The sequence below is a fragment of the Grammomys surdaster genome, unplaced genomic scaffold (assembly GCF_004785775.1).
Source record: "Grammomys surdaster isolate TR1022 unplaced genomic scaffold, NIH_TR_1.0 67, whole genome shotgun sequence".
Lineage (NCBI taxonomy): Eukaryota > Metazoa > Chordata > Mammalia > Rodentia > Muridae > Grammomys > Grammomys surdaster.
Genome location: NW_021604569.1, coordinates 6513336 through 6583893, shown reverse-complemented (window position 1 = coordinate 6583893; position 70558 = coordinate 6513336). Strand labels below are relative to the sequence as shown.

The 70558-nt window shown below is 39.8% G+C and overlaps 2 protein-coding genes across 3 annotated transcripts in view; one reads left to right on the top strand and one right to left on the bottom strand.

Moving 5' to 3' along the window:
• The window catches only part of Pus10 (pseudouridine synthase 10), a 31566-nt gene extending 22528 nt beyond the window's left edge, over window positions 1–9038 (top strand). The window contains exons 13-15 of the mRNA XM_028778768.1: window positions 1657–1799; window positions 5589–5688; window positions 7867–9038. Of these exons, the coding sequence (XP_028634601.1) occupies window positions 1657–1799; window positions 5589–5688; window positions 7867–7905 (282 nt within the window). The 3' untranslated portion in view covers window positions 7906–9038. The remainder of the gene's footprint in view (window positions 1–1656; window positions 1800–5588; window positions 5689–7866) is intronic.
• A 13896-nt stretch (window positions 9039–22934) lies between these two features.
• On the bottom strand, window positions 22935–49325 carry Rel (REL proto-oncogene, NF-kB subunit). Of its 2 annotated transcripts, none has more exons than XM_028779133.1 (10): window positions 49084–49325; window positions 40018–40160; window positions 36785–36933; window positions 33020–33111; window positions 29040–29180; window positions 26380–26484; window positions 26066–26278; window positions 25162–25230; window positions 24966–25052; window positions 22935–23996 (listed from the first exon to the last, which is right to left on the bottom strand). In XM_028779133.1, the coding sequence occupies exons 1-10, from the start codon at window positions 49091–49093 to the stop codon at window positions 23221–23223; spliced, it is 1785 nt and encodes a 594-aa protein (XP_028634966.1). In that variant the 5' UTR covers window positions 49094–49325; the 3' UTR covers window positions 22935–23220. The 2 variants fall into 2 exon arrangements, with proteins under 2 accessions (XP_028634966.1, XP_028634975.1); XM_028779142.1 differs by having other exon boundaries at window positions 24966–25034.
• Between the last annotated feature and the right edge of the window lie 21233 nt (window positions 49326–70558).

Here is a 70558-nt window from a genome sequence, read left to right as displayed (position 1 = left end):
GTCTATGTGTGGGAGACCAGTGCTAAGAGTGGGTGTAATGGTTTCCTTTTGTGGTCTGAAAAGCAGACCAAAAAGGACACATGGCCTGAGAGCTGATGAGAGCTGTGTTGGGATTGGCTCTGGTGACTGAGAGGGAAGAAACAGAAGCAGGGAGAGGAGCTCTCACTAGGTATTTATTTATTATTATTATTATTTTATTTTATTTTATTTTTGGTTTTTCGAGACAGGGTTTCTCTGTGTAGTCCTGGCTATCCTGGAACTCACTCTGTAGACCAGGCTGGCCTCGAATTCAGAGATCCACCTGCCTCTGCCTCCCAAGTGCTGGGATTAAAGGCGTGCGCCACCACTGCCCAGCTCCATTAATTTTTGTTATTATTTTTAGACAGGGACTCACTGTGCAACTCTGGCTGTCATAATATAGACCAAGTTGGCCTCAAACTCACAAGAGATCTATCTGTCTCTACCTCCAGAGTGCTGGGATTAAAGGATGTGTGACACCATGCCAGACAATAGTAGCTAGCTTAAAGGCCAGCTGTTTCTGCTTTCTGAATGGCCCTATATCCATCATTATAACTCTCACATGGTTCAGTCTTGAGCATATTTGTCTTTTTGGCTAGAGAAAAGTCAAGCCTCCTAAACACTCATCTCATAAGAATTATAGTCACAAGAATCATGGTGGGGAGAGACTGTTGACTCCTGCTTTTGTGGCTCTCCATGCCCTTCAAGTGTGGTCTTTGTCGGAACCTGCTCTAGTCCGCAGTGTCTGGAAGGGAATGTAGACTTTCCTTTCTTAGCAGAGCAACGGCTGCTCACAGTCATGCAAATCAGGAGGAGCTGTTCCAGCAAGAAATTGCAGAGAATTTAGAGTTCTTAAGAACCGACTTTTCTGGTTTGCCTAAGACCTATTTTTAAAACCTTGAAGTAGTTGACCTTTTATAGTATGAATCCCTGCTTCTTAATTTATATCGTCTAACATGAGGTGAAATCTTTAATTTGATATAATTATAAGAAAAAGCAGCCTGTATCGACGTAAACCATCTGAATTGTTAAAATATATGCGGATATTATATTTGTAACTCTGGGCTGAGAAATACTGGAAGAGTGTGAGTCACTGTACAGACTTAGTTACCCTTACTAAACTGAAACATTTCGATAAACACTGATGCACCTTTCCAGATACAATCTGTTGTACAACAAACCCCAAAATAGGAGTATATTGTCCGTAAGATGTGCATACTTCCCGTACACACAGGTGACACTCAGTGCCCTGCCGTCTCCCTGCCGCTTCTCTTCCAGCCCTCTTTGTAGCATTAAAAGACAAAGGTAACAATGTTGTCTTCTAGCAAAGTCCTATCCCAGAATCCCAACTGATCCGTTGAGTTTCGAGGCAGGAGAGCCCTCGGGATCATTCCCCTCTGAGCCCCCCTCTTATGGTATGGGTAGTAGTAATATTCAGAAAAGGAGTGATTACGATCTAGGCTATGAGAAGTCCCATTGAGTTAGAGCCTAAGGAGATACAGCTGGTTCTGATATTAGCCATCCCACCTACTCTGACAACAACAGTGAGAGCTCCTGTGGTGAGCTATGGGAGACAAAGTCAGGCTCAGGCCTTGCTGTGAGGCTACTCTGACTGTGATTGCATGTGTCCTCCTCTAGGACTTAAAGATTGACCAGAAAACACCTCTCCGAGTCCTTCACCGAAGGCCTTTGGCTGTGAGAACTCGGGCCATTCACTCTATGGAGACACACTACCTAGATGAGCATCATTTTCGTCTGCATTTGAAGACCCAAGCTGGAACGTATCCTTCTGCCTCTGCAGAGACCTAACCAGAATGGGATCAGGATAGTTAATGCTGCCCTAAAAAATGGGTCATTTGATCTGGGAGGTTTTGTTTGTTTGTTTGAAATGTGTTCTAAATATACCTCAGATTTCATGTACTCCAGGCTGGCTGTGAACTCCTGATCCTCCTGCCTCCACCTCCCAAGTGCTGGGATTACAAGCCTGTGCCACCTCAGGTGGTCTGTGATATTTTGAAAAGAACTTGCATTATTAATTCAATATTTTGGAATAGAATCAACACTGTCTTTGTTTGATGTCTATTTTCTGATTTATGTTTCAAAGCAGAGTTTCAAACCATGAGGTAGCCATCAATTCAATGTCAATTTTAGAGTCTACAGCTACGGTACAGTGTCTTACCATTGTGTAACATATGATCTACTCAGGAAGTACTTTTGATTCATTTGCTGTCCTTACATGTTTTACAAGTCACATGTTCATAACCCTATTTGGTCCTCTAAGTATTCCAGCGTTTGCCCAACTGGTTAGACGGGTGGTAGAAGGAAACCGTGGTATTGTACTTTCTTTAAAGTTGAGACAGGCTCTCACTGTGTTGCCTGGGCAGGCTCATTGTAGAAACTTAAGCTCTTTTCTGTTTTTGCCTCCCAGGAACACAACAGGAATACAGACAGACACATTACCATGTCCAGTGTTTCTTGACATATTGATTGCAACTAATATACTGGTCTTTCGTGAAAAAGGAAAAGAAACACAACATATTGCTTACTTAAGCAATAATATGTTGGTGTTAGTGTTTCAACATTTGACTGTATTTTAAGTAGGACAGATTGGTACTTGGAGTTCTAAATAGCTACATGTCAAAGCTGATATTTGTGTATAACATATTCTGACTTGTGGCATTAGGGTCAGAACTGAGTTTTTAATTGGAGTATGTCAGTGTTTTAGGCTTAGTCTAATATTTACTTTCTTATAAGACTACATCTCACTGTGAATCCTAGGCTGTCCCTGGTCTCAAGATTCTGCTTCTGCCTTCCAAGTGCCAGGATAATGGGCATGTCTCACCATGCCTGGTTTTCCTAGTGCTCTCCTAAGGGGTGTGTGTATGTATGTATGTATGTACGTATGATGTATGTAAGTATGTATTATGTATATGACAGAGAGAGAGAGAGAGAGAGAGAGAGAGAGAGAGAGAGAGAGAGATCCAGTAGCATGAAATGATAAATCTCTTCTAATTGGTATGAAGGAGTTCTGAATCTAACACAAACCTCTCCAGAGTGGGAGGAGTCAGGGCTAGTCCCCAGAAGCTTTCATCTCTGCACTGCTATAAGTAGTGTGCCTCTCCTCTTCACATACTCCTTTGTATTACCCTAGAATGGCCTGGACTGACCCAGCTGCACTGGAGGAAGAGCTTATCTACTCCAAATAGCTTCTAAATCTTGTAGTTTGAATCCAGGGTGGTTTGTGTAGACTGGTGGGCAGCTTCTTTTATCTTTATTGTCTGGAGCACATTTGGTTATTGTAGATGGAGTTCAAAGAAATCACAAGTTAAAATTTATTTTTATTTTGGTATTGGGGATTGAACCCAGGGCTCATTCACAATAAGTACATATCCTTTAACTGAGCTTCATGACCTCCCTCAGATTATAAAAGCAAAGTAAAACAAGTCCTGTCTTTAGTTTTACATACCAAGAAGAAATGCTGTGTCTTTTGAAGAAACTAATACCTTTTCAAACCTGTTAAGACATTTTTGCAAACAACCACATACATGTACTTAATTTAATATGTTAGCCCAGAAAAACTGGTAAAACTATAGCTACCTCGTAGTGCTACCTTCGCAGTATTTGGGTCTTTATGCACTCAGCTCGTTTCCGCTGTTGGTCTCCTGTGGCTCAGTGCCAGGTCCATTTGCCCTCTGCCGTACCCCTCCAGCATGAGCATGAGCAAGGGCCACACCTTTCAACTGCTTTTTCTGGGGCTTTTTGGTCTGTTGCTTTCTTTATTGTTACTAGCTTTCTCTGAAGAAAACCAGAGAAAAAAAATGGCAATTAAAGAGAAATTATGAATTAAGGAAAAGAAGTTACTAGGTAATTGTTTGAGTCAAACAGACAGTAGGGGAGTAGTAAGAAAACCTGTGCTGCTGCTGCTTCTCAGCTCCTGGAGGATGCCGCCATTTTCCTGTACTAACTATGGACTGCTTTCTACTCCATTGTGGTTTTACTAATGCAACCTACTGCTGCTTTTTTGTTACTGTTTTTTAGTGAACAATGGAGAAGAGGTGTATTTTTCGGATAGAGTTAGGGCTACAGTAGAGTCCTGTCGAATGCTAATCTTTTTGTTTGTTTGTTTGTTTGTTGGTTTTCGTTTTTTTTTTGTTTTTTGGGTTTTTTTTTGGTTTTTTGAGACAGGGTTTCTCTGTGTAGCCCTGGCTGTCCTGGAACTCACTCTGTAGACCAGGCTGGCCTCGAACTCAGAAATCCGCCTGCCTCTGCCTCCCAAGTGCTGGGATTAAAGGCGTGCGCCACCACGCCCGGCCGAATGCTAATCTTAATAACAAATTTCAGATTTAACCATTGCCTTCAGAATGTAGAGACCTATTTGAAGAAAACAAAGCTGCTAAAACCAGCTCCCAAAAGAATTTAGCTAGGCTCTGATGGTCCTATCTTCAATCTTAGCACTTGGGGTTGCTGTATGTTCAAGACAGCCTCTACTACTTAGTGGTTCTAAGGCAAAACACCTAGAAGTATAAACACAGAAAGAAACAAAAAGCAAAACAAACAAACAAAGATTGCCTATAACTCAAGGGTGGGGGTGGGGCTCCCACTCCCTTTTCAGTCCTATAACACCAAACATACATGGATGCCATACACTCAAAAGACACACATGCATCATAAATAATACACATTAGTTTTTAGACAGATGGTGGTGGTGTGATCCTTTAATCTCAGCCCTCCAGAGGCAAAGGCAGTCCAATCTCTGTGAGTTCAAGGCTAGCCTGGTCTCAAAAAAAAAACCATCTAAAAAAAATTTTTAAAAAGATTAAATTACTACTTTAATTTTCTCTTCCATCTTAATACTAATGTATTACAGGGTACCCCATCACTGAGGATACTTTCTTTGTGGTCTTGTGGAAACATCATTTGGTAGATACCAATTACCATTATTGAAAAATGGGACCAGATAACAATAGAAATGGTGAAAACAAACACACACAAACAAAAGCTTAAAAAGAAAAGTATTGGATTGGGAATGATGGCATGAGCCTTTAACCCCCGCACTCAGGAGGCAGAGGCAGGCAAATCTTTATGAGGTTGAGGCCACCCTGATCTATATAGTGAGTTTCAGGCTAGGTCTACATGGTGAGATGCTGTCTCAAAAACAAATAAACAAAAAAATGGAATTATATAGCTGGTTTAATGTATGCCCTAACCTTTAAGATGAGCTAATTAGAAAAAACCCAAAGCCTGGGGCTGAGGGCAGGGCTGCCAGTGTTTCCATCCCTCTCTTGGGAGGTGGAAGCAGGAGGCCACGTTTCTGTAGTCTGGGCTGCATGACACCCTGACTCAGAGAAAGGCTCTGGCCTTTGGTAAGTTTGATGTAAACAGGTTTGGTTATATGTTGGCATGCAGGCTGGAGGGAACCAGTTTGCCATAGTTTATTTTTTAAGATACACCTCTCAAGTCAGAGTTTAGAAATGGCCTCTCTTTTGTAACATTTTAAAATTCTATTTATTTTTCCCTTCTACTTGCCAAAGTAGTTGGTACTGCATAATCTTTTCCTTAAAGAGACATAGCTACATTAAAGAATTTGTACACGGAGACTTTGGGAGAACCAAGCCAAACATTGGCTCTCTGATGAACGTGACCGCAGACATTCTTGAGCTAGATGTGGAGGTAAAGTATTTTATGGGGAAATGCACGTCTGTAAGTCATACTTCGCCACGTTAGGTCTTCTGACAATAAACCGAGTAGCACTACCTGTCTCCATATTTTTTGGAGGGTGTTTTGTGTTTTAGGCTTATTTTCTTTTTGTCTGTGAGTATTTTGTCTGCATGTGTCTGTGCACCACATGTGTGCCTGGTGCTCCCAGAGTTAAGAAGGAGGTGCTGGGTGCCCTAGAACCTGGGTTACAAATGGTCACAAGCCACCCCATGGGTGTTGGGAATGGAACACAGGTACTCTGAAGGAGTAGCTGATACTCTTAACCATTGTGCATTTCTCCAGCCCTATACTGGAAAGAATTATCTTTGGAACTCTTATTAAAACAAACAACAACAAACCAGGATCCCATTTGCGATTTTTGTGGATTATATAGCTAATTTACTAATTGGTATCAGGTACTGTTGCTTACTAATTTACCGATGGCATCAGGTTAAGCCCTTAAAGAAAACAAGGAAATTGGAACTGTGCCTCCCATACTTCCAAATGCTAGGGTTATGTGTAGTAAAGAATGTTAGAGCTGGGCAGGGTGGGGTAGGCGGGTAGGGGTGGGAGTGGTGCATACCTTTAATCCCAGCACTTGAGAATCTCTGAGCTGAAGACCACTCTGGTCTACACAATTCCAGGACAGCCAGGGCAACTTAGAGATAGCTGCTCTCAAAACTTGAGTTGGATGGAAAGATTTTAGGGCTGGGATCATGTCAGCAATGGCAGTTACTGCCAAGGTTCCACTAAATTCAGTTCCTAGGATGCTCATGGTAGAAGCAGAGACCCCACTTTCATCTCATCATGTGTTGTAGCATGGGCACATGTGTGTATGAATGAGCATCCACACATATACATCTTGCGATTTATGAAGACTTTGTGCTGTGTGTACCTTGCCTTTTCTGCTGTTAGGGAATCTGGAGTGTGAAGTGACCTTTGATGCTAATGAATGCATGAGTGTCAGTAAGCCACATTAAGCTTTTGCTTTTGTTTGGTCTTAATGCAGCCCAGGCTGGCTTAGAACTTGCCAAGTAGTTCAGGCTAGTATCCACTGATCTGTCCTAACTCAGGCTCCCGGTGCTGTGAGTACAGATGTTCAACACTGCACCCAGTGAAGCCTTTCTTTTAAAGTCTGACAGAGAAACCAAGATAGGATGTGTTTGGCCTGCCCAGAGTGTGAGTCTGTATGTTTTGGTGTGTCTGGAGTGTGATTATGTGGGCTGGAGTAGATTGCTTGCTGTGACTTTACAAGAACAGTGATAGCAGTGGAGACTAATGGGATTCATTTAGTTACATTTATGTTGTGGAACAGGATCTTACGGAGCCCAGATAGGCTGAGAGCTCGATCCTCCTGCCTCTCTCTCTGAAGTGCTCAGATTCCAGGTACATTTCATGATACCTGGCTTGAAGAATTCTGAGATGAGAAGATACTTGATGGTTTTCTGGTGCTGCTGATTTTCTGTATTTCTCTTCCTCACATTTAATCACAGACTGCTTGAGCCATGTGCCATTCTAGCCAATAGTGGTCCCACTTAGAGTCACCTAGTGACATCATACCATAGTTTAAATAAGTACACCATGGTGTTTGCCCAGTGATGGAGTCACCTAATGACACATTTCTCAGCATGTGGCCCTACAGTTTTGCTATGTTAAATAGAAGGATGGTAGACTGAAGGATAGTCAGAACAATCATTTTTGAGACTTCTGAGGAAAAATAGTGTGGCTACCCAAATTTGAATTTGTTTATACTTTACTCATAACTGACATTATAGTTTTTCAGTTTCTTTTCTTAGGAGTTAGAGGCCTAATAGTAATTGTGTCTCTGTTAGTTCAGAAATGGCCATCAGTGTTGTAGCTCTTAGCATTGCATTACAGTAAAACTACCCCCAGAAATGCTTGCCAGAATTTCTGTGTTTTTTGTTTTTGTTTTTTTGTTGTTTTTGTTTGTTGTTGTTGTTGTTTTTTGGTTTTTCGAGACAGGGTTTCTCTGTGTAGCCCTGGCTGTCCTGGAACTCACTCTGTAGACCAGGCTGGCCTCGAACTCAGAAATCCACCTGCCTCTGCCTCCCAAGTGCTGGGGTTAAAGGCGTGGGCCACCACTGCCAGGCTCAGAATTTCTGTTCTAATGGCTTGTTTTCCTCCTTTTAGTCTGTAGATGTTGACTGGCCACCTGCTCTGGATGACTAGCTCTCACGTTTGGCATGATGTGGACATCCAGGTGGCATATCCTGGAAAACGGCTGTTTACCCACCGTGGCGGTGTCTTCCAAACCACTTGGATCGTGTTGATCTGTCCCTAAAGTTCACTGCAGCATCTCAGGAGCTATATGTACACATATTTTGTGTTGTGTTGTTCTAAGACTGTCTTATGTTTTCTCATTCCCTGTCTCATGACCATAAGACCAAAATAGGAGGAATCAAACCATTTTCCTTCCAAATTCTGTTACTTAGAGAGGCATAGAGTAGGAGGCACTGTCAGCCAGGAGGGCTAGGACTTCTAGCATAATCTCCCATAGGAGACAATACCTTTAAAGTTATTTGCTAAAGCTTTCAGATCATCTGAATAAATGTTACAACTAGACTCAGTGGAAGAGTGTCCTGTAGTATCCTAATATGTCAAATGCAAATCTGATATTAATATTTTCCCAATTACCCTCAATCAAGCTTCTATTAGAAGTACTTTAAGGAATGATTTGTCATAGTCCTTATGACTTCAAGTTACTAGACAATTGAAAATTGTCAGTATGTGTCTACTGCAAAAGCAAGTGACACCTTATCACTGGAGACATACTCTAGACACTGCCTATGTCTTTTGTCTTTTATGTAAGAGAAACAAGTGCCTTCAGTAACTTTTGTCCCAGTGTTTCAATTATTTTCTAATTTCAAATGTTTTCTAATTTCTAATTTCAAGTGGAATATCTAACATTATATCTAATTACCTAAACAAGGAAACAAAAGTTAAATGACACACTTAGTTACTTTCATAACCAGGTCTAAAGATAGTTAATGGAACTTGGGAGTTATGTCTCTAGGGTCCTTTTTATAAACCTTGTCAGGAGCCCCTGCTGCCCCTGTGGATGACCGTGCCTCCCAAGAATCCCAGATAGATTTACAAAGCCAGGAGGCTGGCTTCGGGAACTTGGATATCAAGTAGCACCCCCAAGAAATGGCTAATGTATGTCTTATATGATCTCATATAATTGTCACATGTAATGGCATGGTGAAGAGAGATCTTAAACATTGAACCAGAAGAAGATGAATTCATCATTAAAAATACCAGAAGAGAAACTCAATAAAATTTAGATTTAAGTAAAACTTTCATCAGCTAGTGCAAGTGTAACTTCTTGACTTTTTTTTGATGCATTGATTTGATTGATTATTCACATTTCTCATCTTTGCACACAATTCACACTGATCCTTAAGATGTATTATATCAGGAATATGTTTTTGATTGAGATGAAAAGGGCAGTCTGTACCTTTGAAAGTGTGTTTCATCATGTGTGAATGATAGCAAAGGGTTTTCATTGTCAGAAAATCGCAAAGGGGATAACAGAACCTAACCGATACAAAGTGAAAAGCTAAAGACTTTTATGGAATGTTTCTCAGCTTCTGATGAGATTTTGCTATAAGATTTAAATAATTTGGGGAAAGTCTGTGCACATGGCTTTTTTTTTTTTAAGTTCAGTTTTGAATGCAATGGACCCAAAACATGGAGGTCAGGAACATCCAACAAAGCTTTCCTTGAAAGGCAAACAGTGGCTATAGACTCTTACTCCAAATGTCCTTCGGATCTGAGGACACAGGGTTAGGAAGGTTTGCTTCCCTTTGCTCACACAGTGTTCCCTTACTTTGGTTCCTCTTCTATGTGTTTTGTTTAAATTAGAAGCAATGTTTATGTCATTTTCAGAATGAGCTCTCTTTGTTATCTTTGTTGCAAATATAATCTGTAGCTTATTTTCAGAGAAACAAAAACAAGCAAAAACAAAAAAACAAACAAACAAAAAAAAAACCAAAAAACCCACCAACTCTGGAGAGCTAGAGAGAGAGAAAAAAAAAGGGATTGATAGAGGAGAATTTTCCTAGTAAGAGAACTGGTTATCTTTGCAAGTTAAATGAAGTGACTTAAGTTTAATTTCCAATTCCTAAGAGATAACCAGCATTTTCTTTCACTTGGGGCTGTATTCTTTGTTTCTAAATTTACTTTTGCCAGTTTCATACATGAATATAACACAGTGGTCACACTTACCCCATCCTCTTTTCTGTATCGTTTCTGAGACAGGGCTTCTCTCTGTAGCTCTGGTTGTCCTAGAGCTCACAGGTTTCTGCCTGCCTCTTCCTCCAGGCACTGGGATTCATGGCCTGTGCCAGCACACTGACCCCATCTTATCCTGCCCTCCCCAACAAAAGCCCTCCCTACAAGACCCCGTCACACTTTCATGTCTTTGTTTTGTGTCCCACCGGAATTAACTACCTTTGTGGGCATGGATGTAAAACATAGTGAACTCACAAACAGCCACACATTTAAGACAGTGCCCCTTCAAGCATCTATCAACAGCTAGGAATTCCTTGGGGGAGGGACAGGGCCCCAAGATCCACTCTACCCATGCAGGCATCTGCAGTACCGTGAGGTCACGATTGCTACAGTCATGTCATCGTGTCCTGAGGGCTGTGTCTCAGCACTCATCAGTCAGCTCATCTACTGTTTCTACTCCTGAGTCTTAGTTTTAAATCTACACTTGAGAATGAACCGAGTGAAGTAAGCTTTGTGAGGGAGATCACTAGAGATAGGGTGTCACTTGGACTGGACTTGAATTTACCATCTTCCTTCCTCTGCCTCTCAAAGTGTCTGGATTATACTCATGAGCCACAGCCCCCGGTCCAGACCTAAGTTTTTATGACTAGTTTTAAAATGGTACTTGCTTAGTTAGGGTTTCTATTGCTGCGATGAAACACCATGACCAACAGCAACTTGGGGAAGAAAGGGTTTATTTCTCTTACACTTCCGTCATTGACAGAAGTCAGGGCAGGAACTCAAGCAGAAGCCAAGGAGGAATGCTGCTTACTGGCTTGCTCCATGTGGCTTGCTTGGTCTGCTTTTGTATAGCATCCAGGGCCATGAGCTCTGTGGCTCTACCCACAGTGGGCTGGGTCCTTCCACATCAATCATTAGTCAAGATTACACTGCAGGCCGGGTGGTGGTGGCACACGCCTTTAATTCCAGCACTTGGGAGGCAGAGGCAGGAGGATTTCTGAGTTCGAGGCCAGCCTGGTCTACAGAGTGAGTTCCAGGACAGCCAGGGCTACACAGAGAAACCCTGTCTCGAAAAACCAAAAAAAAAAAAAAAAGAAAAAAAAAAAAGATTACACTGCAGGCAATGCAATGTGCAATGGGAGAATTTTCTCAATTGAGAGTCCCTCTTCCCAGATAGCCTAGCCTGTATGAAGTTAACATAAAAACTCACGGGCAGAGTCTGGGTTTTTTTTATTATTATTATTATGAAAAAAGAATTACTTTTATACCTTAAAAATTTTTTTATTTCAAAATGATTCAAAACTTAAAAGTACTAAAATGTACAAAGGAACTTTCCCACGGAGTTGCTGAATCACCACCACCTCACCATCTCAAGTACATACATAGTGTGTAATTCCTAGAAGACATCTTGTAAATCACAGGCCACCCACCATACCAGGAAGTGAGCTCCAATCGACCACCATTACCTAACCTGAAGGCATCCCTCAGGCTGTCTGGCCTCAGGCTTCATGATTGAGCCCTCCCACTTTGTAGTCAGTGTATGCTGACACTCGTGAAGCAGTTGTACAACTTCAGACCAGTTATTTAGTAGACTGCTCTCAGCTCTGGTTTGCCTGGTACTAGATTTAGGCATGTGGAGAACACCACAGAGAAGATGCTTCCTCCTTGTATCTTACCAAATTTTCCAGTCCCCAAGGGGTGGGTGTTGGTAATTGGGTAAGGTATTGTCTATCAAACTCCTCCAGTTTTTCTGTCCTCTCCTTTCCCTCTAGTCAGTGCCTTGCAGATAGACCAGATTTTCACTCATCACATTGGAATCCATGGAAGATCTCAACCTGACTCAGACATTACTGATTCTAAGTACAATTCCTAACTCCTGTCATTCTTTGTACGTGTATTGATTGGTATCCCACTGAGAGGAAGGGCCTTCTCTCATTTCCGTTCTGCATGGATGTGAATTGTAGCCTGGGCTTTGTTGTTTTTTGTTTTGTTTTTGTGGTGTTGAGGACTCAACTAAGACAAAGCAGCACTGCCACTAAGCTGCCCACCCCATCCATGGATTCTCATGTTATTCAGTGAATTGATAATTTGTCACTGATATTATTTCTAAGTATTAGTCTGAGCAGTGGGAATTCTCAAGCTCGTTTCTATGTCCTTTTGACATTATTTTTATCATTCTTTGATCATGTTCTTATAAAACAAAGATATTCCATGCTTATCTTTGTATTTCCTCTGCACTAGCCATGAAATAGGCAGTTTCTCTAAGAAGATCAGGTTTCCATTTGTGGAAAATGGTATTTTTTTCTAGAATAAATTTCTTAACTACATTTATCATGTGCATTTGTGGGAGTCAGTTCAGTTCTTGATTACCATGTGGGTTCTGGGGATTGAACTTGAGTCATCAGGTTTGGCAACAAGTCTTCTAAAGCAAGCAAAAAGGAAATGCTGCCAAATTTTGATGGCAGAATCCAACAAAGACATCACTAAGATAAAACTCAGGCTAGTACCCCTGATGAACACACATGAAAAAAAAAATAAGATGCTAGCAAGACAAATTCAACAGCATACTCAAAATGTAGCTCACTATAACCATGTGGGATTACCTCAAGGATGGTTCAATATGACAAAAGTAATCATAATTCCAATGCTATTTTTAGCAGACCCATCTATGATATGTATGGAATCACAAGCAATCAAAGTGAGCTTAAGCCAGAATGAAGTTGGAGAGACACGAATGGTGACTCAACCTCAAATCCTAGGACTCAAATGGTGGGCATGGGAAGACCATGAATTTGAGATATAAAGCAAGATCTAGGCCAGCCTGACCCTGCTCCAAAAATAATAAAGAACAAGGCTTGCAAGGACCAAAGATGTAGCTTAGCCAGCAGAATGCTTGCTTAGCTTGCATGAGTCCCTGGATTCCATGCTCAGTACCTTGTTAAAAAGCATGGTGGTTCATGCCCAAAACCCAAGCACTTGCAAGGTAGAAGAATCAAAAGTTCAAGGTCGTCCTTAATGACACGGAATCTGAAACCACCCTAGACTACAACATTTGATTTCAAAATGTACCTAAACATTTCAGTCGTCCAAGTAATACTCATTTGTCCAAGTATGCACACTCCAGTTCATAAATAAGTTCATACATTTACATATAGCTGATTACTGACAGAAATGTCAAGAACACACAATGGAGAAAGAACAGTAAAAGGTGTTAGGAAACTGGGTCTACCTGTATATGTCCACAATAAGTTCCTTAAATCACACCATATTAAAAGTCACCTGGAAATCATCTCACATTTTCAAAGCTGAAATTAAAACTAGAGAAAAAAAATATGGGGGAAAAGCATTCTGACTGTGGTCTAAGACAATTGTGATTTTGTATTTGCCACCAACAGCACAGCCACCAAAAGAAAAAGTAGATAAACAGGATTACTAAAGCAAAAAAGGCTTCTTTGGGACATCTAAGTAAAGAATAAAATGGAAAGAAACTTGTAGAATGGGAGAAAATATTTGAAAGTAAACATCTGGCAAAAGGTTGCTATCTAAAACTCACTCCAATAGCAAGAAAACAGGATGCACTGTTGTGGGGTCACCCCTTAATCCCAGCAGCAGGCAGAGGTCTGAGTTTGAGGCCAGCCTGATCCACTCAGTGAGTATAAGACCACATGTCTAGAAAAAAAATGTTTGTAGTTGTCAAAATGGATCAAGAACCACTACTTCCTATGTTCTCAGAAGACAAATACAGTTAAAACTGTGATAGATACTACTTCATACTTATTAGAATAGCTGTTGTTCAAAAGAGGGGAGATAAGGGCTGAAGAGATGGCTCATCGGTAAGGACACTTGCTGATGTTGCAGAGGACCCAGGTTCAGTCCCCAGCATCCACACAGATAGATAACAAGTTCGAGTAAGCACATGGAGGAAGGAGAAACCCTGGAGCGTTGCTGTGAATGGACACTGCTTCAGCTGTTGTGGGAGTTCCTTAATAAAGCAGAACTGCCGTGTGATCCAGCCATCCCAGCACTGGGTTAGTATCTGTATCCCAAGGGAAAGAACACAGTATGTTGATATCTATGCTCCTGTGTCCATGACATTATTTATAATAACCAAGAGACGTCAATCAGTGTCCATTAATGGATGAATAAATAATATACACTACATATAAACAAAGAAATAGTATTCAGCCATTTAAAAAAAAGGAAATCCTATCAGTTGTAACAATTTAGAAAGAATAAGTGAGGCACAGAAAGACAAATATCACATGACATAATTTACACATGAAAATTTAAAATGCTGAATGTCGGATGTTGGAAGGCTAGGATGCACTTGAGAAAAATTGGGGAAATGGCTAGTCAAGGAACACAAGTGGGGTGTGGGGTTATCTTTAAAGAAATAAAATTGGGACTGGTGAGATGGCTCAGTGGGTAAAGGCACCTGCCCCAAATAAACCCAATGACCTGAGTTTGAGTCATGGAACCTACATGATGCAGAGAACTAACCCCTGCAGCTGTCCTTGGGCCTCTACACATGTGCTTGCCCCACAAGTAGATGAATAAAATTTAATGAAAAAATTTAAACCTAGAACTCTGTGAGAAAGAAAACCACAGTGCTGGAACTCAGCATCTGCTCTCACGTTCTCTGCTTCCTCACCCTATGTGAAGGCACTGAAGCAGCCATCTGCAAGCCATGACGAGAAGTCTCAAAGAACCTGACCACACTGCCACAGCGAGGCTGCCACCTCTTAGTCTGTGAAAATGAGTTTGTAGGGGCAGGGAAGGGGGACAGGTGTGGTGGCATGTGTCTGGAATCCCAGCAACACTGGTATCTGTGATTCTGAGGGCAACCTGATTCCATAGTGAGTTCCAGGACTGCTTGAGCTACATGGAGACCCTGTCTCAAAAACAAACACACAAACCCAAGAATCCTTGAAAGAGCATTTCAATTAATTCTTGAGACTACTGTTTCAAAGGGTAGTTACAGATAGTAGCACATCCTGAAAACATTTTATAAAACTGCCCAATGTTCCTAAACAACCCCAAATAGTTACCCCTTATAATGAAAATATAAAATAAATAAAATAAAAATAAAGAAATATTTTGTAAGCAAATAGCCAAATTTTAACAAGCATTTTTAGAAAAATGGTTTATTACATCAACAAGAAATCACAGTATACAAAGATATTACAAAAGTTAGCACAATATTCTATATAATAAAAGGCATCTTGACATTTAAAAAAAATATTTCATCTTGATACAAAGCTTAACTTCTTAGGTACCAGTATGAAAACTTAAAAAAAAAAAAAATCTCATCAAAGCCTTGAAATTCATCATCAAGCATATAAAATCAGTTTCAAATGTAGACAACTTAGTGGTAAAGCACTAACACCAACTCTAACTTGTATGAGACCCTGGGTTCAATCCCAGCATGATGCTCCCTCCTTTCTGTATTCTACATCAGCTGTGGCATGGTGGAATATGCCTACAATCCGAGGACAGACGGGAGAGGCCGGTCGATATTCAATTTAAGGTCAAGACAACAGCAAAGACCCCCACTGTTTTCTTGGGGTTTACTAACCACAGCCAACAGTGTTCACAGCCAACAGTGTTTGTTTTTTTTAAATTTATTTCTATTTATTATATATGACAAGTACACTGTAGCTGTCTTCAGACATGCCAGAAGAGGGCATCAGATCCCATTACAGATGGTTGTGAGTCACCATGTGGTTGCTGGGAATTGAACTCAGGACCTCTGGAAGAGCAGTCAGTGCTCTTAACCACTGAGCCATCTTTCCAGCCTGAGCCAACAGTGTTTTAAAGAAATTTGACTGATAACTGATTGGCTGAGGTCTCCAGTGTTACCCAGGCTGAACCTGCCTCAGCCTTCCAAGTGTTGGAGCTAGGATGTATCACCATGGCTGGTTCACTAAGAGCAGTGAAGTCACAGCTATCCCAACGTACCCCAGCCTTAGTCCAACTCATGGGAAGTTACATTTTGATTAAAGAAGCTTAGAAAGAAACTACCCTAGATAAATTTGGTATTTTACCAAAAATTACATATCTGCTAAAAACTTAATTTGTTGAGGAGTCAACATTTCTTTTTATGTTGTTTGTGATTCTTTTGTTGTTGTTGTTTTGGTTTGTTTTTTTCTGTGTCTCCCCAGCTGGGCTGAAACTCACTCTGTAGACCAGGCTGGCCTGGAACTAACAGAAATCTGCCTGCCTCTGCTCCCTGGGTGCTGGGATTAAAGGAGTGTGCTACAGCCACCTGGCTTGTTTGTGATTCTTTAAAGTTCCAAAAGCTAAAAATATAAACTAAAATAAAAACAACAACAACCACCACAAAATTCCTGAAGTTATTTGGGAGGCAGAAGCAGACTTGTGAGTTCCAGGACAGCCAGGGCAACACAGAGAAACCCTGTTTGGAGAAAACAAAACCAAACCAACTTCCCCAAAACAAACAATACAAAGACAAATGACAGTGAGAACATAGGTGGGTTTTTTGGTCTTTTTGCATACATGAAAACAATTAGATCTGATTACTTTTGAGATTTGATCTCGTCCACTGTTGACCTCAAGGTTTAAATTCTGCCACGATGTTTAGCTTTAATATTCAATTAAAGAGATTAAAGTGGATAGACAAGAGTGGCGCCTTCATGCTTCCTGGCCCAAAGCTGGGCTTACAAGAATAGCGTGGGCTTTCCATTCATAGATACAAAGGCCTTCCAGCCCCTTCTTTGCATATCCAACCTCTGGACAATCCTGAAACCCTGCAGTGGCAGCGTCACAAGAGTCAAAGTACCCCTCAAGGACTCCCAACTTCTACAAGAAATCAAGTCACAAAATTCGAAAAGTAAAGCCAGTAACTGACTTCCCTTGATAAGAAAGTGTACTCTGAGAGAGCAAGGTCCAAAAGAACTTCTCCATATGGGGCAATTTAGACATTTGTCTAAAGAGAAACCTGTACCATAGGTTCTCCCAAAGTGTTTACCCACCCTGTGATTTTTCTCTCTACATATTGAGTGGCTAGGGATGTTTGGATAATACACTAATCAAGGCCCATGAGAAACACAGCTATTGGTTTGCTATCTGTAACTCTGGGTTTTTTTTTCCAGACATTACTTAGCACAAAACACACCCTGGGAAGTAGAAAGGCCAAGTTTTTATTTCTCTGGGGGTGGGTACTGAGTCTTCGGCTGTACATCCTAGGTGCTCTATCACTGAACTATATCTCAGGACTCCTTCTTTCACTTTATATTTTGAGATAGGAGCTCACAAAGCTGTTCCTTTTTACTCACTCTGCAGACTGTATAGGCATTGAACTTGTGATTTTCTGCCTAAATGTCTGAGAACCAGCAGATCCATCTAGGCTAACTGACTAAAATCAGTCTCTCTTCTTTACCTTGTTTTATGCTGTCTGATAGCTTATGGTAAATTTTCAATACATCAATTTATGATTAAAACTTGGTATGGTACACTTAGACAACCTGAATCACCAATTTTAAGTATCACCATGGAAAATATAGTTTTTATGAGGCTGTGGAAACACAACACAGCATAGCAAGACAAACTGACAACCCAGTTACTCTAAGATTTTTGAATGGAGAACTAATTAGCAAATGAAGAGGACAGGAAATCAGCCGGTTCTCGTGACAGTCAGAACCGTGGTTTGGAGGTATGGTTGAGAACTTCTGGAGTCGCAAACACAGTGGTTACATAGTTTTTACATATCAAAAATTATACCCTAAAGTTTGTCCATGTTTATGTGGGTGACTATATGTGAGATTCCTCATAAGAAAAGAAACATATTTTGAGAACAAGAGTTGAATACCATCCCCCTCTTATTTTCTACATGGAACATGGTACACTGTACAATATAGTTACAAAAATGTCATATGGATTACATAAATACAGGCTACTGACATGTCTATGCATAGTAAACTATCAAGAGGTACCTCTGAGGTACTCTGGATAAAACCTGCCATACAGAGGCAGGATTTCTACCTGATACTATACTGTTGTTACTATGACTTCCAAGAGAGCTGCTTTGGGTATCAAAGAGCCTCAGGGTAGTTTTTATACTTTTTGTTTTATAATTTTGTTGTTGTTGTTACAATTTTGGGTATCAAACACTGGGCCATGCTCTACCATGAAGCTATGTGCCAGTCTTTGTGTTCTTTTTTTGAAGAAGGAGGAGGAGGAGAAGGAAGAAGGAAGAAGAAGAGGAAGAAGAGGAGGGGAAGGAAGAAGAGGAGGAGGAAGAGCAGCAGCAATTGACCAGAAGAAAATTATGTCTCATGAGACAGGTTATCTTGGCATCATTACTTTCCCTGCAGGGTGAAGCACCTCTCCCATTAAGAACTATACCCTCTAAAATATGATTTTATAATCATCCCCCTCTTCCTAACAAATAGCTACCATTTATTCAGCACCAGTTATGACAGAGTCTACGACAAGTGCTAGAGTTCCAGAGATAAGTGAGAAACACTTAACTGTCATCCATTGAAGTACTATAATACGGGAGCACACACAGCTGCACCTCTCAGCAGGACCAAACCTTTCAGAGAAGCCTGCTGTTAAAAGTGTTTCCTTTTCCTTGGCCCATGTCAGATTCTTGCCAAGCAGCCCTAAAAGCTCTCCGCCTCTCCCTGCTTTTAAATTCATAAACAAGACTGAGCCTGTCTTAGGTCATTCTGCCAATAATTCCTTCCTTACCCATCATGGAATATGCATTATCAAAATCAATGCACTTCTGTCTTAGGTTGGTAAGGCTCTGTGCAGAATCTCACCCATCCTTGGCTTGCCAGCCTGTTAATTTAATAACTCTGTCTGGGGGTCCATTTTCAGTTTCAAGCCATGTACTTTGGCTGCCAACATGTTGCTATTGTTAAAGATAAGCTTTAACATGATGGACAGGAATAAAAGTATTCCCAGGACAAAAAGGACTAGCATGATCAAGCTATATATGCCATTCTTGAAGCTTGACCAAAATAGAAATACTGACCTCAGGCCATGGGTAATTTTATCAGCAGTATCTGCCACATCAACGCTCAGCAGAGCAGCATTCTTTAAATTTATAAGCTCACTATGCAAAGTTAAAACATCCAGAGAGGTGTTAGAATTATGCCAAATACACTGCAAGTATCTTTAAACTTTTTACTAATTGTAATGACTACCACTGTAGAACTAACACAAATCCAATGGTATTTGGCATCACACTCAAGATGGCTCCTTACTCTTAAATTCTGAACCTCCTTCCAATAATTTGAATAGGATAAAGAGCATCAATCTGTTGTGCCAAACACCTATCTAAATCCTCTTGTATACTCAACACATTAGTAACATTTTTTTGCTGTTTAGCAGGAATATGACATTGGCCAAGGAAGTGGGCTTCAGGAAGGATTGTGACATTAGGCTAGAACAAAGAAGTAATTTCAGACAGGAATCTAAATCTTAGGCTAGAACAAGGAAGTAGGCTTCAGACATGAAAATGACTTTGGGCTAGGACAGCATAGTAGGCTCTGATATTTTAGTCATCCTGATAAGCCCTTAGAAACAGTGATCATAGGAGTGTTCATGGAACTTTGTTTATTGACTTGCTTGTTCTTTGACTATCTGGGTTTATTGCCTTGCTTGTTCCTTAACTATTTGCATGTATTGTATTGCTAGTTCCTCAACCTATAACTGACCTTAATACTTGCATGCAAATTAAAATGGTATAAAAGCAGAAAGGAGGAGGGGGGATGGGATGGGGGTTACTAGGTAAGGGAAATGGGGAAAGGAGATGGTTTCTGAAATGTATATAAATAAAATATCCAATAAAAAAAGAGACAGAATAGGTTACATATATGGAGGCCTGTGAGAATAAATTCAACACATTCCAATTACAAAGTATAAGAGAAATAAGGATTTAAAAAATTTAAACATATGGAAAAGATATTCACTGAAGAAAAAGAATGAAGATTTCCAGTAACAGAACAGCAGATTCATGACACTGAGTAGGCAGACTCAAAAGGGAGACAATCAGTTATGACTTTGAGGTCCCTATTAAATTAACCCCATGACAGCCATAATACCATGAGGGAAGCAGAGCTGAGAGAAGGCAGTTACTCACCATGAGCATTCCCACAGCAAGAGAAGCTATGGTGCTGAGGAGAGTGCAGACAGCACAGCCCTCAGGATCCTGTCCATCAGGAGGTAACAGGCTGTGGACAGCACAGACCAGGAGGGTAAAGGCTGATAAGAAGATAAGGAATTCTCAACTAAGGAAACTTGAATGGCCGAGAAGCACCTAAAGAAATGTTCAGCATCCTTAGTCATCAGGGAAATGCAAATCAAAACAACCTTGAGATTCCACCTCACACCAGTCAGAATGGCTAAGATCAAAAACTCAGGTGATAGTAGATGCTGGCGAGGATGTGGAGAAAGAGGAACACTCTTCCAGTGTTGGTGGGATTGCAAGCTGGTACAACCACTCTGGAAATCAGTCTGACAGTTCTTCAGAAAATTGGACATAGTATTACCCAAGGACTCAGCTATACCACTACTGGGCATATACCTAAAAGATGCTCTAACATATAACAAGGACACATGCTCCACTATGTTCATAGCAGCCTTATTTATAATAACCAGAATCTGGAAACAACCCAAATGTCCCTCAACAGAGGAATGGATACAGAAAATGTGGAATATTTACACAATGGAGTATTACTCAGCTATTAAAAACAATGACATCATGAAATTCGCAGGCAAATGGATGCAACTAGAAAATATCATCCTGAGTGAGGTAACCCAGTCACAAAAGAACACACATGGTATGCACTCACTGATAAGTGGATATTAGCCCAAAAGTTCGGAATGCTCAAGATACAATTCACAGACCACATGAAGCTCAAGAAGAAGGAAGACCAAAATATGGATGCTTCAGTCCTTAGAAGAGAAAACAAAATACTCATGGGAGGAAATAAGGAGACAAAGTGTGAAGCAGAGACTGAAGGAAAAGGCCATCCAGAGACTGCCCCACCTGGGGATCCATCCCATATACAGTCATCAAACACAGACACTATTGTGGATGCCAAGAAGTGCTTGCTGACAGGACCCTGATATAGCTGTCTCCTGAGAGGCTCTGCCAGAGCCTGACAAATACAGAGGTGGATGCTCATAGCCAACCATTGGACTGAGCACAGGGTCCCCAATGGAGGAGTTAGAGAAAAGACTGATGGAGCTGAAGGGATTTGCAACGTCATAGAAAGAACAACAATATCAACCAACCAGACCATCCAGAGCTCCAGGGACTAAACAACTAACCACAGAGTACACATGGAGGGACCCATGGCTCCAGCTGCATATGATGGCCTTGTCGGGCATCAATGGGAGGAGGGACCCTTGGTCCTGTGAAGGCTCGATACCCCAGAGTAGGGGAATGTGAGGACGGGGAGGTGGGAGTGGGTGGGTAGGTGAGGGAATATACTCATAGAAGCAGGGGGAGGTGGGATGGGATAAGGGGTTTCTGGGGGGCGGTGGAACTGGGAAAGGGGATAACATTTGAAATGTAAATAAAATATCCAGTTTTTTAAAAAAAGACAAGGATGGGAGAGGAACGAAAGACAGAAATGGAAGGTGAAGGAGGGAGCGAGAGGTAAGAAGATGGAGGCATGGCTCTCTTTACAGGTAAAAAGATGTGGAAGGACAGGGCATGGCAGGGAAGGGTTCTTGGTACTTGGAAGAGATATTTTTCAGCTCTTCCTTTTAAGCTCAAGAAGATATTTATTCTGTTTATACAAAGAAAGCAAGAACTAACTGGTGATATGAGGCTACTGGGAACAGGAGGAGAGATGTAGTACACAAGTGGAATCTGGAAAAGGCCAATTCTCTCAAAACCACATGAAATACAAATGCAGCCAGAGAGAGGAAAAACACGTCACTAAACGTATGGCAAGCTATAAACTGAACGCTGTGATCCATAAGTAGCACCTGAAAATATCAATTGAAAATACTCTAAACACAGATGTAGACATACCTTAGTTCAACTTAGAGGAAAACCTGTGAAATAAGTCAATGTTCGAGTATTACCTGTTGAGCTTTCTAATAGTTGTGTCTGGGTTTATCAGTGTCACTAATACAAAATGCCTGTGGTTGGTCTGAGCTGAGCAGATACCTCAACTGTGAGAACACTTCTCCTAGCAAAGACATGTCTTTGATCCCTAGCACCACATGAATCTGGTGTGGTGGTGCACACTAGCAATCCCAAGGCTCCAGAGGCAGAGCAGGAGAATCTGAAGGTCAAGGTTTGAGGCCAGCCTGTCTCAAACAAAAGTTCAAAGGAGATGGTGAGCTTCTGATGCATACTGAGGAAATGGCCTTCTGGGTTTGATGATGGAGTAGATAGATATGGGAGGTAAAGGAAGAATGAAGATCTGCCAAGCAACTGAAAACATGGCAGGACAACACACAGAATGGGAATGGCTGGAGAAGACGCAAGTCTGGGACAAAAGTTCAGAATTCTGTATGGATATATTGAGCTAAACAGATTTGTTATTTTGTTTTCTTCTACACAGGGTTGAACACAGGGCCTTGTAAATGTTAAGTAAGCTCCACCACTGAGTCGCATCCTTGGTCTTTTCCAAGGTATTTTTGAGACAAGATTTCCATGAGCTGCCAAGCTAGTTTTGAACTTACTATGTAGTTCAGGCAGGCTTTGAACTTACAATCTCAAGTAGGGAAATTACTGACATGAACCCAGAATGCCTCGTTCTTCTTTACAGAGAAGTAGACAGGGTTTATGAGATCAAACGGAGTGAAGGCATCTAAAAAGAAAAGGCTCAAGAAAACTTTTTCTTGAAAGTATGGGTATCATGTAAATTTAAAGCTAAAGGTCTAAATAAAATAAAATAGAAAAAAATCTTCCATACCTTGAAATCTTACACACACACGTGCCCTAAAAATACCAAGAAACCACAGAAAACCCCTTAGGGGTCACTTTGGCCTATGGGCCTCAACAATAATGAGTTTATTTCCCAATGGCATAGCCATTACATGTTTTACCATACATCTGCTCGAAAGCAAATATCATTCCATTTAAGTACTACATTACAAAAGACACATAGTTTGTCTTGGAGAAATACAGAAAAACAATTCACATCAAGCACGTATACTTTAGGCATGTCTTTCAAAATAAGGAACAGTACCGGCTCGTAATGTTTTGACTTCTGAACTTTCATTTAATATTCTACACACCTATTTAAGTCCTACAACTTATATTTTAAAAAAACTATATGCAAAGGAATCACTCAACTGCTCACTTTGCAGAGTGTCAAGACTTGAATATTGACTACTCTGAACAAAGTTAGGATTATTTGGATCATTTGACAGTCCAGGCTCACTCATCAGGCCATTATCTACACAACTGAAGTTTGATCTATCAAATGCATCAGACTGTGAAACGAACACAGAATTGGAACTGGTGCCTGCTGACATATTGGCAGAAGACATCTGATGCAGCTGTCTCAGTTCTCTTGGATCTAACCTGGAACTAGATGAGGGGTTTTCAAGATTGATGCTGACGAGTCTTGGGTTATCAGTGTCCCCCATGCCATCAGTGCTAGTTGTCATCATGTTCACAGGCCGATTAGATAGCATGTTGACATCAGAAATACTGTATAAGTCAGTTGGTGACATGGATGGCGTTTCCATTCTAGCTAGGTCATCGCTACTATAAAGGCAAGCATTGGCAGCACTTAGGTCGCTCACACCAGGCCCTTCTAGGAATGAAAGGATACCTTGTGAATTAGAGGAAAGCGTTCCCGCTGAGAAGCCACTCAGGGTATTTGTACTGACTGGGTGTGAGGTGGGTTGTGTCACTGGTGACCAGCTTGTGGGCTGATGGACCACTGAGGGTATGGCTGGTGGGTGATGTGGCAGTCCACTTGAGATGGATCCAGATGAAGAATAGTAGGGTTCAGCTTGCCCTGCAACTCCTGAAGACCTGGGCATTTCTTGTAAAACTGTACTATGAGAAAACAAGTTTGATTCTGTAGAAGAAAAAATATATTTTACAGAGTGAGATGAACAAATTGATATAAAGCATTATTTCTGAATTGAAATTATAAAAACATACTAAAAACTTTCTAGGGAACTGACATATTTCAAATAAATTAAAGCATAAAAATTATTACTTGAATTCAAAACTAAACTGTAACATGTAAATGGTTATATAAATATATGAAAATTATTTTTAAAGTTATTTTGGCATATGTAATTTTCTTCCAGTTAAATCTGAAAATACAGCATCTTGTGCCATACAGGTACATTTTTTAATATTAGAATTTCAATGAACTGGTACCTAACAGCCAAAATCATCTTATAGTCTCTGCTTTTAGGGGATAATGAGAAGATGAAGAGGACTGAAAACTATGCATAGCTTTTAAGACTTAAGACATGACCCTAAGGGCTCACAAAATTCCCCATCACAAAAAAACTGAGGAAAAATGCCTATATTTATTTACAAATTACACAAGTACTATAAAAAAACAAGATAAAGTGCCAATTTAAGGATACAAGATAGAGAATTTGTTAGGGGATTACAAAACATCCTCACTAAAAGGCCAGATAGTTTTAAAGTTTGTGTGGGGAACAACCTCTGTGGGAACTGTCCAGCTCTGTTGCTGTAGCAGAAGAGAGAGGGGACTGGGCATGACAGCAGGTGGTTAGCACAGCCAAGGGCCACAACGTTCAAAGTGTAAAGAGTTATAAACAGGTGCCTACCATGTTCACGCCATTTCTTATGTGACACAGTCAAATTAGTAAAAGCACCAGTGTGTGAACAGAATATAATTTCTTGAGCAATAAAATCCCCAAAATATAATTAGTTCCAACACAAGCTTCAGAGGCATAATCTACCTGCACTCAATAGTGAGTGTGAGCGGTTGTAGGAAAGAAAGAGATTTGAAAACAGTTATTCCTAAAAAGTGGACTAACAGTATTTTACAGGGATAAAATACCTTTTTTGATGAATCTTCCTTCTCCAATTGAGCCCAGAGGGATAGTTCTTGGTTTCTCAGGAAAGTGTCCTGGTATGATAAGTTTTTCTATTATTAAATGTAATTTGAAAAATAGTTTATCACTTTAAAAATGTAAAAACAGAATAAAGCAAATAAAACATTTACTTAAATATAACTCAATCCAAAATATTCTTACCACAATCTTGCAGCAGTTTCTGAAAAATTAGAGTTGTTTTTTGTTTCTTTGATTTATTGCCATATGCATCTGATTAAAAAAGAAAGTGGGAAAGCAGTAAATCATGGGATTCTTCCTCCCTCCACAATGAACACGTGCTTTATCAGCATACAGCAATGCTTAGAATACATGTGAATAATACAGGTCTTTAAGTGCACAATATACCCAATATCAGTTACAAAGGACACTTTTCTTTTAATTTTTAAAAGCTTAAAATAGTAATTTTTCACCCTAAAAGCACCTAGAAGTCAACATGAACTAATGCAATGGATCAAAATAGGTACAACTTTATGATTAACAAATTTTCCGCCTACAAAAGGGTACAAAAAGTACAAAAAGTCCTAAAATGCATGTATAGACAGAAAATACAATCTAACAGTTCAAGAACTCTAATTGTTCAAACTCTCCTAAGAAATGCAAAGAGTATAAGGGAAAAAAAACAAAAACAAAAACAAAGAAAACAACAAACAAAAAACAAAAACATACAACTGAAAACTTCTAGGGAAAAAATACAGATTTTGAATATATAAAACTACACTCCAATGTTTATTTTACAATATCACTGGCATGATTAGCTTAAGACAATGATCTATTCTTCAGCCGAGACTGTAGCTCGGTCAGCTCAGCACTTGCTAGTGTACATAAAAGCTGAGTCCAATTCCTAGCATAACATTTAAAAAGGCAGCAGGGAGTGCAGAGGGGCACACTGCTGTAATCCCCACGACCTGCCAAGAGTCATCCACAGCTACATAGGGAGTTCAAAGACAGCATGGGATGCAGGAGACTGTTCCCAGTCCACACATACACGTGTGTGCGCACACACATACAAACACACACACGTGTACACAGTACTCCTGACTCATACCTTTCTCATCTGGCAGGTATCTGAAATCCATAGACTCACTAACTTCCTGGTCAGAAGGCCTTCGCAGCTGCATTTTCACTGTCACAGGCTCCAATATAGCTTTGCAATATGGAGGAGTCTTGAAAACAATGGCTACTTGGCGGTGTACATCAGCTTGTGAAAAAACACCTTTGGCTTCCCAGTCATTCAACACAAAACGAACTTCTATATCATCTAGTGAATAAGATGTCAAAAAATAATAACAATGAGGAAACAGTAAAATACATATATTAATCAAAGATATATTAATTCAATTAAACAGAACTGATAAATACCTTTCTGAACTTTGTCACAAAGCAGAAATATTTCATCTCCTCCCCTAACACTTCCACAGTTCTTATTCACACGACAGATCCTTAATTCTGCAGTATTTGGGGCACCTAAATGCAAAGGATTAAAAAAAATGGGTCTCAGTATTGTCTTAGTTAATGTTAGTTGTTATGATGAAACACCATGACCAAAAGCACTTCGAGCGGGGAAGGGTTACTTCACTCATAGCTCCCTGTAACATTTCATGATCAAAAGCAGTGAGGGCAGGACCTCAGGCAGGGCAGGAACCTGGAGGCAGGAGCTGATGCAGAGGCCATGGAGGGGTCCTGGTCAGTGGGGTACTCTTCATGGCTTGTTCAGCTTGCTTTCTTACAGAACCCAGAACTACCAGCCCAGGGTTGGCCTTCCCCACAATGGACCTGGCCCTCCCCCATGAATCACTAATTAAGAACATGCCCCATTGGCTACCCTATGTCCAGATCTTCTGAGGACAATTTCTCAACTGAGGTTCCCTTTCTGATGACTCTAGTTTGTGCCAAGTTGACATACAAGTATCTAGTACAAGCATTATATTTTATTATGCTGTAAGGGGAAGAATTTGAGGAAATAATTTAGAGAACAGATAAAATTTTAATGTACAGATAAAGGAAACTAAATATTTTTGTGTGAATTATATGTATGTTGAGGTATGTCTGAATGTAGTTATGTGTGAGCATAGGTGAGCATATGTCACAGCATGTGGGCAGAGGTCAGAGGACAATCTCAGGCGCTTGCTAGTCTCAAGTTCCACCTCTTTTGAGACACTCTCTCTGTTTCTTGCAGCTATGTACACCAGGTTAGCTGGCCTTTGAACTTGAGCAATTCCCCTGCCTCTTCCTCCTGTTTCTTGGTAAAGGCACACTGTGACTAGATTAGTCTTTTTATATCACTGTGTATATATCCTTAGAACAATGCAGTTTTCATTTATCTGCCGAATATTATTATGATAGTTCTCAAAGGTACCTTAGGCTCTCTGATGAGAATAATCTACCTCTACACTCCTATGGTCCAGTATTCTACATGCAAATTAGGTATGGCATATACCACTGGTGAATGTGTGTGTGTATACACAAAATAGTTTGGAGCAAAGTTTTAAAATCTTTTCAAATAAACATCTATATCCTTTGATGTAGGTGTTTGTCAAAAGTTATCCTTTTAAAAATAAATGCCAGAAATATTTGCATAAGAGATAGACATTCAGGAGCAGTAGTCAAGAAGGTAAAGGTGCCTGTTGCCAAGCCTGACAACTTGAGTTTGATCCCAGGGAAACACATGGTGAAAGGGCAGAACCAAGTCCTGTAAGTTGTCTTCTGACCACACACACATGAACACACACACATATAAATAGACAGACATATGATCGATAGACAGTTGTCTTTAAAATGCATACATAAATATATTTACTTCAGTATAATTTGCTTACAAAAGGAAACAAATATATTCTTAAATATGATTCTTAAATATCACCTTAATGATTTCTTAAAATTAATATATAGCCATATTAAAAATATGCTGCTCAACAAGGTGATACAGGCTTTTAATACTGGCACTTGGGAGGCAGAGGCAGAAGTAGAGGCAGTTGGATCTCTGTGAGTTCACAGTGTGAGTTTAGGAAAACCAGGACTGATACACAAAGAAACCCCTTCTTGAGAAAAAAAAAATAAAAAGCAACACAAAGAAGGAAGGAAGGAAGGAAGGGAGGGAGGGAGGAAGGAAGAAGGAAGGAAGGAAGGAAGGAAAGAAGGAAAGAAATATGCAGCTACTAGAAACCTAAGTGGGGCTTGGGGTATAGCTCTGTACAATGTCCTGGTTTAATTGCCAGCAGTGTTTAAAAAAGAAAAGAAAAGAAAAATTGTGACTGAAAATGGTTCAAGGTATATTGCTGAGAGGAAAGTTTTGGGATTTTTTTTTCTCTATCTATTGAGACAGGATCTCATGTGACACAGTATGGTCTTGAACCCCTATTTTTAAACATAGTCAAAGAAAACTTAACTTCTGATCTGCCTGCCTTGACTTTCCAAGTGCTATGATTATAGGCATGCACTACCACTTCTGGGTTGAAAACAAGCTTTTTAAAAGATCACTGATCCTTTTTAAGTTGCCAAACTTAGAAGGTGAATAGGCGTGATGAGGAAGATGGTGGTGTCTGTGCTTGTTAAAGGGACGGCACTGTGTGCTTGAGGACAGTGGCCATCTAGGAGACTAATGGTGATTTGCTCTTCTTTCTTATATATGTACATATGCTTGAGGGTTTTTCCTGTAACGAACACTGCTTTATTTATTTGTTTGAGACAGGATCTCTTTATGTAATCCTAGAAATCACAATGTAGACCAGGATGAACCCACAGAGAACTGCCTATCTCTGTCTCCAAGTGCTGGGATTCAAGACATGCACCATTACACCTGGCTTCTTTTCGTTTCTTGAGACATGGTCTTAATGTGTAGGCCACAATGCCCTCAAACTTTATCCTCTGCCTCAGCCCTCTGGTTGCTAGAATTATATGTGCAAACCACCAATCCCACCTGACATACTCCTTTCCAAATTACGAAAATCCCTTAAACTTTTTAGCAGTTAAGGAAATGAAACACGCTAAGAGAGCAGACATAAAAAAATTAAAACACTTACGGTTGTCATAAATTGGGTTAGAAACAATGGGAGGCAGAGCAGTTGTGAAGTTACCATGTTCATCAGGAAGGAAAACTTGGAAACAGAGCCTCACCACATTGAGGTCGCAGTCTTCAATGTCCAGCAGCTGCTGTTCAGGGACTGAACAGTACAATCTCAGGTTTAGAATGTAGAACACATATACTAATACTTTACGTAATACTAAAATCCTCCTGTCTTTCTCTCTGCCCACAATATCCAATAACCTCAATCCATACCTATGTCTACAGAAAACTAAGCCGGTGTTCAATCTCAAGAGTAGTTTTCATTATTGTGCAGTCACTATTTAACAGTATACGATAAACTGTAGCCATGCTCAGGGAGAACCTACACCAGGGACCAGGAACTTGAAGGCAGAATCATAAACTGACCACCATAAATCAAAAATATTAAATATACATACAAGTTATAGAGAATGGGAAATAGGCATTCTTCACTTAACATAGTCTTTGGCCAAATCTGTAATTACCTTCTAAATCTAGCAAAAATCACCATCATCCCTGTTCTTATAGGTAAGACATTGATTTTAAAGAGATGACATTATCTGTCTAAATTTTTTCAGCTAAATAATAGCATGGAAATTTGAACTACAGAGCCATATTAACTGTGTACCAGCATTTTAGAGATGCAATGTGCAAAAGATACAAGATGATATAACTTTATGTGTAAGTCAAGTCATCTTAAAAACAAAGTGCATATCAGGGCATTTTACAGTTCTGAAAAAAATATAAAAACTTGCCTCAGAATATAGTACATGAATAGACTCTTTGCACTGATATTTGAAACGAAGCCCATTTTTAAAACAAAATATTGCTGCCTTTGAAATATTTTAAGCCTATAGCAATAAATTTTTACTAATATATGCCATATTTTATAAACATGAAATTCATTAAATTACATGAAAAATGTACTTGGAAAGGACATTAATATTAAAATTAAAATATTAAATATGTAAAATAATTAGTAAATTCCTCAGTCTTACAGGTGATAAGTAATTTAGAAACACATATCTCACACAATGCCAGTCAAATAGTCTCCGGAAATGTATTCCAGTATCAGCATTCTTAAGCCTAGCATCTGAGTCTATGAAAACACAAGACTATTTGTCAAGCTCTAAGCCGGTGAGAACCCTAGTTCCAAAAAAGAAGGCAGAAAATGCCTGAGGAAAACATCTGAGGTGGTCCTCTTGCTCCCATACATAAGCACCTCTTACCATGTTTAAGGGAAAAATGTGGGGTTCAAAATGTTAAGATGCCAGCAGCACCTGTATCACAGTAGCATACTCTGCTGAGACCAGTACAGAGGCAGAAAGAGTGCATGACTCTTGAAAGTCTCATGTAATAACAACATAAACTTAAGAGTTCAAGGTTTCGGTGTCTTCATTTCAAAAGTGAATAATCGATATTAAAACAAAACAGACAGACAGACAGACAGACAGACAAAAACAATGAATGGCTAGGTACTCTTGACGGTTTACAAATAAATTTATGTTAATGGAAACAAATTGTGGTATAGTCATATGATGGACAAATACTCGGCAATAAAGAACAAACTATGGTTATATACTGCAACATACACTGCAAAAATAGTTAAGACCAAATGGAACCAGACAGGAAAGAATATATAATATAAAAATATATACTTCCACTTCTATAAAACCCTGGAAAACCATGTGTGCTGACAGAAAGGAGAGGAGCTGTTGACTGAGGCAAGAGCTGGAAGGAGGGAACTGAGAAAGATGAAAGACATTTTGAGAATGGGGAAATGTTTCTTTACCTTGAGGTTACATGACAGACTGTATCTGGGTGGATTTATTCACCAAGAAGAGTTTAAAATATTAAAATAATATATAAAAGAAAAATAAAATGGCTAATAGACTAAAATATAAATATATTTAGCCACACCATGATTCTATCAAAGGCAAGAAATTCTATTTTCACAAAATATTACTATTTGGGGGATTTTGCTTTGAATTTTCTCAGTATGTAGAAAAACAGTTTTCACTGTATCAATATTATTTCCATCTCTGTACAACATGGTTAAAAACTACTGACAGCCAGGAATCACAAGTGATATCTGGATTCAGAGTAAAGGCTGAAAATTCAACTAATAACTGCTGTGTGTGTGTGTACACAGGTATGTACAGATGAGCGTACATGTGAAGGGCAGAGACCAGTACAAAGTGTCTTATTTGCACTCCACCTTATTTTTGAGACAAGGTTTCTCACTGAACCTTGACAGCTCCAGAAATCCACCTGGAGCCACCTCCCTCATGTTGGGAATACCTAGCTCTTTTCAAACGGGTACTGGGATTGAACTCAGGTCTTCATGCTTATGTAGCAGGCACTTTACTTACTGAGTCATATCCCCTACCCTGAAATAATTTTCTACAAAGCCTAACCCTTATCCTGGAGAAGAAGAAATATCCCTTCTCTCTCAATCAGTGCAGTACCAGACCTGTACTTAGGTTTTTATCTTACATGACTGTCACCTACAAGTGCTGCTTCTATCCTGTCAGGCAAAGTCTTATGAACTCAGAATGGGTGTGTCTGTTGCATTTTTGTATTTCCATTAAACACTGAAGATAGGAGTTACTTATAATTGGTTACTACATTTTTTTCAATCAATGAGTGACTTAAGGCTCAAACAGAATTCAAAGTTTATCCACAGCCACATAGTAAGTTTGAGGATGTAATCTCAAGTGGCTTGAATTACACGTGTCCTCTATCATGCTTAGGCAAGCAAAGGAAACAGCTCATTTGGCAGAGTGCTTCTTTAGCACACACAAAACCTTGAATTCAATCTCCAGTGATTCATAAACCAAGTGTTATGATGTATGTGAGTGATCCCAGTACTGGGAGGTGGAACAGGGGGATCAGGAAACTCAAGGTCATTCTTGGTTACACAGTGAGTTTGAGACCAGTGCAGAATACATGAGACCCTGTATCAAAAGCAGAAACAGAAACAAAAACAACAACAAAAATCAAATGTTTAAACTGGAAATGGTGGTACGTGTCTGTAATCCCAGCAGGAGGGAGACTTGAGAGTGGAGGATATGGCATCTGAAGTTAGCCTTTGTTATATGGTAAGACCCTGTCCCCAAAACAATAAAGTAAAAATAAACTGTTTAGTAGGTGCTATTCACAATAAAATGTACTAAACAGTAAGATATATTTTACCAATACAAAAACATACTACGAAAGTATTTTGAAGGGCTGGAGAGATGCCTCAGTACTTAAGAGTACTTGTAGTTCTTGCAGAGGACCTGGGTTCGATTCCAAGTCACATCTTGCAGATGTGACACACATCTGCAACTCAAGTTCCACTGGATCTGACCTCCAGCTACATATGTGGTACACATACATTCATGCAAGCAAAACACTCATACAAAAAAATCAAGAGAAGTCTAAAAAATATTTTGAGTGGCCAGGTATGGAGCTCATGCCTGTAATGACAACATGGGAGGTAAAAATCAAGGGCCCAAGGCCAGCCTCAGCAAAACAGCAATTCAAGCTAGCTGGGCTGAATGAGATCACTATTAAACAACAATGGTGATGGTAAGGGAGGAAAATACTTGAAAGAAGAGTGAATCTTGATGGTTGGCAGACTGGCAAAAAGAAGAAGCATACTAAAAGACTTACAACACTTGGAGAAGGTTTCATTTTTGGGTTTGTTTTAGCTGGGCATAGTGGCTCACATCTACAATCCCAGCACCTGGGGTCTGATGAAGGTGGATAGCTAGGAGTTGATGGCCATTCTGGAGTACGTAGTGAGCAACTGACCAGCCAGAGCTACATATGAAGATCTTACATCAAAATAAACAAAAAGGAAGGGAAGGGGAGGCTTCCATTTAAATACAAGTCAACAAGTAGAATCATAATATAAATAGAAATCACAGTCCACTGATATACAAATGATAGAAATTATAACAAAACACTTACCATTGAAAGGATTGATTCCTGCACTAATTCTTAAAATAATAGCTTCTTTCACTTCCTTTTTCTTTACACACCGAATACCCAAATTTTGAAAACTAAAAGCAAAGAACGAAACTTTCAAAATCACATCATAGTTAAACAAAACTATGACAGAAATCAGACATACTCAACACTGAGAAGTCATCTTCCTGCCACACCAGCTACTAGGTCACAGACCCTGTATCTAACTGTGATAATAAAGGTACAAGAGAAACAAACGTAGGCCTGTCTAAGAGAATTGTTAATAGAAAAATAAGAGCACGTGGTGACACGCCTTTAATCCCAGCACTAGGGAGATGGAGGCAAATGGATTACTTTGGTTACCTAGCAAGTTTGAGACTAGCCTGAATTATGGGAAAACCTGCCTCAAAAGACCAAACTGAAAAAGTATATAGAGTATTATGTAACTTTCAAATGTACTATTTTATAATTACATTTTGCCAATATGCCTAGTCAAATATACCTAGGTAGATAAACATTACAAGTAAAACAAACAAAACCACCAAGAAGCAAAATTTCACCTTCTAAACAAATTCATGATCAGTTTACTAAAATTGGTGTATCAAGAGGTACAAAGACAGCCGGACCCTGAAATATGCAGGTACGTTTTGCTGAACTTATAGCAGGATTAACCTATGTATTTTTTTTAAAAAAAATTGTATAGGAGTGGCTAGTGCATTTTAAAAATCTATGTACATTACCAAACTCAAAAGTCAAGTGATTAGACCTCAGCATCAGTTCTTCAGGCTTCATGAACATTTTAGAGGTTTGCTAGCACTACCTAGGCACAGAGGCTGAGCACTTGTGTCCCCATGTACGGACAACTGTCCACTCTGATGAGGGGCCAGGCTAGCCTTCTTATATTTGAGTCCCTCTACTCATTTATGCTGCCTGCCTAGCTCATCGCTGAAAAGTGTATCATGAAACATATGAGAACACAGCTGTCAGCTGTACAAGGTCTTGCTGTGTGCTCTGGCTTGGCCTCAAGTTTTTCATAGATGACAGAATACATTTTTTGCCATGTTCTATGATTATAATAGAGGAAATGAAATATTTTTATGAAGAGGGTTAATACTAACAATATTTAGCAACAGTTTCAAAGGGTCATTTATGGAAAACATCTCAATAGCTACAAATATTACTCATTTGCATATGTGTAATACAAATGATGATGGGGAACTCCCTACCACCACCCAGTCATACTTGTTCCCACATGGAAAAACCATGACATCATTTGAGATGGGTGGGTGTGAATAAGGAAGCAAAACTCAATGATAAGAACATGACCATTTCTTCAAATTTCACTTGGCACTTGCAGACAGAGGCTGCCTGGTTCACCTTCCTCCATGTTCATACTGCTGCATGTTCATGCTTCATGCTTGGCACTCACACCTGTGACGTCATTAGCACCTAAAATAACTTTGCCACTTCCTTCCTTCCTTCCCCTCCTCCTCCAATAACAAAAAATAAGTTATGAATTCTTAATCCTTTCTTGAAATCCTGCAACAAAATAATTCTTCACCCTGACATACACACTTGGTCTTCTTTCATCTGAATAACCACATCTGGTATGCACAGAGGGTTAGCGCAGTAGTGTAGTACATGTCTAGTGCTCATCACACCCTGGAATCAGCCCAGTACTGGAGGAAAGAGGAAAGAAGGGAAAGAGGTGAAAGCTCTGACTTAAGGAAGCCAAGAATCATGGGACATCTGATCATTCACTCAGTGTATGCCTTCATAGTTATTCAACACAGTTTGGCATCCCAACTGTGCACTAAAACTCTCAAAAGGAATGAAGATACATTTTCTCCCTTCATGGAACTTAGTGTCTAGAATGGGGGGTTGGCAAACTCTAAACCATGGGCCAAATTCAGCATACTGCTTGTTTTGCAAACAAAGTTTGTATTGGAACACAAGCATGTTCATTCACTCACACATCTTTTGTGGATGCTTTCCTGCCGCTGAGTAGGACATAAGTGTCCAAAGGGCTATTAGGCCTGTGATACTATTAGTCTTTAAAAACATACAAGCAAAAACAAACAAACAAAAATAACCCTGCTAGCTCAAGTCTTGTGAATTACTAATCACATGCAAAAATAAAAATAGTAAGAACTGAACTAGGAAGACAAAAGAAATAGATAATAAAAAGACACCTCTGAAAGAACACTGTGAGCAGAGGAAACACTCTCATGACTGCAATGTAAGATGAGAGGCACTAAGCCGGGCAGTGGTGGTGCACACCTTTAGACCCAGCACTTGAGAGGCAGAGGCAGGTAGATCTCGAAGTTCAAGACCAGCTTGGTCTACAGAATAAGTTCCAGGACATCTAGGGCTACACAGAGAAATCCTGTCTCAAAAAAACAAACAAAAAACCCAACAACAACTACACACACACACACACACACACACACACACACACGGCCATATGGCATGAACAGCCAGAAAACTATGGGTTACAAGTTTCTTTTCACAGAAATGAAGAAAGAGTATTTCAAGACACAAATGACTAACTGAAAGCTTGAAACACTGCTGGAAGGTCAAGACATGCAGGTGGTAATATTTCTTGCCAAATGTATATACCTAGGGCTTTTTGTGTTTTGTGTTATTGCTATTAATAGGAGGAACTTTTTTGGAGATCATGTCTTGCTGTGCACTCCAAGATAGTCAGATTTTTTTTTTTGTAAATCATGCAGAATGAAGAGATTAATTGCAACATATGTTTTCTTTACTTTGAACAATAATTAAAAAAAGTACATCTAGCCAGATATGGTAATACATGCTTACTTATAATCCCAGTGCTCTGGAGGCTGAGGAAGGAGGATCACTACAAGCTGGAAGCTAGGCTGAGCTACACAGTGAGAGTCTGTCTGAAAACAGTCAAACTTAAAAAGTAAGTGGTAGACAGGTAGCTCACTTGGCAAATTTCTAGCCTAACATGCACGAAGTCTTAAGTTCAATCTGCATAAACGGGACATAGGGTCTTATGCTATGATCTCACACCTGTAATCTCAGTATTTGAATCCTCTGGAAGGCAACCCTAGCCTACTGGAAACTGTGTCCTAAGAAGGGCAGAGATGGCGCATCCCTTTAGTCCCAGCACTGGAGAGGCAGAGGCATCTTTGAGTTTGAGGTCAGCCTGGTCTACAGAGCGAGTTCCAAGACAGTGAAGGCTACACAGAGAAACTGTTTCAAAAAAAAAAAAAAAGAAAACAACACACAAAAAAAAGAAAACAAAATAATAACATAAAAAATACTCCTGCTGAGCCAGACAGGGTGGTGTTACCTGTAATGTCAGACTTGGGAGTTGGAGGGAGGAAGCTTAAGTTCAAAGTCACTCTACATAGTAAATTTGAGCCCAGCCTAGGCTACACTGGGAAGAACTTCTACTATCATGTGTGGTATCTATTAATAAAGAATGAACGCAAATATGTAAAAACAAAAATTTGGGTATCAGGTTGGTGAGATGGCTCAGTGGGTCTGGCAACCTGAGTTCAATCCTCAGGATCCACGTGGTGGAGAAAAGAACCAACTCCACCAGCTGAGGCAACTCTGACCTCCATGTGGACATAGCATATGTGTCCTCCCCACCCCCACAGATATAAAAGAACATGTAATTAAAATGTGAATGTACATATTATAGTAAATTAAATACGAAATTAATTTATTTTGCTAAAAACTAAAATTAAACCTTTGTCATATTGCTGAAGATTTCTGTCACTGTATACTTACAACAAAGGTCTGCGTTCTGGTCCAAATTCGGCTTCATAGTACCCATCTCTGCAATCTTTTCCAACTAAATCATGAGGATGAGGTTTATATGGGTCATTCTTTGTTACTAATGTAATTCTTACTTTTCCTTTTCCATAGTAGTTCATAATCTGAAAAGGTAAATTATACAGTCTGTAAGTATATCTTGTTAACAACAGACCTACTAGATGGATATTGTGACATATGCCTATAGTCCCAGCATTTGGAAGGCTGAAACAGGATCAGCACAAGTTCAAGGTCAGCCAGAGCTACATACAGGCAGCTTACTTGAGATTAAAGTTTCCAGAGAATATATCAGCAAGGTAAACTTATCTTTCAATTCCTAAAATGTTTCTTTATGCCCTAATTTCACCTAGCTTTGTCATCTGTTTATTTTCCTTTTAAAACAGGTAAGCAGGCCAGGCATTGTGGTGTACACTTTTAATCTTAGAATTTGGGAGGCAGAGGCAGGCAGATCTCTGTCATTTCACGGCCAGCCTGGTCTGCTGAGTGAGCTCCAGGACAGCCAGGGCAACACAAAGAGACTCTGCCTCAAATATCCAAAATAAATAATTCTCATATTTACCAGCCTTTGTTGTGCAAAACTTGCTCCTTAATTTAAAACTGTTGAAGTCTGGTCTGTTGCTATGTATTGTAATGCTGAAAACTGGCCCTGGTTGCTTCCAGAGACAGAAGACCCTCATGTACACCAAATGATGCTATGTAGCCTTGACCTCCAATTTATCCCTGATTGGTCAATAAAGATGCCTATAGCCTATAGCTGGGCAGAAGAGAGATAGGTGGAGTTTTGGTTCTCGGGCTTGGGGTCTGAGTCAGAAGACCATGAGGGAAGGAGAAGAAGGTGGAGAGAGGAGAAGATGCCATAGGGTAGGTAAATCATGAAAACATGGCCATGAGGACTGGCTAATTGGAGTAAGAGTGGCCCAGGCAGAACATGGCAAGGTTATTGATAGGAAAGTAGATACTAATGTCTTAGAGGGTAGACTCTGCCCAGCTCCAGAGCTTTAAAGGCTTGTCATAAATATAAAGGCTTTAAGTTTTTAATCTGGGAACTGAATGATCCAAGGCAGAGTAAAAACCCCTGATTATATATTTACTACAGCAAAGACCTGTTGAGACAGAAAAGACACAAACCTTATATATAATTTTGATGAATAAAGTAAGATAGTTTAAGAAGAACTAAGGGCTGGCAAGATGGTGCTACAGGTAGAGGCACCTGCCACCAACAACTTCAATCTCTGGATCTCACTGGAGCACAAAGAGAGAACTGTCCTGCAAGTTGTCCTCTGACCTCTACACGTACACGTACACACACACACACATAAATTTTTTTAAAATTAAGTTTATACAGTAGATAGGACAAAAGGCTTTAGGCATACTATTGTACAATATGGTGACTATGTACAAATGCACTGTATATTTCAAAAAAACTAGGAGGACTTTGAATATTTCCACGAGGAGCTAAGTAAGTTTAATTGATTGAAGCATTACATGATGTATACATATATCATACATTACATGGCATCCCATTAATATGTATAATTTAAGCATCTATATATCAGTTAAAAATATAAAAGCAGAAATTTGGAAATCAATATATAACTTGGCAATTGATTTATTTTTTAATTTTGTAATTCTTCTTAGGTTCAATAAAATAAACTGTAAATAATAAGCTAGTCACAAAACAGTGATTTCAGATCTATTGATGAAATATTAAGAAGCATATTTCAAAATCCATTTTGAGATGGTGTCTGCCTTTTATATATACGAGTCTCTAGACCCAGGTCATCTGCCCACCACAGCCTCCCAAGTAGATGAGATTCTGGAGGATGACACTACCCCAGACTTGCTATTAACTTTGTTTTCATTTGTTTGTAGAGACAAGGTCTTGTTTAAATAGCCCAGACTGGCCTAGAGCTTCTTACATAGCTAGGCAGTCCTCAACTCAACATCTACCTGTTTTTGCCTCTCAAATGCTTGTCATGTGCTACCATACCAACTCACTATTAAGGTTTTAATTGGCACTTAAATGATAAAAATGAGCTAGGCATGATTGCACATGTCTGTGATTCCAGTATGAGGGAACAGAGGCAAGAGTTAAGATCACTATAAGTTTGGGGCTAACAATTTTGTTTCAAAACACTAAACATGAATAAATGAATAAATAAATTATAAAAATTAAAAGGCAAGTAGATAAAATTTATAAATATAAAATATAAACATACCTTATAAATATACATTTGTTAAATTCATTTTCAACCAAAAAAAAACCAAAAAACAAAAAACAAAAAAAACCCTGTTTTCACAGTCTAGGGATAGATCTCAGTGGTAGAACACTTGTTTAGCATTCCTAAGATTCTAGGTTGTATCTCCAGTACTGTCTGATAGAGACCAGTAGCTTGAGCCTGTAGTAGCAGGAGATGAGAATCAGAAACAGAAGAACCCTGGAAACTAGTGGACCAGGTGTATAAAGTGGAAAAACAGCAAAGACACCCTGTCTCAAAACGGAAGAATGAGATGCCAACCCATCCAACGCTGTCCTGACTCCCACATGGGCAATGAGGCACCTGAGTGTCTGTATCCACACACACTAAAGAGCATACACTCACACACTTTACACACACGGAGAAAAAGCGTGATACTTTAAATGATGTTAATAACTCAGAGTTTTGGAGATAAGCGTAAAGGTATGAAAGAAGGAGGGAAAAGTTGTTATTAATAGCCCCTACACTAAAAGATCAAAACAGTTCCAAATCCATCTTTAACATACAATCATTCCTCTCACCAGTATATGTACAAAATGTGCTTTGTGTTAACAAAAGGGATCCAATCCAAAGCTGTCTGTGTACAACAAGCGCTGTGAATCACTACAGTTATGCTAATACATCAACTATATAGCAGGAAATACTCCATATTTTTAAGAGATGTCCCTACACATCTAGCTAATGCAGAGCAAGTATAAAGAAGAAAGGGGGAAGGGATCAGAGCATGGGGTTGCAAAAGACTGAACCTTCTGCCAGGTGGTGGACCTTTAACTCCAGTACTCGGAAGGCAGAGGCAAGGAGATCTCTGACCAGCCAGGTCTATACAGAATGAGTTCCAGGACAGCCAGGACCACACAGAGAAACCCTGTCTAGAAAACAATAAAATAAAATGAACCACTAAAAGTTAGATACTAAAGAAAGGCCCATTACCTGGATGGACGGGTACGTCCGGTTGTTGTCTGTGCTGCGTTCCCCTGGAATGCTGCCTGCTGATCGTCCTTCACATTTGTATCTAAACCGCATTCCCCTCTGCCTTGGCTGTTCAATTATTTCTACATATGGATTATATCCACCTGAAAATTTTTTAAAAGAACAGAGCAATGAGATTAGAATAGTAATATAATAGACTTTAATGGCTTTGTTTTTTAAAAACCTTCTAATTGGCCTCATGTGGTCAGGTAACTCTAAAAGTTGTTACCTCAGAACTTAATACACTCATTAGGTATAGATATTAAGCAATAAGCACTAATCCATTATGTGTTAATACTACATAGGAACTCAGTTTGTATAAGAAAATGGTATCTTCCTCATTTAATCTTTGTTATTTAATGTTGGAAAGGAAAAGGATCTTTGTTTTTATATATTTTTTAAAACAAACAACATTTACCAAGAAAGGTGGAAAAAATAGTATTCAGAGGTACATTATATTCCAAAACTGAGTAAAATGTACTTAACTGCTTTATTTTAAATTAGACTATCACTGCATGAAAAAACACTCGTTGCATAGGCAAGTCTGGATTATCAAAGGATCTGCACAAAATATATTAAAACAGTATATTGACTTTAGGCTCAGCTAACGCTTCAAATCAGTTCTAGCTAAATCTTCTCCAAAATGTAACATATAATATGGAGACAATAAAGTAATTTGCTTTCAATAACAAGTGTAATTTGACATATGTACTCTTAGAATAAGACACTCTTAATATAACTATCAAAGTAAGTATGTTGAGTGAAAGAAGCTAATCTAAAACAAACACATATACTATATGATTCATTTACATGAAACTCCAGAAATGTAAGCCAACCTATAATGAAAGAAAGGTGATCACTATTTGTCTAAACTTGGTAGATGAGAAAGTTTGGAGGATGGTGGACATATTAATTTTATTGTGTTGATTAAGATATATATGTGTGTATATATAGGTATATGCACACACACACACACATTATATTTCCAAGTGTGGAGGGTCAGGGCTTTATTCTTAGCAATCTCAAGAACAGAAGTAGGCTGATTTCTGTGAGTTTAAGACTAGCCTTATTTATATAGCAAGTTCAAAGTTAGTCGGGACTACATAATGAGATCTTGTATCAAAAAACTAAAAAACAAAAAAGTTTATATATAACTATTACATTACAATGAATTAAGCATATGTCAATACAACTTTTAAAATATATGCATCTTCACCCTTTTTTATTAGCCAAGTGATGGAAATAAAAGTTGAATAAAGTCAACTATGATTTCAAGTTAGGGCAGGTAACCATGTGATTTTATTTTAGAATAAAAATTTCCCAAACCATAAATCCATTTCACTAAGGCTTATCCTTAGAATGTAAACAAGCTTCAGAAATGGCAAAATAATGAATTTTTTAATATAGTATGGGATGAGGTCTATTCCAAACCAGGCACTTTTCTTTTCCTTCTAGAATTTACTATGTAGACCCAATTGACCATAAACTTGCAGTGATCCTCCTGCTTCTGCCTCCTGAGTTCTATTATCAAAACAAAATAAGATCCAGTAAGAGTCCAGCAAGACCCTGTGTTAATAATGTCTTATTGTTAATATTCTCTGTAAAATATGTGTTAAATTCTTCCTAAGTATCACACATACAAGAGGCAGTCAGTGAATGGTACTACTATTACTTCAGATGCTCTCTTGAAAACAGTGACACATCACTACCACAACTGCTACTCTGAAGGACCTTATACCCAACAGTGAGCAATGACTAGTATGCACCGCAATTATGTTCTGTACAAAAGGGGGAAATACTAACAAAATTCTGCAGAAAATTATAATAAGAACAAAAGAGGAATCTAACAGTTTAAGAGAGGGAAAATGTAACAAAACAAAAGTGGAAAGACATTTTAGAAAAAAGGAAGTAATTGTCCATGACATCAACCACCAATGGAAGTGGAGTACAATGTCACTCTTAGAAAGACAACCAAAAGTCCAAGTACATTCAGTAATATGGATTCCATTGTATATGTGAAAATAAATCAATGTTTTTATTCAGGGAAATCACAAGCTCAGATTAGCTTTCTAGAGTAAGAATTCTGATGGTTGTGGATAGTCTAAAAGATAAAAGAAAATGATCAGCTTAAAGATGACTTACACACACACACATTTTTCTCCAATAATAATAATAATAATAATAATACATACATACATACATACATACATACATAGAGGTTAACAACAATAAAATAGAACAATTATAACAAACAACTAAAACAAATTATTTAAATCCTTATGAAATTTTCCTTTTAATATTTTTGAACTACAGTTAATTACAAATAAATGAACTAAAGAAAATCAAACTATAGATAAGTCTATCTATAGTTAAACTATAGATAACTATATCAACAAACACAAAAAAGAAAGAAAATTATTTTAATCCAACAAAGTCCACATAATAATTACTGAAAATATAAGGTAAATGAGTATTTTACAATGTGTGTATCATTGTATATGTAAAGTTTACAACTTAATTTAAAATATCTCATAGCCTGTGCATTCTTGTAGGACTACTTAAGAGAATGTACCTTTCTCTTCAAATGTGTTAAATTCAACATGATTTTTATTTTTTACTGGCATCTTAAAGAACGTTTGTGGTTGAACTAAAAGGTCAAATAAATCCCAGACCATTACTTAAGAGGTGTTCTGGTGGGAAATTGATATATATAATGACATCATTAATGGTAACTGGTTACCTTTTTTTAAGGAGAAATCTAAAAAACATTGTAGGGCCATTCAAAGCAAGTTATGCATTTCTTTAAACCAGTGAGTATTTATAAAATACTTTGTATTTATAAAATTATGACATATAAAGGACCTGAGATTAAGTATTTTTAAAAATATCTTAAAGTAGTAAGAATTATCTAAATATTATCATGTAATATCATGCATTTATATTTATTTTCCTTCTTGTAAAAATTCTTCATCGAGCCAAGCAGTGGTTGGGCAAGCCTTTAGTCCTAGCACTGGGGAGGCAGAGGCAGGTGGATCTCTGATTTTGAGGCTACCCTGGACTACAGAGAGTTCTAGGATAGCCAGGGCTACACAGAGAAACTGTGTCTCAAAAACCAAAAGAGCAAAAATATAACAACAATAAAAAGGAACTCTTCATTGATAACAAGCCTCACTCAAACACAAATTTCAGAATTTACAGTTTACATTCCCCAGTTGGGAATAACTTTTCTGTCCTGTAAATCAACAATCATGGTATTTTTGTTTACAGCAATTATTCCAAAAAACATAAGTTTAGAAAAAGCTAACTATTGTGTTCTTTACTTTTTGAGACAGTGTCTTATCTATCTAGGGCTAACATCTAACTTGTTTTATAGCCTAGGCTGGTCTTGAACTTCTAAGCCTCTGGCCTCCACTTTCCTAGTGTTGAAATTACAGGCTCCACTATCACAGACTTTGTACAATGCTGGGTCCAATCAGGGCTTCTCAAGGCTGGGCAGCTACTCTACCAATTGAGCTACATTCTTTTATTGAGACAGGATCTCAAATAACCTAGGCAGGCCTCATTCAATGTGTAGCTTGAGGCTTTCCTTGAACTTCTGATCTTCCAGATTTTACTTTCCAAATACCAGGATTATAGATTTCTACCACCATACCCAGCTTTGTTATTGAAATAAAACTACATCTTTTACTTCTTCAAGTTACTGAATGGCAGAAATTGTATTACTCAATGTCCTAAATTAACATCTGTGTGGAGATTAAAATTCCAAAACTCTTTTGAGTCAGTGATCAAAAATCAAAGGACTATATTAATGATTAATCAGCTCCTCCTTATTATATTCCTCAATAACTGAAAAAAAAAACCAGTGCTTTGTAGGTACTAGAACAGCTACACTTTCATGCTTCCTCATATCTGTTAATATTCTGATTTATAACCGTATCGCTTCCTAGCTATGAAATCATTGGTATTACGTGTCAGTACAATGAGCCAATCAGGTCCTTCCTCTGTACTGTTTTACAATGCCATTCCTTTAAAAGATGAAAAATGAAAATTCTCTATGGAGAATACAAAGGAAAAATTACAAACCAAGGAACCTTAGGGAAAATAAATACTCTTACCTAAGATTAAAGAAAGTCACTATGGTTTTGAAAAGTACAGAAATGTTTTCAAAATTGTTTCTAAACAATTTAATTAAGATATTTTCTTTAGTCAGGACAAGTGTAAAGTCTGGATTGGTCTCTATACTTTGAATTGCATTGTAAAACGCTAATATTGAATAGAATAATTTTTTAATTATAGCTAAAATGCTTGCAATATACTTATAATTTCATGTGCACTTAAGTAAAAAAAAAAACACTGAGCCTATTTAAAATCTCAAGTATGAGTTTTAAGATTAAAAAAAATTAGAAATTATATTTTAAGATTAAAAAGAAATTAGAAATTTCTTTTACATTAGAAATTTTAAATTAGAAATTTTAAAAAGAAATTAGAAATTTCTTTTATATTAAAAATATTAGAAACAGATCAATTTGTCAGAATTATATATAAAATAGGTATACCAATAAAAATATTATTGCTAGAATTAGAAGTCATAATTAAGTACACAATGAGGATATTAATTACATATATTAATTATAATACCAATCAAAACACACACATAGGTATTTCTCACTGATTCCCTTAACTTTACTCTTAATAGAGAGAATTAGTGTTTTCCCATCATAGAGATGATAAAAATTCAAAATAATATAAAATTTTGAGAAAAAGATTATTATTATCACTATTATATTTTTAGTTTATTTTTTGAGACAGTCTCTTTGTGTGGTCTGGCTGACCTGGAACTTGCATTATGGACAAGACTGGCTTTGAATTCAGAGATCTGCCTGCCTCTGCCTCCAAGTGCTGGGATTGAAGGGATGGACCACTATGCCTGTCATAAACACATATGTACATAGTACAGTAACAATTTTTAATAACATAGTGGCAAGTAAGTCATAATCCAAGAAACTAACAAATCTGACTACCAAATGGATGTCTCCTTGGTTTATAGCCACAGAAGAGCTAGTGAACGAATGACTGAGTGAAACTCTTCCATGAGTTTTTTTTTTTTAAATAAAAGTCATAAGTGTCATTAAACTGCAGAGGTGTAATTACAACCAAGTTTCAAAATAAAATCAACTTTTTAATTTATGTAACAAAAAATAGTAAGCATAAAATCTCAATAACAGATATAGCTATAACCTATAACCTAAAGCAAATACAAATATCTTTAAGAATATAAGGCAAATATTTAGATTCAAAGTCCCTAGAATAAAGTTTGTTCTGGGGCTGTACATCAGAAGCCAAACCATAACCTAACCTCACAGAGATCTGAGGAGAAATGTAAGAATAAAGCTCAGACAGATTTCTGAAAAGACTTTCCAAATTAATCTAAATACTCTGAAGACCAACTGCGTAAGACATGAAGAAGTAAAAACAACAATGCAAAGTGTTCAGGGAAGCAATCGGAAGTTCTGCTCCAAGCATAGACAGGATTATGAATAAAGCAGGCAAAAACTGTCTGGCTGATTGTCATTCTTCCACTCACCAAACAAACAAACAAACAAACAAACCTTATTCAACTGAAACAAAAAAAACATTCCAAATGCCTTTGATTGCCCTTTTATATAAAACATTCCTTTGAATATCTATCAGAGCCTTACTGTTTACAATACAGCACACAAATGACAGTCATACTAAGCACAGTCAAGAACAGCTGACTAGTGTGCCCCTTTCTCAGAAAGTCTTAGGTAAACAGATTTTGCCTGGAACCAAAAGGCGCAAGCAGCTAATAACCATACACTCCCAAATATCATCTCCGTTAAGAATTTTCTGGTGAGCATTCAACTGATGTATGAACCACAAGGCAAATAAATGCACTGCAGTAAGATTTCACTGCTGTGGTTACAGGAAAATCAATCTAACTAACTAACTAACTAACTAACTAACTAAAAAACAGTCCTAAGAGGTTCTTACCTACTAGAGTGCAAAAGTCTTTTCTAGAATGAAAAATACATGGTAGGGCCAAATCACCTCTATTAAGATTTCAAACTTAAAAATACAAGAGACACAGTTAAGTACAAATTTCAAACGAACATTTTTTTTGATAAATACATCTTCCTCTGTAATATTCAGATCATGTGCTCATAAACATAATCATTCAGAAAACCCATATGGGAGAAAACTGAAACAAAAAACAATTCTGAGTCCCTTAATTGTACTTGAGAAAGAGACCACATATGCGCTGTGTTCTTAATTGTGATTATGCCAGTCATTTTTCCCATTCATTCTCCTTAGTGTACATCACTAATTATTATAACACCATATCTCCTTTTCATGTGCTTCATTTCTGAAACATCTGTATTTGTGAGCAGTCTTACTTTAAAAAAACAAAAAGAAAGTCATTTGTTTTAGCCAGCCACTCCTAACTTCCAGCTCTATTATAAAAGTGTAAATTATCTCACAGCTACCTTAACTTTTATTAGGGAAAAAAAGGTTATCTTGAAATTCACATACAAAAAGTTGGTGAGTAGTAAGGTCTACAAAAATAATTCCTTCCTGTACTTCCTGCTATGTTACACAGCAGAATCATATTAAAGAAAAAAAGTGACTAAATACACACCTTCTAAATTTTAAAGTACATTTCACCCAAGACAGTCTTGCTCATTAGTAACATAGTATGGACCTTACAAGGTAACTGTGCAGCTCCCTCCATTTTGTTCTTTTTAGGAAACAATGAGAAGTTTTAAATATGGACACAAAGCATCTAGCTTAAATTGAATAGAATTATATGAATAATGACTGCCTAAATATGCAGATCTTTGATGGGAATATTTTTCTCCACATTGCCTGCTATAATTAATCTTATCAAAAAGCTAGAACCAAAGCACAGTATTGTTTAAAAGGCAATGAAAACCAGCTTAATGGCTAGCTAGGAAGTCTTAATTTGCTAGTTTACCTGAACAATAATTAGAATCATCATATAAAATCCTGTCATCTCATGACATTTATATAATTCTGCTCATGAGACTAGGATCTACGACACTTTACATTTATAGGCACCACCTATTCAATTACACATACCTATTTACATATGACATCCGGAGAGGAATGAGCAAATGGTCTTAAGTGCTTGGTAATCAATAGGAATACTTTTCAAGGTTTCAGTACTATATTGCAAAAAAGAATCTAAGTTACATAATGATAAGCAGATTTGTTGCTTTTAAATTACTATTCAAATGGAATGGGAATTTTAAATTTATTTCATAATTTTTCTCTATATGATCTTTATAACAGATAAGGTGTCCAGACTACTTTAAACTATATTCTTACCTAGAAATTTCAAATGACTGAATTACAATTTAAATGACATGATGTATTTTAAATAGTCTCATTTAGTACAATCAGTGATAAAAGATCAAAAAACAAGACAATGACACTACAACTTACAGATTTGTTTTCTATGTTTATTGGTTTTTTTTTCTTCTCTGACCGTACTGAGAACTGAACCCAGGGCTTCACAGAAGCTGGGCAAGGCCAACCCAACTTCTAAATCCTTAAAACGTGGCATTTCTTTTAAAAGTTCCCCCTTATAATTTTTGTAACCATTTCTATAGCAGTACAAAATATGTGTCCTTAGGCAAATTGCAACTGTATTACATTTTAAAATCATAGCTGTCTTACAGTCCTTTAATAAATGATTTTCTGTTGAAAAATTTTCAAGTATTGCATTCGTGTACTATATTAATAAAGTCCTATTAAGTAGACAAGGGCAGAGCTGTTTTAACAAACCTTACCACTCTTTACAAATTTCATACAAAAATCTTTCTGATTACCAATGAATTAAATATTTAACGCCTTTTTATTTATTCTTCTAATCTGAATGAGAGTTAAATTTATGAGTTTACTAGAGCATCTGAAAGTCTGGGTTCATTTAACTGGGTAAAGAGAAAGTTGAAATATTTTAAACTACACTTGTTTTCTCATGAAAACCACAGACAAACTGAAATCAAGCGTCATGTGAAACACCCCAGTTTCCCTTAGGGCCTACAGCAGGAGTTATGGTATTGTTCTGCTCAACTCTTAAAAGAGTTCACTAAGCTTTCTACTTCCTCTTCTCTGCCAGACGTCGTCGGCTGCCTTCTCCCCGAGGGTCATTGGGAAGATAAGGGTCGGCGTCCTGCTACAGACTGCAGGTGTCATTTTAGCTCCCACGGCCAGGAAAGCTGCTTCAAGTACTTGCTTTACACAGTGCAGGGCTGTCATACTAGACTCCCCCATAAACTGTTTCTTACAAACGTGTCCTCTCAAAGCAGGCGATCCAATACTTACTAGTGGCAGATAAACACTGACATTAAAATGATGACATTTTCATCCTTACCAGTTAAAGCATAATCAAAAAATCGTCTCGCCCTCTTACTACTAACAAAATGTGTGTGCAGGGTAGGGGTTGAGGGTTGAGGGGGGTCGAGGTTTCGACACTGTAAACTAGACATGCAACTCCTTTAGCTCGTGGAGGTGGAGGTAGTGTTTTCACTTGGAATGAATTAAAATGCCGCTGAGGACTTTTACAGTCAAGCCACATTCTGTACCAATGTCAGCCCAAGAGCCATTAGTTACTAGCACGATTGGACTTAAAAAAAAAAGAAAGCTCGACCGAGGTACGGAGGTTCCTCTTTTTTGTTGTTGTTGTTCGAAAATGTAAAACCGGGTCTCCATACCGCTGAGTCTTTGGTGCTCTCCTTTACTGAGATTACCCCCCCCCCCCCGATCCTAAAAGCACGCCGTCGGGAATTTCGAAGGTTCTGGCTATTAGGAGATCAGGTTACACTGCACCGCTTTGATTTCACACGCAAACCCCGGAGCGGGTAACTTTTAAAACTGCTGACAATTTGCCAGAAGAGAAGACTTGAAAGGCAGACCGTCCCAACCCCAAACCGAGCCCCCGACAGCTCCTTTCCGTGACCCGCAGATGCCCGTCCCGGTACTCACTCGAGGCCATGGCTCGGCTCCGCGCGCCGCTCGCCGCAGCTTCCAGAGTCCGGCCAGAGGCTGCAAGTCAGCCAGCCAGCTAGCCAGCCAGTCAGTGAGTCAGTCAGTCAGTGAGTCAGTCAGCCAGCTAGCTCGTCAGCCAGCCAGTGAGGAGGCTAAGCACCTCTGCAGCCGGGACCCCAGTCCTCGGACCACCCCCGGGCCTCCTCTTCTTTCCCGGCCCCTCTGGGTTTGCGGCTCACACCTTCCCACCCCCGAATCTTCGCGCTCCGGTCACTAGTGTCCTGGCGTCGCCCTGCCAGGATGCCGCGGCAGGGGTAGGGGGCGGGGCGGACTGCCCGGCGGAACGGGGGATTTCCCGCTGCTTACGTCACTCGCGCCACCGCCTACCCGGGGCTGGGGGCGGAGCCTCGCGGCGGGCGCGCCACCTCTCTCGGGCTGGTGCGCTCACCTCCCTCCCAGCCACGGCGGCCTGCGCGCTTGCGCGGGGAGCTCCCGGGGCGCGCGGCGAGGGCTCGGCGCGTGAGAAGCCGCCGGTCCCTGAGAAATCCCCCTCCTCCGGAGTCCTTGAGTACGCCGCTTAAAGCCAAGGGGCGTGTCCGTGACGTCATGCTGGCCTAGCGGCCGGAGGCGGGCCGGTGGTGCGGCGGGCGAGCTCTTTGGCCGCCAGAGGCCCGCCCGGGGTTTTCGACCGGTGGTTCCCCTTCTTCTCGATTTCGCACATGCAAATCTCCGCCCCCGCGCAAGAGCGCGCGGCCTTTCGGGTGCTTTGGAGGGGAATTGCGGAAGCGCAGGCGCCTGCGTTCGGCTGTAAGGCGCGGATTTGCATACGGGGACCCCCACAGCCTTATTTTCCCTCTATATCTACATTACGTCTTTTACCTACCAAAGATTTTCAGCTGCGCTGCAAGGCCGCTGCCTCATTCTGTATAAATGAACACGACGTCCAGAGATTGACCGAGATACCCACTGCCTGAGGCCTGGACCGAACTTTTAGTGCTTTGACAGGTCTGGCGGAATCTTGTTTGCCTTCCGTTGCTAATACGCACCTGTTCTCTTGGTCTGTGATGTATTCGCATTTAGTTATATACACGAGTATTCGAGTTGATTGGGGTTTGGAGAAGCTGAGTAGCTTGTCGATACTTTAGAGTTCTAGTACGGAAACGCAAGGTTTAAGATAATCCTGCGCATTCCCAGCACGCCAGAGGCTGAGGCAGGTGGACTGTCTCAATGACAAAAATAACTCAGGGTTGTCTGGCTCCGCCTCTTGCGTTCTTCAGTCACTTACTGACAATTAATGGGGCGGGTTGGGGTGGGGTGGGATAGAGAATATCATCTTTCATGGCCAACAAGATGGCTTAGGGAGTAACTGCGCTTGCTACCAAGCCTGACAACCTGAGTTTGATCCATGGAAGGACAGAATCAACTTCCAAAAGTTGTCCTCTTACATCTACATGTGCCCAAATGCATGCACTTGAAAAGACTCCAAATGGGAGTGGGTGGATAATTAAAATATACACTAGCCTGTCATACAAAAAAAAGTCATTCTGTTATACAACTCCCCCAAAGTGAAGAAAATAATTAAAATCTGCTAATTCCAAAGTGTCTTCACAGAGTATAAATAGCAGTTGTCTTTTGGGTTGAACACAATCATAGACAAGCCACAAAGATTTTAAAACATTTTAAAAAGCAATTAGCAGGGTGAATTATGTTCAGCACTCCAGAGGCCAAGACCACAGGATCAAAACTTTGAAGCTAGGATGAGTCACAAAACACCAAACACACACACACACACACACACAAACACACACTCACTTCAGCTTTTAACACAACCATATCCAGATGGCATAGTTTCTACTTACTATCTTTATTCAAAGAATAAGTAAATAGGAAGCTACATCTTGAAGCCAAGAGAGGTTTAAATTCTCAGGGAGATTTTTAGACCTTGTGCTGGGGGAAGGTGTCACTCTACACCTGATAAGCCTTACCAACCTGAGACTAAGGTGGTAGTTTTAGTACTGGGTGGCATGTCTGTAATCCCAGTATTTGGGAGGTGGAGGTTCAAAGTCATTCTCCACTATATAATGAGTTTACAAAGCCAGCCTGAGCTAGCAGGGAGCCTGTCTCAAAACACAAGCATACATAAATCTTTACGTTACTGTATTTCTGTGAAGAAAATAAGGTGGTGGGGGTAGTAGAAACCAACTGAACTCTCTAGAAGGACACTCTGTGGAAGCCATGTTTGAGCTGAGTCAGTGGTTGCTACTAGAAACTTTACCCATGCAATTGATGTACAAGTACATTTAGAGATTTTACCCTGGCCTGTGTGTTACACTGTTTGCATATGCTACCTAGGGGCAAGGGCAGGGCAGTTACACTGTTGCCATGATGGAAATTTTAGAACCGTGATTTGGACTAGTGTTTGTGCAGAAGACATTGTGAAAGGAAGATCAGATGTTTGATGGCAGGGCCAGCTGCTAAAATTGAAACAGCTTGAGGACTTTTTTTTTTTTTTAATGAACTTGAGTATGGCAAAATGGAGGTCATTAAACGGGGTGGTATAGCTCTTTCCAGTAATCCCAGGACTAGGCAGGCTGATGCCAGAGATTCTGAAGTTCAAGGGTAGCCCAGGCTACATTGGGAGGCCCTGTCTATGAAATAGATAAAGAATGGAGGTCATTTGTGCCTAAGAACTGTGCCTGAAAACGGATGATTATAAAAGCCAAGTTGAATGTTGAGAAGAGACTGATGGGTGTAGTAGGTATAAACTTTTGGAAGAGTGTCGAAGAAAAGAGAAATGGAGTACTAGCTGGTGCAGTGTGTGGATTTATAGTATGCTCACAGCTATCAGTAACAACCTCAGGCTTAATGTGTTAGCCAGAGTCCCCTGTGAGTTGACTGGCTCCCTTCCAGGAGTGACCCAGGTGTCTTCCGTACTGTATACGAATGCTGGGAGAACAGTCTGGGCCTGCTCTGACCAAGTCTATGATGTGAACTACCACCTTTTAGGCTATGCCTAGTGACCTCAGCTACTTTTCTATTACAGCCATAAAACACAGGAATGACCAAGGCAATTTATAAAAGAAAGCATTTACTCTGAGGGTTCATGATTTCAGACAGTCCATAGATAGCCATCGTGGTGGGGAGCCTGGAAGCCAGAGCACTGGATCAGCAGCTGGGAGCTTACATCTCAAGACAACAACCATGAGGCAGAAAGCTGACTGGGATGGCTTTTGAAAATGTCAGAGCCTAACCCCAGTGAGATACCTCCTAATCCTTTCCAAATAGTTCCACCTGCTTTAGACCAAGTTAAACTCTATGAGCCTATGGGAGCACTCTCATTCAAACCACCACACTAGGCTTGAGTTATTCCATTTTACAAAACAACAACCATGACTAGAGTTACTCCGTTTTGAGTATGAGTGCCAAGAAAGAATGAGTCTGCATCTTGCTTACACAAGCAAACCACCATTATCTGCCAGCACACTGTGAGACACAAACTGAGAGCTAAATATATCAAATGGAGTCAGAAGCACGGCACACATGATCTGAGCAACATGTGGCATGTAATCAGTCCCCTGACCTGGGACTAGAAAGGAAGGAGTACCCTAAGACCAAAACATGCCAGCCGTGCTGATTGTCCCCAGTTACCTGCCCTAAGCCTCGTACAGGAGAATTGCTATACCAAGCTCTCCTTTAGCCTCTGCCTCAGTCTCCAGCTTAAGCAAAGAATCTCCCCCAGGTGACACTCAGCTTACATCAAACTGACCCTGGAAATGTCCCATCACTTGGACTGGCATCTGATGTGAGCATGCCTGTAGTCTGTAAGACTTTTTCCCCAATCCATGCAGGCTCTTCCTGTTGCCAGCATCTGCTTTCTGCCTTTGACTTCAGGAAAGCTGCTGAATTCTGTAGCCTCTCTTACCCTTTCTTAGACATCATCTAACCTGTTACATATGTGTGTGTGCACACACATATGTGTATGTATTGTGATCTGAGAGTTAACACTAATAATTACAGTTAAAGGAACTGATTTCCAACTGTCTGCTGGAGACTTGGAAAACTGTAGCCAACAAAACTGATGTAGGTTGTGAATTTATTTTTACTCAGTACATTCTGACATTATAGAAAGACTCAAAAATGTCTGTCCATGTTTCTGCCATACATGCCCATAACAAATATATAACACTTTTAAGGCTGCCTTACCAAGGGAGGGAAAAGGATGACAAATGAAAGATTAATGTGGGCCAGGCACAGTCTGCCTTCCTATTACTGCACACCAGGACAGTACAGACTGCCTTAGCTCCAAAGAGATTAGGAAACAGAAATGGTAAAGGAAAATGAGAACCTGGCTTATTGGCTCATAGCTACTTAGGAGACTGGAGCAGAATTGTTATAAGTTTCAGGGCTATCTGGGCTACAGAGTAAGACTGAAAATGCAGAAGGAGCAAACGACAAAACCATCAGTAAGCACTATCAGTCTCTGGCATGGTAGTTTGGTTCCCGGGCTGTTCATCATACAGGGTAAGTTGGGACTAGGCAGTGAAGGAGGTGAATGATGCCAGGGTGGAGCTTTAGTGTGCAGATGGTGCTAGAACAGGGTACCTCTGCTGTACCAAGGAAGGAATGAAGGAGTTGCCTTTGTTAAAAAGCATTGACTACTTGCTTGTTTCTAAAAGGCTTTAACACAGTGGTTCTCAGCCTTCCTAATCCTGGGACAGTTAATACAGTTCCTCATGTTGTGGTGAGCCCAACCATAAAATTATTTTCATTGCTACTTCATAACTGTAATTTGCTAGTTATGAATCATGGTGTAAATATCTGATGTACAGGATATCTGATATGTGACCTCTGTAAAAGGGTCATTGCCTCCCCCCACAAAGAAGTTTTAATCCACATGTCGAGAACCACCTCTGTAAGCAAAGGATGAAAGTCCACCACTTTGTTTGGGTCTGTACCCTTTACTCTGGCTGAAGGCACAGGAATAAGTCATTCTGGAATTACAATCTTGCATTACCACATCTGGCTTTTCATAGGATCTGAACTCAGCTCTTCATGCTCCTTACTTTACTTACCGAGATGTGTCTCCAACCTGCGAGCTGTGATTGGCCTCAGCCTACCTAACAGCATCCATTCACCATATAGCCTATTATGATGAATCCTTCTTTTTCTTCTGTTGCTAGAGTTTAAATTTAAAGCTTGGAGAAACGTCCAGTCTTTTGACATTGCTATGATACATTGTCACCTATAAAGTTCACACTTGGGAAAAGCATAGTTAAATCGGAAAAAAAAAAAAAACCTTGCAAAAAAAATCCCCTCATGCTGTTTTAAATGTTCATGATTTTGTGTTGGGTTGCCTCATAACTATCCTAGGGTGCATGTAGCCCATTGAGTGCAGGTTAGACCCACCTGGAAACATGCTAAACATGCTATGTCTGCCACTGAGCTATGCCAGCAGGCCTCGTCTTCATTTTCACTGCCACTGTCATTGGGACATCTTTGTTAGGTCTCTTCTAAACTACTGGAAGTTCAAGCGTTTTAAACTTCTGTTCCCTTTAAAAATCTATTCAGATCTATTGCTGCCCAAGTTACCTGTGTGGATGCACATCAAGCCACACCATATTTGTGATTTAAAACCATACTTGGGTCCAAACACATGGCTTCCAATCTCTTCCATAATCTGGCCACCTCCAGGAGGCTATGTCTCATGTCTTGCAATCTATATCTTGTATTTTATACATTTTGATCTGCTCTATAGCCCCTAAGATGCAAGAACAAGGTGGTCTCTTATTTATCTGCTTTTGTTCTTCTCCCTCTGCCCAGAACGCTGCTTCTATGAACTAGAAATGTCAGTATTGTAAATAATCATGTGTCCTAGCTGTGACCCCTGCACACACTCATTTGTTTTCAGGAGTCTACACTATAGTTCTGAGCCTATGGAGGTCTATACTGGAGTTTATTCTGAAACTTGGTAATAATTCCATCTCTTCAGTTTGATGGCAGCTATGTCTTTGTTCTTTCAACAAAAAAAAAAATCATGGAACAATTTTTTTTTTTAATATTTTATTTGGGGTCATGGACCCCAGAAGATATCCATCTGCTAGTTAGCTTTGTTAGTTTCTTGAATTATGACCTCTTCGCTGCTGTGTTATTAAAATTATAAGATGTGTGTGTGTGAGAGTGTGTGAGCATGTGTGTGCAGGCATGGTGATACATGCCTTTAGTCCCAGCACTTGGCAGGCAAGGCAGGCAGATCTATATAGTGTGAGTCTGACCCAGCCTGGTCTATACAGTGAGTCCCAGGCCAGCCATGGCTACGTGGTGAGACCCTGTAATTATTCAAAAGAATTATTTTCTATGCTTAAGGCATGTTCATTAGTATCCAAAATACTTCTTCTCCACCTTATCAGGTCAGTGCCCATTGTTTAATAACTTAGGCATCTGGTGTTACCCTTTACCTACTGAAATGAAATCATAATCTACCTTAAATGTGTACTTTTAAATAAGTCATGGTAATGCTCTGACAGCATTAGGAAGGAAGAATAAAAAGAAAGAAATTAATAAAAAAAATTGAGTCAGGTGTGATATCTGACATCTGTAATTCCAACACTCAGGAAGTGAGGCAGGAGGATTGCCATGAGTTTGAGGCTGGCCTCAGCTACACAGTGATGCCCAATTTTGATACAATTTCAATTTGATGCTATAAAATCTCAAAAGGGTCCAGCTTCTAAGAATATTTATACCTAGAGATATTATTTAGCGTTCTTATGTTTTAAAGAAATAAAAAAAATGCAGGCACAAGTATTGGTAGTAGATTTTAATTGCTTTCTCATTATTATAAACAAAAGCAAAATTCCAAGTAATGAAAATTGCAGTAATGGGCTAGAGAGATGGCTCAGCGGTTAAGAGTACTGTCTGCTCTTTCAGATGTCCTGAGTTCAATTCTCAGCAACCATATGGTGGCTCAAAACCATCTGTATTGGGGATTTGATGCCCTCTTCTGGTGTGTCTGAGGACTGTGACAGTGTACCTACATACATGAGTTAAATAAATCTTTAAAAATAAAAGAAAGAAAATTGCAGTAATACTATCGATGACTTTGTACCAATATGAAACACGTGTAAAGTGTAAAACACAGCTGGTAAGTGTGGTAATGGGATAAAGGAGAAGGATCAGCTCTCGGGGTTAAGGGTACTTGGAGGGAGCCAGAGAGCGCGAGGTTAATTGTTGCCTATCAGAGAGTCCAAATCTATGAAAACCTGGAGCGGAAACAACAGCTGTGCATCCTTCACTTCCTACACCTCGGCTAGACGGCATCTCTTTTCCACTACCAGCTGAGAGCTGAGGACAGCTGTGTCTGAGCAGAGGCTCTGTTTTGGAGTAGATGAGTAGTAGTTCATGCTCTAGTCCTGAGGCACTCCTTCCCGGCTCCTAGCTGTTTTCAAAGGCAGTTGCAAGACTTCTGGGTAAATAAGAAGTCAGGCAAAGTAAGAGTCTTTAATACAGAACGGAGGCTGTGGAAAAGATCTGTTGATTACCTTTGTCCTATACTGAAGGCCTGGGCTTTGCAAGCACACAGACCTGGCTTTGAATCTCTGTGAGGCTGAGATAATTAACTGAGGGTCATTAAAGGTGCTACTTCACCTCGGTTTGCTCATCTGTAAACTGGGGCTATAACACAATACCTGCTCCATAGGCTCACCATAAGACTAAACAAGATCCCTAATATAACATGCTTGGCATGAGGAACGGGCTGAAAAACTGCTAGCAAGCCCACCAGCCCATTCCATCATAATTTTCAAAGATGGTGGTGCTTAAGAGGCTAAGGCAGGGCTGCCATAAGGTGAAGTCAGATGGGGTTCCACCGTGAGTTTGAGGCCAGCCTGGGCTACATAGTAATACCTGGTCTGAATCCCTCTTCTCACCAACATTTCTACTTGTAACTTAATAGATAGTTGCTCTGCTGCATTCTGTCTCCCACCTTTTCTTTTAATTTTATTTAACGGGGGAGAGTTTGAATACCGTTCCTCACTGTAACAGCTATGCAGTTGAGTCTTCCATATCTGGAGAAGTCACAGGGTTAACAGTTCTGGAGTACAATGGCTAAGCCTCACACTGGGAAGCTGTCCTGACCATAATGGTCTCTGCTCTTCCAGGTGAGCATCCAGCATTTCCTCAGCAGAAATACGTTTCACCTGTTCCCAGACAGATGCTCGTAGAAAGCAGTTTTGTCTTAGGTTAAGGTAACCTGTAGATCCTACTACAGCTGTAGATCCTGTATCATAGCTCCATCTTTTGCTGAGGCAGGCTTCTAGAGATGGCTTAGAAATGAGGCAGAAGGAGCTCGAGGGATGGTGTACAGCAAACAGTTCAAAAAATAGAAAAAAGGTAAAGAATTTTTTTTAACTCCCTTGTATTGAACTACTGTGTTTGGTAAAGTAGCTAGTATTGACTAATATGGCTATATACTAGATTAGGAAAAAAAAGAAAAGAAGGAAAAGATCCACTAACAATGAAATATTTTGTTTCATGGGGAGGGGGAATGCTCTGTTTTTTTGAGTAATATCTTTATTATTTTTTTTTTACTGTGTATATGTATGCAAAGAGGTTTACAAACCATTTATTAATAGCAAATGACAGGGAAACTTATTTTAAAATAATTCTTGGGCTAGAGAGATTGCTCAGTGGCTAAAAGTACTGACTGCTCTTCCAGAGGTCCTGAGTTCAGTTCCCAGCAACCACACAGTGGCTCACAACCATCTGCAATGGGGTCTGGTGCCCTCTTCTGGCCTGTAGGCATACATGCAGGCAGAATACTGTATACTTTAGAAATTTAAAATAATAATAATAATAATAATAATAATTATTATTATTATTAACTGTTGTGTTGGCCCAAGCCTGTAATCTCTCTTGGGAGGTAGAGGCAGGAGAATCAGGAATTGAAGGTCATCCTTATCTAATGAGCTTGGTGGACAGTATATGCTACATAAATCTCTGCTTCTTACCCAAGTGTGGTGGTTCACAGGTATAAGCCCAGCACTTGAAAAGCTGAGACAGGATGACCACACATCAGAGACCACCACAAGCTACATGGTGAATTCCATAGCAGCATGCTACAGTGTTAATTAAATCATGGATAGCACAGAATATAGACTGTTTCCAGTGCTTCTCAGAATTGATAAACATTGTGCCTTTGTAACTGTGGATGATGAAAATGCTGCGTTATAATGTTATGTAAAATACACATGCAGAAGCATGTGTGGGTCCATTTTAGAAACTGTTGGAAATTCTGATCCTAAACAAGTTTAAAGTTACTTTAATGATTTTTTTAAATGAAACTCAAGTTAGCAACTCAACTATAAAGAAGAGAGAGAGAGAAAAAAAAGAAAAAAAAAAGAAAAATTTAACAGAGTTTTGTGTAGCCCAGGCTGGCCCCAAACTCAAACTAGCAGAAAATGACTCCTGATCTTCCTGCATCTACCTTTCAAAGAGACTGGAATTATAGACATAGGCCAGCACATCTAGCTAAATAGCAGTTCTTAAAAATCAAATATTTCTAGCATGATACAATCCAAATATATATTATCTAGATGCATAGATGCTGAGGAATGTTATTGGGGAAATGCTAAAGGTCCTTGTTTTCCTATTATGTTCTATAATGACAGCAAAACTCATCCATACAATTAAAACAGCACAGCTTATAAAGAACAAAAATCTCAAGTCTGGACCAAACAGTTTCGGCTGCAGATATTGGCCTGGCAGGGTATGATGGCATGTGTTAGTGAGACTAGCTCATGTGTGTCCAGATCCAAGGCTGCAGGGAGTTCACGTGACCCAACACTGGTGAGCTCCTCTGGAACATAGTGGAGTCTTTATGAGTTTTGATTTGAATTAATTTTACGTAGTTGTATGTTCAGAAACTTTTTACTGTTGCCAAATTTATGTGACCCATACCTTCAGTTATATGGGACTGAGACCCGCAGTACAGGTTGTATTCACTGAGAAAAGTGACAAGCTCTTAAACCAGGGAGTACTGTAATGGAGGCTGTGTCTGAGAAAAACCAGACTGGGAGCAGAAAAGCTTGCATGTAGAAGCCACTGTAGTGAAGTAATGTGAGCCTCAGATAGCCAGGATATGAAGTTGAAATTAAATGGAATGAAAATATTCAAGAAAGGGTCTAGGAAAAGTTGTCCACCTTGGTGATTGAAGGATTTAGAGAATTGGGGGGTAGGAACTAGATACAAGTGCAAGGTTTCTAGTCTGAGATGCTTTGGGTGCAGCAAGAACTATGTATGATCACTTCAAAAACTAGCATCACCTAAACCCTGCCATCAGCTTTGTCTGTAACTTCTCCTGTCCAACAAGGATGGCATGCACATCCATTGTAAAGTAAGCTGTAGGGAAGAGGGACAGTCCCCAAGGTGAGAAACATCTCTGAGAAAGCTGCCCCACTCACCTATGCTAAAGGGAACTGAAACATTGGGTTAGTGAAGTTCCACATAAACTAAATTTGAGCACGTAAGATCTCCTAAAGGCAGTCATAAATCATCCAGAAACTTCTGTCTTTCAGTCTATATGTGTATAGGTAAGCCCTGGAGGATGAATCCAGGTCTGTGTATAGAGCCCTGCTTGTAAGTCTGACAACAGAGTACTGACTTCATTTCTGTAACAGGAATCACATCTGAGGTAACGTGAGATCCATTTGTTTAGAACTCCCTGGACAGAGACTTGCTGTAACTCGCCTTAAACTCACCATGGCCCAAACTGACACTGAGCTTGTGGAACAGGATGTACGGCCATACCTGAATGCCTGGCTCCCTTCTGTCCAGCTCATATTTCACAAGTGAGGACACAGAGCACCCTTAGGTGCTTCATTTGTATGTAGTCCGTTGGTTACAGAGTGGGAGGTACAAGCCTCAGGTGCTGAGGGACTGCTTAGTTAGAAGTCTGCTAAGAATGCATTTAAAGTTTTAGATAGTTACAAGGATGGTAGGTTGGACACAGATGTGGAAAATGAAATACATATATATTTGTTTTTCAAGTCAGAGGTTTTCTGTATAGCCTTGGCTGTCCTGAAACTCACGCTGTAGACCTGGCTGGCCTTGAACTCAGTGATCTGCCTGCCTTTGCCTCCCAAGTGTTGGGATTAAATTTGTGCTCCACTTCTGCCTGGCTAATTTTATATATATTTAAGAGGACTAAAAATAGCCCAAGATAATTTGACTCTTTTCTGTAACATTCTAACTGGACATAGAATCTTTAACACAAATGTGGCTTCTTCTTTTTCCCTCCAATTACCTTAACAGCGAGGAAGGATCAAGCAAGGGAGTTTCTGGGCATATACATGTGTGTCTCACTAAAGGGATAGTTATTCCTATCTTCTGAATATGTCTTGGTGTATCCCATTTATTTTTGTATGATTTATTTACTTGTTGTATATGTGTGTACCTGACTGTATATCTGTGCACCACAGATTCTCTAGAAATGGAGTTAGTCACTGATGGTTGTGTGGGTGCTGGGAACCACACCTAGGACCTCTGGAAGACAATAAACACTCCCAACTCTTAAGCCATTTCTCAGGCCTCAGTGTCATGCTTCTTGAAGTTTCAAAAACAGAATTGAAGATATTTTATTATATTTATTTGTTTTGTAGGGATCGGAGAGGCTCAGGAATGCTATAGCTTGTCCTACTCTCAGGACTCTGTTCTCTCTTTAGTCAGTCTCGGGTGGAACTCAGATCTCATGAGCTTAGTTTCATGCTCTTTTACTCACTGACCCTTTCAGTGGGCTAAAAAAAAAAGTGGATAAAAAGCAAACATCCTTTTAAGTATTTTCTTGTTCAAGTGATTAGTTCCATTTAGATTAACTCTTAAGACAGGGAACAAACAGCCTGGTTTGGTAGCGTATGCCTGGAATCTCAGCACACGGGCAGAGGCAGGTATATCATTAGACACTCAGGCATGCCTGATCTATGTGGTGATATCCAAGCCAGTCAAGGCTTTATAGCAAGATCCTATCTCAAACTCAAAATGAGGGGGAGGTGGGTCCTGAGAGCTGGTTCAACAGTTAGAACCATCTGGCTGCTTTTCCAAATGACCTGGGTTCCTTTCCTAACATCCACATGGGGGCTCACATCTGTAACTCCCATTCCAGGGGATCTAACACTCTCTTCTAGCCTCCTTGGACACCAGGCACTCAAGTGGTGCACAGACGTGCATACATTCAGATGAAAATCATACAGATAAGATAATAATAAAAGAAGACAAAACAGGGAGAATACAATAGTGTATCTTCCCTTTGTACTCGTCTTGGGCAATGTAAAATGTCCTGTTTCCACCCATGGCCACAGACACAACTCATACCCCAGATCCCAGTCAAACATTAAGGCAGAGAAAATGAGTCTTCTTTGTTCCCCCTCCTTGATAATCTCTAGTAGTAATCATTTAAAATATATTGTGATGTAGTTGTCACTTGCTTAGTGTATAGAACTACAAGGGTGAATGTAGTATGCACATATTTTTTTGTTTTGCATTTTGCCGTTGTGCTACAAGGATTGTATACTGAGCTCTAAAAGAGAAGCCGAGTAAAGGATAGCTGTTCTAGGAAACTGGGAACATTCTGAGGCTGCCTTGTCCTCTCAGGTTAAAGATTTTGAATGACCATGGAGTAAGAAGATTACAAGAATGGAAAAATATGAACTGGAGGCTGGGCTTTCTAAATTATTGGCTAAAAATGGAAGATACACTTGAAGGCAAGTATAACTTTCATCTAACACTGAGATTTATTTTTTCATATTCCATGTAGTATTTTCATAGTAAGCATATTTATTTATTTATTTATTTGAACCAATGTCTCATTGTATGTCTCAGGCTGGCCTCAAAGTCTCAATTCTCCTGCCTCCTCCCAGGCACTGGAAATACCTATGTGTACACTTTCAGTAAATATATATATATATATATATATATATATATATATATATTGCTTGCTTGCTTGAAGAAATAATATAATTGATAAAAGTGTACTTTTATATCCTTAGATTTACTGAATGAAATGACATTAATTTTGTAAGTTGTCATGGGATTGTAAATATATAAGTGAAAGTCAGACAATGAATGTTTGTTGAATCAACCCATGACTCAGTACACACTTCACGCTAAACATTGTTCTAAGCATGGGGAGGGATTATGTCCCAGCATTAGTGTCTTACTTTCTAGTGGAATTGTGGATATGCCATTCCAGTCAAGGTGGTTAGACCTGAAATGGACACAAGGTAGTGGAGCATGGCCTCTTCTCTCCTGTTTTATTTAGTACAGATCTTCCCTCTGTCAAACAGCATATGACTCTTTTGGTATATACACCTCAGTCAGCACTGCTTGTGCTCAAAGGTTTTCTAAGTGTGTCATGAGTACAGTTTCTAGACTGTGTCTCAAATGTCTTCCTCCATGGGAGCTCCAGCCCATTGGGCTGCTGCTTGTAATACATGACCATTGAGTCTTCTAGCACTTTCACTTTCCCATCTATCTCTTAAATGCTTAATACTACCAGAACAATTATGAATATAATTCTTACCTGATAGTTTCATAATTGTTGTTATTGTCTATGGTTTATTAATATGAGGGAAAAGAGCCTTTTATTGGACTAAAAGCAGGGGATGTTAGAAGAGGGTCTTGTGCTCTGTGTATTTAGATGCTGATATCTGTGCCCTGAGATCTAGTTATAGGACAGACACAGGCATTGTCATGAATACTGAAGAATCTCCTGTATCAATGTGCTATAAGGAATGCTCCCCAATTATCCCTGATTGTTTAATAAAAGGCAATGACTGGGGAGAGGAGATAGAAGGGCTGGGCCTTTGTTCCCAGTCAGGGAACCCAGGGAGAAGAGCCAGGAGAAGGAGTTGGCCACAAGGCAGGTGAGATGGCCTAACAGTGTGAGCATATAGGCAAAACAAACTGAACTTGGTGAGCCATCTATCCATCTGTCTATCCACCCATCCATTCATCTGTCTGTCCATCCATCAATCCATCCATCCATCCATCTGGAGAAAACAATGTTCTGTTCTTATTTAATGCCCTACTCTCATATATTCTGTTATAATACATCGAAGTTGTTTTTCTCACTCATAATTCATTGAATTTTACTGCATCTGATATGATAAACTATAAACATCATATTAAGATCATTAGTTAAAGATAAAGCCAACATGCTTGAGACTTCAGAGAAGAAAAATCTGGGAAGATTCTGAGGGTTTTACATCAAATGTATTCTTTTATATGCATATATACATCGTGGGATGTGTATGGAGGTCAGAGTGTGCTGGAGCCTCCGTGAGCTAGCTAAAAGCTAGAGCAGGTGAACAGATTGAGACCTGAACTCCCAGGAAATGATCTTCTCTAAAACATATATTTCTTTGCCTTACAGAATCTTTGCAATTTTATGAGGTCCCATTTGCCAATTCTTGATCTTAGAGCATAAGCCATTGGTGTTCTGTTCAGGAACTTTTCCCCTGGGCCCAAGTATTCAAGGTTCTTCCCCAACTTCTCTTCTATTAGTTTCAGTGTATCTGGTTTTATGTGAAGGTCCTTTATCCACTTGAACTTCAGCTTTGTGCTAGGAGATAAGAATGGATCAATTTGCATTCTTCTACATGTTGTCCTCCAGTTGAACTAGCACCATTTGTTGAAAATGCTGTCCTTTTTCCACTAGACAGTTTTAGCTCCTTTGTCAAAGATCAAGTGACCATAGGTGTGTGGGTTCATTTCTGGGTCTTCAGTTCTATTCCATTGATCTTCCTGCCTGTCTCTGTACCAATACCATGCAGTTTTTATCACTATTGCTCTGTAGCACAGCTTAAGGTCAGGGATGGTGATTCCTCCAGGAGTTCTTTTATTGTTGAGAATAGTTTTTGCTATCCTGGGTTTTTTTGTTATTCCAAATGAATTTGAGAATTTCTCTTTCTAACTCTGTTAAGAATTGAGTTGGGATTTTAATGGGGATTGCATTGAATCTGTAGACAACCAAATAACCCTATTAAAAATGGAGTACAAAGCTAAACAAAGAATTCTCAACTGAGGAAACTCGAACGGCGGAGAAGCACCTAAAGAAATGTTCAGCATCCTTAGTCATCAGGGAAATGCAAATCAAAACAACCCTGAGATTCCACCTCACACCAGTAAGAATGGCTAAGATCAAAAACTCAGGTGATAGCAGATGCTGGCGAGGATGTGGAGAAAGAGGAACACTCCTCCATTGTTGGTGGGATTGTAAGATGGTGCAAACACTCTGGAAATCAGTCTGGCAGTTCCTCAGAAAATTGGACATAGCATTACCTGAGGACCCAGCTATACCACTCCTGGGCATATACCCAGAAGATGCTCTAACATATAACAAGGACATATGCTCCACTATTTTCATAGCAGCCTTATTTATAATAGCCAGAAGCTGGAAAGAACCCAGATGTCCTTCAACAGAGAAATGGATACAAAAAAGGTGGTACATTTACACAATGGAGTATTACTCAGCTATTAAAAACAATGATTTCATGAAATTCTTAGGCAAATGGATAAAACTAGAAAATATCATCCTGGGTGAGGTAACCCAATCACAAAAGAACACACATGGTATGCACTCACTAATAAGTGGATATCAGCTCAAAAGCTCACAATAGCCAAGATATAACTCACAGACCACATGAAGCTCAAGAAGAAGAGAGGCCAAGTGTGAGTGCTTTGGTCCTTCTTAGAAGGAGTAACAAAATACTCATGGGAGCAAATATGGAGATAAAGTGAGGCACAGAAACTGAAGGAGGGGCCGTCTGGAGACCATTCCACCTGGGTATCCATCCCATGTGCAGTCACCAAAGGTAGACGCTGATGTGGATGTCAGGAAGTGCATGCTGACAAGACCAGATATAGCTGTCTCCTTAGAGGTCTGCCAGAGTCTGACATATTCAGAGGCAGATGCTCACAGCTAACCATTGAACTGATCATGGGGTTCCCAATGGAGGAGTTAAAGACTGTAGGAGCTGAAAGGATTTGTGTCCCCATGAGGAGAGCAACAATACCAACCAACCAGAGCTCCCACCAGCCTGGGAGCACATAGGGAGGGACCCATGACTCCGGCTGCATATGCAGGGGAGGATGGCCTTGTCGGCATAGGTGGGAAAGGAGATCCTTGGTCCCATGAAGGCTGGATGCCCAGTGGGGGAGAATTCGAGGGTGGGGAGGTGGGAGTGGGGCAGTAGGTGGGGGCACATCCTCATAGAAGCAGGAGGAGGGGGGATGAGATAGGGGTTCCTGGGTGTGGCAGGGGGAATGGGGTAAGGGGAACATCTGAAATGTAAATGATTCAGACTTGCTGATTCAGACTTGCTCTGTAGCTGAGGCTGACCTTGAACTCCTGATCCTCATGCCTCCATACCCAAAGGGCTGAGATTGTAGGTATGTCCCATCTACCACACATGACAAATTCTATCAATATAAAGACAGGCCCAGTGTGGTGTCTAACACCTGTAATTCCAGCAAATGGAAAGTGGAAGCAGGAGAATTGCTACAAATTCAAGACCAGCCTAGGATACACAATGTTCCGGGTCAATTTGAGCTACCAAGTGTCAACAAACCAAAACAAAACAATGCCAACAAAAGATATAGAATTTAAATTTCATTTCCTGTATTACATTTAATAGTTATTATACTCCTACTCTTGCCCAAGACTTCTGGCAGATTTGAATATAGAACATAGTTCCTACGTCATAATGGAAGTTTACAACTTTGACCAAGACTTTGACAGAGCACAGGAAATAAAATGTTAACCAAACAGGAAGTAGATAGAGTAGCACAGAACAGCAGGAAACATTTAGGCCTCATACAAGAACACATAAGAACCAGGTACAATACTTACAGCTGAAATCTTAAATTTTCATACATTTAAAGGGGATCATGGGAGTGGGGAAAAATGATGAGTAATTATTACATAAGCCACTGAATGTAGCCAGCAGAGCAAGAAGTACAGGCAATCTTAAACTATTTCTGCAACTTCCTTGACCATTCTCCCATGAAGAGAATTTTGTGGCATCTTTCTTTGAAGCTGGGCCAAATCATATTGACTAGTTGACCAGTTAAGAGTCCGGCAGAAGCCATGCTGTGCAACTGTTCAGGCTAGGGCATACAGACTCTCCCTGGCTGTCTGTATTATGGCCACAGGGATAGAGACACATACTGTCTCTTGGAGCAGCCTTAGAACTTCCCTTCATCTCTTAGCGGTGCCTACTCATGTAAAATCAGATCCTTGGGACTGACACAGAAAATCATTTTGGAGAATCTAAAATGAAGCAGAGTTGGAATTTATTAAAAGTCATTATAATTTAGTCATTATTGAGATAGGGTCTCACTCTGTAGTACTGGCCAATGTGCCATATGCACTGCGGCTAGTCATGTTTACTTCCTATTGCACTACCAGTTAACGGAAATAAAAAGCGAGCCCGGCCTTCATAACCACTACTCCAAAGGAATAATACATGCTGCACTGTTTTAGAACACAGAAATCGTTCTTGCTGCTTCAGTATCCACGGCATTGAATTCATATTTTAAAGCTATTAAAGGACTGCTAGATTGTGCTGCGAGTCTTGCTTAGCTGGCAGGAGGCGTCCACCAGACTCCAGAGGGAGGGGCTCCTTTTCATGCCTGTCCTACTTCAGCCATGCTGAAGCACAATCATGTAGAAGGACCGTGGGGAGAGATTTACACGTGGAGAAAAGAGAGATGCTTAGCCAGGGTAGCCATGACAACCACTCTTCTAGTGCTTGCTTTTCCCAGTGCAGTCATAAATGACTGCATGACAAATTCTTTTATGCTTTGGATGTAAAATGTCTCCACAAAGCTCATGTGCTTGAATCTTTGCTCCAAGGCTAGTGGTGCTGCTTTAGGGACTGTGAAACCTTCGGGTGGTGAGGGCTATGTGGAAAAGGTAGGTCTTGGGAGGGGCAGAGCTTAGTCTTAGGGCAGAGAAATTAGCTTAGTCTTGCTTCTTTTCCTCCTTCTGCTCCTGTTCCCTTGAAAAGTGAGGAAGGAGCGAGGAACAGACTTGAGCTGTTCCAACCATCAACCACTGAGCCTTCCCTGCCATGACAGTCTATAAACCCAAAGAAAGAAATCCTTCATCCCTTTGTCCTTTCTTGTTAGGAGTTTGCTTTGCAACAAGAAAAGCAATCACTACAGAGCATAAGCCAAAACGGTCAGCTAGAGCTCTTCCTAAATTCCTAACCCATTAAAGGTATAGGATATCACATGATGGTTAGCGTTGTTTTAAGCCAGAGCTTAAAACTTAGGGTTGTTTTTTTGTGTAGCAATAGAGAGGTAATTTAAATCCTATAGTTCTTTAGCAAGTAGGGAAAGAACCCAAGGGCTCACTAGAAGTCATTGTAACTAATTGCTATAATAAGCAAGGCAAACTGGTGGTTTCCAGTCAGAGGCCCAGTTTTGATAATGAAAGCAAATAATTAATTGATGAGGCCAAGTAGTTCCAGAAAAAGGTCTTTGTTCTAGAAAAGTGATAGTTTGAATGAATGTTTAAATAGCATGCCATATTTCTCAAAGGGAATTTTTATAGCTAATTCTCTTTTTAGTACTTTATCTATTTCATACTATTTAACAAATTGCATCAGATATTTTGGGTGATTCTTGACATGTCACAACTCAGCAAGTCAGAAGCTACAAACTGGGAAGTTTAGGACCCCTATGGACTGGATACAAGTTTAATAGTCTCAAAATAGTCAAGCATTTGATATCTCTGAAAAGAAACTATCAGTGGAGCCATATCTGTGTGTCGAATTTCAAGATAAGTAAGATAGATGTCAGACAAATCAAACCATTATCGGACTTAAACTCCAGGTATTGTTCTTGTTTTAAAGTATTGAAAGAAGAGTAAAGAAAATTAAGCAGCTGGTGAGATAGCCCAGTGGTTAGAGGCATCTGACACCAAACCTGATGATCTGAGTTCTATGCTTGGGGTTCACACAGTGGAGGAAGCGAGCTGGTACCCACACGTCATCTGGGCCTCCCATGCACATGCATGCACGAATGTAACAGGAATAAAAAAAGAGAGAGAATTAAGACCAACCAAAATATATTTAGAAAAGTGGCATGGAAAATGCTCACATGTTCATATGTTTGGAGTAGCAAATTAATTAAGACAAGAAGTAGAGGAATATTTGCCTAGGGCTTGGGACACACGGGGATTGACTACTGGTGAATGTAATGAGTATGACTTTCCTTTATGGGGCACTGAGAATACTCTAACATTGATGGAGACAAAGGTTGCAAAGCTAATCAAACAGATTGAGCATCCCAACCCCAAAAGTCTAAAATTCAAAAGAGTCCTTAGTCTTTTGAATATGCTGACAATGGGCTATTTCCCTCATGTGTGACATGACCGTCACTGTCACAAAGCAGAGTTGCAGTAGAGGTCTACAGAAGATCTTGGCCACAGTCATGGCAACAAAATGAGCAGAATACTATTGCTGATAGCTGACCTATGGCAATGGTAGTGTGTGTGTTAACGTTTTCCTCCTGGAAGGACAGCTGAAGGATACTTACATGAGATTCCAGTCACCACCTCCTGCCTCAGCTGCACACGGTTTTTGGTAGGTAGTAAGGATGATACAGGCAGTAGTAGATGTGTGTAGGAACAGGACCTAGGATGGGGTGACAGGTGGTGGAGTCATGTGGTGAATCCCAGGAATCAGACTCCAGAGACCAGCATCAAGGTGCACATCTGACTTTACTGAGCAGCACAGAGCTTAGATACAGTGTTTGAGCCAACCCCAAGCCCCTATATCCTTGGCCAATCATATTTCGCCACACCGTGCCCCAATGAGAGCCCTGCCTGATGAGGTAACTCAGAAGGAAGGGAGGAAGTGGGGGGATGGGGACACGGGGACAGACAGATGGAGGGTAACATGTCACCTGTTAGGACTCCATGAAGATGGGATGAAGTAGCCTGGGAAGCAGCCACTGTCCTGGCCTCAGTTCGTTTTTCACTGTCTCACCGGTGTTCCAGGAGCCATCTTAGCGCTAATGCAGTATGAAGGATCAGGACTCTTCCAGGAGTTGCATGTGTCTGTGGCACCTCACTCTCCATCCTACTTTTTCCTTCACGAGGTTGACCACCACATCCTCCACAGATGTCTGACTGGGCAAGGGGTGGGATTCTTCTGTGTGTATCTGCTTATGAGTCAACCACCATATTGGAGATAGGACTTCTCAGTTGAGTCTTTGAGTCACCTGTGCTTCTGTCAGTATTTCCAATTAATCTTTTGACTAACAAGCCTGATTTGGATGAAAACCTCCTTATTTGTCTGTCATTGTTCTCTGTCTGGCATCGTTGGGTTCCGAGGGCCTTGGCAAAGCCCCTAACAAAGTTCAGCCACTTGTCTTCAGTAGACCATATATATATATATATATATATATATATATATATATATATATATATACACAATTTTTTCCACATGTCACCATGTTGAAAAATAGAACAGAGAAAATCAATGAACAGCCCCCTTTCCCAATAGTCCATGTCTTGGGCCCTAATGTGAGGTTTGAGGTTTTCATAAGTAAGCTAACCTAGGAAAGATACAGTCCTTCCCATCATTATTGCTCTGCAGCGTCTCCTGCTGGGGTCTGACATGTCAGAATTGTATGAAATCTATTTCTAGAAGAGAAGCTTCCCATCTCCCTGGCCCCAACCTTCAGGTTTTTCTTTCTCCATACTTGAGATCTGTAGTGAAATTCCAAGTTATTAGGGTCCATTTTAATAGTCTGATGGCCAAAGAGAGGAGCATGCCTGTCTCTTTAGAATACCATCATTCCTGTCAATATGGTTACAGGGTGAAAGATCACACAGTAGCCAATATGTTGCCACAAGAGAGAAATGTGCCCGAGTTAACATGATGGATCAAAGTCAAAATACTGGCCCAGTATTGGGTAAAATGACCTTCAGCTGTGTATTACATAAGCTGTGATGAGACACGTGAATTCTGAGTTTACAGCTGGGTCCCATCCCATTTGATATCCCATCATATCACTTGATAATGATAGCTCATTATCAAATCCAGGATATCTCAAATCCCAAATACTTCTAACCCCAACAAGTTTAGGTAAGAGAAAAAATACTCAATGGTCTTAAAAACCAGTAGGTTGGACATGTTGGTGCCATCTCTGCACTTGAAAACTGTGCCGGGGGGCCAGGAGCTCAAAGTCATCCTTGACTATGTAATGAAGCCAGCTTGGGTTATATGACACCATGTTTAAAAATATCAAATAACAAAAATATTTCACTGTGCAATTTAAGTGGGCGTATTGGCATATGGATACTCTACTATGACCCTGACCTGAAGGTGCCGGAGAAAACATATTATAGATAGAGACACTATGTTTCTCTCTCTCTCTCTCTCTCTCTCTCTCTCTCTCTCTCTCTCTCTCT

What these genes read in the sequence shown, in the direction of transcription:
- Rel (XM_028779133.1), bottom strand. An exon ending in GGACGTACCCGTCCATCCAG is followed by an intron (nt 36,934 to 40,017) that starts GTAATGGGCCTT and finishes TTACCTTTTCAG; the next exon opens with ATTATGAACTACTATGGAAA. An exon ending in AGGAAGATTCATCAAAAAAG is followed by an intron (nt 23,997 to 24,965) that starts GTATTTTATCCC and finishes TTTCTTCTACAG; the next exon opens with AATCAAACTTGTTTTCTCAT.